Raw genomic sequence first — 72,089 nt, 5'->3', positions numbered from 1 at the left:
AAAAAATATCAGAGTCAGCAACTGCCCCAAGGACAAACTCATAAACAGGATAAACAATAAGAATATTATTTCTATTTCTAATAGGACTGAATACTGTAGACTAAGCCCTATTTATAGAGCTGTGTAAAAAATGGTGGTTTAATATACCGAAACTGCCATCTGAACCTTATCCCTGGAGCTGAGGCAGCCGAAACCAACGGTGAAATAATGAGATACTACCTGCAACTATAGAACTTAACTAGTGGTGCCACCCTTGGGTGTTCAGTTATGTCCTCAATAGACTCAGAGTTAAAGAAGAAAGCTGAGCCCTATGGTGTGCTGCAATCTAGAACATTTATTTAACCATTTTTTCTAGTGACAGTGGTAGAGCTGGCTGAAAATATATTTACTATGGTAGCACATGTGTGCTTGACTTCCAACTATGATGATATTTGTAAAGAGACATTCTGTATAACACAACTCAACTGTCAATGGTGCAAAAGAATGTGGACTCCGAGGCATGCTAGGTAAACTGCTAAACAGTGGGAAATCCTCTCTACTTTTTGCTTTTTTACTTTTTTTTCATTGAGCTATTTTAGTTCATATGACCCTGACATTGCAATAAAGCATACAAGTATGAACACTGATTTAACACACTACCAGATTCTCTGTTATGAAAGACTTTGCAATGTTGATGACTCATAGAGAAATTTTCCTCTATTCCAGCAAGCTACAGTTTACTAATGCCTGTGGAATATTAGACAAAAGACAAGTCAAAAAGACTAGCGTCATAAGTGGCCAGAATTGCTCCTCCAGATTTGTCAGATTTGTCAGTAAACAGATATTACCCCCAGGTGGCCATAGGCGCAAAGATTCGCTCGTTTGGCGCCAAACGAGCCGATCTTTCCCCTATATGCCACTAAAGGACATGGCTATATCGGGGGTAATCTGAACGCTTGGCCCTATGGCCGAACGATCGGATTAAGGTGAGAGCGCAATGGGCTCAATCCTGTCCGAACGACCGATCTCCGCCGGACGAAAAATGTCTGGACTCGATTCATATGATAGGATCTTTGCGTCTATGGCCACCTTTTTTTCAGCCCAACATTATTAGTACTGTTATTGCAAAAGGATAGTAGGATTCAGTTATTACAGCCAGAGACAGGTGCTGGATCATTTTCACTCCTCTAAGTGCTCTATTACTTGTGTCTGGAGCATTAATAAGGGCTCTTACAGACAAGCGTTTTTATCTGCGCTCCACTGCGTTCCGGTTTCATTCATTCAGCCGCAGGGAAGAGCAGGAGTAGACACACTGAATTCTTTTCAATGGGGCTGTACTCACACAGACGCATGTAAGTGCTGAACGCAGGAAAAATGCAACATGCTGCGTCCCAACCTGGGTTCGGCACTTACATGAATCTGTGTGAGTACAGCCCCATTGAAAAGAATTCAGTGTGTCTACTCTTGCGCTCCCCTTGGCTGAGCACATGAAACCGAAACGCAGGGGAGCGCAGCTAAAAACGCTCATCTGTAAGAGCCCTAAAGAAGTCCTAATTATATTGCTCCAAGTTTTCTTGGAAAACAGTGTGCACATGTGGAAAAGTGCCTGCAACTGAAATGGTTAAATCTAAATACCATAAATATATGTATGCGACAAAGCTGAATAATATTGAGTTTAGATTTGCACTACATATCTGTATAATACTTCACAATGAGCCCTGGAGCATAAAGTTAGAGTTGTTCATTCACCTAAAATTCACATGAGTAAATGTTCAAATATTGACAGTCAGTGCTTAATGAGTTTACATTAGGGTTAAAAGACTGAATTATCTGACAGATGTAACCTCACGTGCAGGGCTGTTCAGCACACTGAGAAGGATGGCCAAAGGCATCTAGGTTATCTTTAAATTAATATATTGAGTATCTGTAAAAAATAAAGGATTTATTTACATTTCAGATATTGCATATTTGGACTGGAAAAATAATATCCTACCTGAATTCTAAAAATTCCACATAAAATACAAGAGATTCCTCGGGATGAGTGTCACAGTTCTGCATCATTAGGAGAGTACTTCTAAGAATATATCTCTAGTGCAATTACATATGGGGTGCCATTTGTCCCAAATACATTCTGTATACAAAACTATCCCTAATACACAGAATGAATGTCTCTCATGGTATATAAGTATTTGTGACCATACACAGAGAAAAAAAATATATAAAAGACTTATTTCTATTAAAGAATGAAAACAGAATCTGGTTAGTGCACAAAAGGAGTTATTTTATCTGTTTTGTGAAACAAAACTGTCATTTTGTGGAAAGAATGAATCCTGTGCTATAAAATCTTGCTTTCTGTCGCAGATATCTATTTAGTCATTCAAATCTAGCTTGACATGCTCTAGTTACTTACACTATTATATATAATGTCCAACTTTGTTTTTACATAATTCATTCTGTAAGTAACTTTGCACATAAGTGTGTCCGTTACATGGAGGTTATACATTTGTGAGACAGATTGCTTGTTAAACTGTACAGAATGGAGTTTGTGATATAATGACATCCTTTTGTGCACTAACCAGATTTTGTTTTCATTCTTTAATAGAAATAAGTCTTTTGTATATTTTTTTTCTCTGTGTATGGTCACAAATACTTATATACCATGAGAGAAATTCATTCTGTGTATTAGGGATAGTTTTGTATACAGAATGTATTTGGGACAAACGGCACCCCATAATTACATACTTCAGCTCTCTGCCAGAATTTAAAACTTCTTAAAATGTCTTAAATATCTTTCATGTACAAATAAAATTCTTACTATCTCTGAAAGCTTCTGTCACCAGTAAAAAATGCTATGCCTCAGAGAAAACTCTGTACAAATCTCAATGTCCATAATCGGCTGATCTCTGTTTTAGGCATTATCCTGCTATTATGAAATTAGCAAGCATATTGCATTTTTATCATTATTATTTTTGATTGAAGTACATATGACAAGTTCAAAGGTTTCTTTTCACAGATATAACATGGAACAAAAAGCAACATACAAGTACTCTGTATTTTAGAGTGGCGTGCTATAAAATCCTACAGGCTAGATGAATAATGCCAAACCTTTGCTATCATGTTGGAAAGGAAAAAAGTAAATCACGCTACATAAATATACAGCCTTGATGCTGTTCCATTTTTAGCACTTCCAGTTGCCACAAGAATATGCCTCTCAAAGTGGGTTGCTGGGCAGACTGATGCAAGGTCAAGACAGCTGTGTGTGTGATGCATCCTTTCCAAATGTTTAAATTAGAATTGTTAGAAGGTTCATTCATTTATATCCATTAAATGCAGTAGGCATGTATTACATGACCCATTTTCAACTGATTAACTAATTAACTCATGCTACGGATTGTTACCTTATAGGGGCAAATTCACTAAGATCCGAAGTTGCGCCAGCGACAGTTTCGCTGCACTTCGCCAGGCGTAGTTTCGCCAGCGCTACGCAAATTCACTAAAATGCGAAGTTGAGCTCAGGGAGGCGAACGGTAGCGAAGTTGCGCTACCGTTACTTCGTCAGGCAAAGCGAAGTTACGCTATTGATGCCTAATTTTGCGTGAAGTTAAAATATAATGGACGTATATGCTGCAGCAACTACATTACACAAGCCCAGGAAACCTTTAAAAAATAAAATAAAGGTGTTCTATTGCCCTACACATGTGCCCACTGTATCGTTGAGTTGCCATATGTTAGGAAATGTATGGGGGAAGGAGGGTACCCCCAAAAAAATTTACGTTATTTTTCAGCCTATCACCTGAAGATGCCAGCAGTTTTTGGGACTTTCTTTTTGACAAACTCCTATCTATTGTATTGAACTTCGCCTGGTCTGACCGGCCAAGTAAAGTCTGGCTCAAGAGGTAACGTTCAGTAAAATGTGCAAGTTAGTGAATTAGCGTAGTTACGTCCCTTCAACAGAGTGCAACTTCGCCTGGCGTATGGGTGCGAAGTAGCGCTACAGTCGGTCCACTTCGCTAGCGAATTTATGCCAGCACCCGTTAGTAAATCGGCAAAGTAACGAAATTATGTCACACTGGCGAATTTGCGCTTTAGTAAATTTGCCCCCCAGTCTCTAATGGGGTGCCCCCTTCTATAGCTCAATGTGTCTTTTTTACCATTAAAGGGATCCTGTCATCAGAAAACATGTTTTTTTCAAAACGCATCAGTTAATAGTGCTACTCCAGCAGAATTCTGCACTGAAATCCATTTCTCAAAAGAGCAAACAGATTTTTTTATATTCAATTTTGAAATCTGACATGGGGCTAGACATATTGTCAATTTCCCAGCTGCCCCTGGTCATGTGACTTGTGCCTGCACTTTAGGAGAGAAATGCTTTCTGGCAGGCTGCTGTTTTTCCTTCTCAATGTAACTGAATGTGTCTCAGTGGGACATGGGTTTTTACTATTGAGTGTTGTTCTTAGATCTACCAGGCAGCTGTTATCTTGTGTTAGGGAGCTGCTATCTGGTTACCTTCCCATTGTTCTTTTGTTTGGCTGCTGGGGGGAAAATGGAGGGGGGTGATATCACTCCAACTTGCAGTACAGCAGTAAAGAGTGATTGAAGTTTATCAGAGCACAAGTCACATGACTTGGGGTAGCTGGGAAACTGACAATATGTCTAGCCCCATGTCAGATTTCAAAATTAAATATATAAAAAAAATCTGTTTGCTCTTTTGAGAAATGTATTTCAGTGTAGAATTCTGCTGAAGCAGCACTATTAACTGATTCATTTTGAAAAATATTTTTTTCCCATGACTATCCCTTTAACCTTCTAACTGCCACAGATTCTAGGCTGTACATGGCTCCTTGTTAATCTATGTTCACAGAGGAGACACCACTGCTGGAGGCAAAAACAGTGAATTGACATAATGTTTAAAAGTAATACATATAAGCAGTACATTTTACTGAATTAACATGCTGGATTACATGGTAAGTATGTGTAAGAAAGGCCACTTTCCCTTTAAAATGCTGAAAAATATTTAACTTTATATACAAGTGATGCCTTCTTTGCAGTCCAACATGGATCCTTAAAGTGAAGCAATCAGAGGATAAACCAGATGTTGTAGGCAGACCTGTAGTGATGATATCATGTGAATGGTAGAATGCTAGTTGTTTAAATCAAAATGTTTAGGATGCTAATTCAGAAACATTTGAAATTTGATTATAATGCTTCTAAATAGATCTAAAAATGCTTCCACATTAAGATTTAAGACAGAAATATATTTTGTTTTCTTGCAAGATACGTTTCATCTAGCCAGCAGTTAAAAAAGGAGGCTAAATTCTCAATAGAATCCTAACAAGCTGAAGTATAAAACTTCATAGGTGTCAGGCAAAGCAGTAAATATTTCATTCACTGGCTATTATTGTTCTGAGAGTCATTTTCCGCTCTGTGCATCTAAATTGTAGCTAGTGAAATCTGTCTTCTCTGGCAGATAATAATCTATATCGTCCTCTGCCCACATCTCTCACACGTTTGTGATGAAACAGTACAGAAGTATGGGAACAAAATTAGTAAAATGTAGCATTTCATGTTGCAGTGAGGTCCCCTTAATAAATGACCAGACCAGCATAATATATTAACTTGTATTGATCAGTGTTATAGTGATAGAGGTGTTGGTATAACTTAGGGCAGGAGTACCCAGACTTTACTGACATGGAGTCCATATTGAACAATGTTGTGCCATCAAGATCTTTCACTGTAAGAGCATTGCCTTGATTCCGCTTGCCGTGCCCTCTCCTCTCTGATATGTCTTGCCTTGTGCTTTCTTGCTTTCACACGCCAGTAGCCTTGGTATCACCTTCCTCGATACACATGCAAGTTATTTCTTTCTCACGCTGTTTTGTGCATGCATTTAGGTTATGTTTGACAAACCAGTAACTTCCATTTTGCTTAGCTATAATCATAGAGACTTGGGGGTATATTTACCAAAGAGTAAAGTTAGACATCGATACAGTCCACCGAGTGAAATTCCGCCACTCTCCATTAATTTCTATGGGATTTTGAAAGGCGTATTTATCAAAGGGGGAACTTTCACTTCCACCCATTGATAAATACTCCTTGAAAAATCCCATAGAAATTAATGGAGAGTGGCGGAATTTCACTCTAGCGACCGTGGCGATCTCTAACTTCACTCTTTGTTAAATATTCCCCTTGGTGCTGTGGTTACTGCAATTCTGCTTCTATACTCCTATTTTTGAACTAGCCTGATCATAACTGCTGCCTGTCAATCAACTATCAATCTATACTCACAGATTTGACTCTTCACGGTTCCCCCTAACTTATGTGTCAGAACACAAACTTGGGACCCCCGGCTGTTTATGGTGGCTCTTCATGATCTCATTTTAATAGGCTTAAATTTCTTAATTAATTCTAAGGCAATTATTGGATCATGAAGCTGACTACAACACTTCATCTGGTTCCCCTGAGAAAGAAAAGATTAAGAAACCCTGCCATAGTTGTTATATTACATTACTTTCCTCTGTGCACTAATTTGCAGGGACACGGCAATATGCATGCTACTAATTTGGATTGACAACTATTTAATGGAAAATATTTGTCTGTGATGAGGCAGAAAAGTCAATCATCTTAAAAAATTGTGGCACTTCATATTCACAAATAGGCTTTAAATTAATATCAAACTACTGTTCACATCTTTGGGTTAAGGAGCAGCATCAAATACAGAACATTATTAAGTGTAAGATGAAGGTTGCTATGGGATTAGAATACTGCAAACATCTTGAGAGGTTTGATACCTAATTGTCGAGCTCTATGAATTCTGTTCCTATAAAAGAAGCATTGACATACTTTTTTTTTTGTTATTACCTTGCCAATTGTATTTTCTTAGATAAAGAAGTTATCAAGTAACTTGAACTCTGTTGCCAGGGAGTTGGTTGTAGTCAATTCTTTTAAACGTGTGTCTAGAATTATAATAGCAAAACAGTACTTGTGCCCTAAGATGTGGTAGAAAATCCACAACAAGAAAATGTGCATTTAGCTTGCATTTATTATGTTTGAAAACAAAGTCAAGTGAAATACATTCCTACAGAAAACTTGGAGTTGCAGCAGCACAAAGTCAGACATCAGTGAATAAAAAATTTGCTGCAAAACCAACAGACTTTCCAACCAGAGCAAAACAGTAAAATATACACAGCAAGTTTGAGTGTTTTGGCAGCAAAAGTGCATGTGCTTGATCGGTGTAAGAAACAAATTTAGTGCCATTAATATATTTAACACAATCTGTTCCACTCATTGATTGTAGTCATGTTGTTGCCGATCTTTAGGCCCATCCAAGAAGGAGCTATAAAGGTATACCCAACACAGAACATATACTTTAATATCATATAGGAATACCAGATTCATTTGTAAATAATGGGAATGTCCACCTAATATTAAATATTGCAAAATGAAATGTCGTTTTTAGCAACTTTCCAATATAGATGAATTAAAAATATTCTATGATAGTAAAGTTATTTGTAAATTGAATTGCAGTTAATACTCTACACTACAGGTCTAGTAGCTCATCAAGATGCCTTTTCTGGTCAATTGTATACAGGTATGGAAACTATTATCCAGAATTCTTAGGACCTCTGGGTTATATGGGTTTTCCGGATAACAGATCTTTCCATAATTTAGTCTACTAAAAAATAAACATTAAATAATACGAACAGGCTTGTCTTACTCCCAGTATGAATTCCAGAATGAATATCTTAAGTAGAATATCTTAAGTACAAGGAACTGCTATATTATTAGAGAGAAAATAGAAAAATTGTTTTAAGAAAATGAATTATTAGGCTAAAATGGAGTCTATGGAAGATGGCTTTCCTGTAATTCAGAACTTTCTGGATAACGGGTTTCCAGAGAACCATACCTGTAAAAATAAAGGCTGGTCGCTTACTATGAATTACTCCTGGGCAAACTCTGCACTTTTCATTACATTGTGTTTATTGTAATTTAATGCTTTAATGTATTTAAATGTCTTTCTACATAATTACAAAGGTTGCTAGGCATGAGGGCACTGTTAAATGCAGTTGTATACAATACAGTATTTAGAAGAAACTCAATAACACCAACAATTGCTTAGCATTTCTCAGTATATAAAGCACAATACTTTACATATTTCTATGACCCCCGTTGTATTTAATGAATATTATGGCTTTTGTGATATCATAAAACTTTGAATTACGGGGTCACTATGGTTTAAACAAAGCAATTACAAAATAATGATTTATATGGTATTTAATGAATTCTAATCCAGCTGATACTGTTAATCATTAGTAACTCACATGACTAGAGAAAAATGAAGGCCAGCCCAAACATAGTTTTGAAGTGGATAAGAAAATGCGTTTAAACACAGTTTTAAACTGTAAACATTAAATTTGCCGTTAGCATTTCTAAAGTTATGAAAATCAAACATACTGTACATTGCATATGACGATATAGTCAACTGACAAATTAAGGCTAGTTGTGATTCTGCACAAAAAGATTACTATTTGGACTTTGTACAGTGAACATCTGACTGCATGCATATCTATTAAGCTCATCCATTTTATCTGAAGCTATTTTACTCTAGTTTTTGTGCTTTAAAGGAGAAACAAACCCTTAATAAAAATAAAACCCTACCCCCCTACTCTACATAGACCCTCCTCCCTCCTCCCCCCCAGCATAGCTTCCCCCCTGGGCAAATGCCCCTAACTCTTTACTTACCCCTCCGTGCAGATTCTGTCCAGCGGAGTTCACAGGCGCCATTGCACTTTGGTCTCAATTATATATATATACAGTATATATATATATATATATATATATATATATATATATATATATATATATATATATATATATATATATATATATAAAAAAGTCCAGCTCCTATAATGCACACCCTTATTGAAACAATGTAATCCTGCATGGTGCGTCCTCAAAAATGGTGAGTGAATCCATATATAACATGTATGTATTCCAGCAGAGTCGCACTCGAAAAGTTTTAAAACATAACGTTTATTGTCCCATCATAAAAATGTGGTAAAGAAGTATACTCATCTACATAGAGACATCACGCGACGTTTCGGGGGTCCCCTGCCCCCTTTCTCAAGCGTGTCCCCAATGCGTAGCGTGTAGAATCAGTGAGAGACCCGGAAGTCCGTCTTTCCCATAGAAATAGCGGGGGCTGCGTGCCTGGTCATTCTGACGCAACCACGCAAAAGCGTGGGTGCGTCACAAGAGCGAGCACCCGCTCCACCGCCAATAGAATCAAGCCACGCCATATTTGTTATTGGCAGATAACCCTCTGCAGTGAAGGGGAACCTAAATACATGGTGAAAATCATCAGTAATATGACAGTCAATCAGTTGTAATCTTCCATACAGAATGCACACAAAAATCCCTCCAACCTATACAGGATCATAACATTTAGATGAACAGATGTAAATCGAAGTCCTTATTTAACCCATTAGGGCTCAGTGATTTTAACCGATGAATCCATTGGACTTCCGTCCTTTTTAACAGCATTAATCTATCGCCCCCTCTCCTGGGTTGTGGTATGTGTTGTATCACTCTAAATCTAAGGTCATCGGCACTATGTCCCTTCTCCAAACAATGTTTGGAGACCGGGAGAATGGAATTTTTTGTGTTAACAGTGGATCTATGTTGGGAAAATCTATCTCTAATTTTCTGGATAGTTTCCCCTATGTAGATTAAATTACAAGGACACACTAACATATAGATTACATAGCTGGTGTCACATGAAAAATGCCCCCTAATATTATAGCTCCTGTTTATAACCGGGCTGCAAAAAGACTGACTGCTGATCTCCATTCTGTAAATTTTCTGGATGTCCAAGTTATTTGCGCTCAAGAAGGCTTTCTTACTAAGATGTTCTCTAAGCCTACTGATAGGAACCAACTGTTGGCATTTGACAGTTTTCATCCCCCAGCTGTCAAAAAGTCGATTCCTATCAGTCAATTCACAAGAGTATGCAGAATTACTAATGATCCTACTTTGGTTGAACATGATCTTTCGGCAGTGAGGGACAAATTGATACACAGATGTTACCCACCAGATACGTTGGATAGTACAAGTGCTAAGGCTAAGTTGATTGCAAGAGGAGGTAGACAAAAGGTGGACAATAGAGAGAGACGACTCACCTTTGTGGGACAATATCATTCTCGGAGTGAAAAATTTAGACAGATTCTATACAGACACTGGCATCTGTTAAGGGATGCCTATCCTACTGTGACCGAATTTAAACAACCACCTATGATGTCCTTTAACAAAGGTTCGACTATAGGGAAGAGGCTGGTACGTGCTGACATACGACCCTCACCCAGACAATATACATTCTTGGGTCCCCCCAAAGAGGGTATGTTTCGATGTAAAGGCTGTGCACAGTGCCGGTTCGTGCTTACAGGAGATTCTTTTTGCAGCCCGGTTATAAACAGGAGCTATAATATTAGGGGGCATTTTTCATGTGACACCAGCTATGTAATCTATATGTTAGTGTGTCCTTGTAATTTAATCTACATAGGGGAAACTATCCAGAAAATTAGAGATAGATTTTCCCAACATAGATCCACTGTTAACACAAAAAATTCCATTCTCCCGGTCTCCAAACATTGTTTGGAGAAGGGACATAGTGCCGATGACCTTAGATTTAGAGTGATACAACACATACCACAACCCAGGAGAGGGGGCGATAGATTAATGCTGTTAAAAAGGACGGAAGTCCAATGGATTCATCGGTTAAAATCACTGAGCCCTAATGGGTTAAATAAGGACTTCGATTTACATCTGTTCATCTAAATGTTATGATCCTGTATAGGTTGGAGGGATTTTTGTGTGCATTCTGTATGGAAGATTACAACTGATTGACTGTCATATTACTGATGATTTTCACCATGTATTTAGGTTCCCCTTCACTGCAGAGGGTTATCTGCCAATAACAAATATGGCGTGGCTTGATTCTATTGGCGGTGGAGCGTGTGCTCGCTCTTGTGACGCACCCACGCTTTTGCGTGGTTGCGTCAGAATGACCAGGCACGCAGCCCCGCTATTTCTATGGGAAAGACGGACTTCCGGGTCTCTCACTGATTCTACACGCTACGCATTGGGGACACGCTTGAGAAAGGGGGCAGGGGACCCCCGAAACGTCGCGTGATGTCTCTATATATATATATATATATATATATATATATATATATATATATATATATATATATATATATATATATATATATAGACATACTAGGTGCTTAGCTATGCGAGTGTGCTTCAGTTCAGAATAGAAAAGTACACCAACATATAAAAGCGATTTTTTTTTTTACAGTGTTGTGATTGTCAGTGCGCCAGTCAAAGCTCTTTCGATGATCTCAGGATAAATATGCACTGTGTACACTGGGCTCTGCAAATGTAAATATGATACCTCAGTTGGCCTGTCATGGCATGTATTATCTATGCTGAAAATGCTGTGCCTGTTTAATATGTAAACATTATGTTGTCCTCCTTATTTACTTAGCATGTTAAATCATGACTGTGTCGTGATTAGCAATAAAATAAAGGCTAGTCTAGATCTACGTTAAACAAAATTGTATAAGATTTCCTCTACTGATGCATATTAAATCATCTTACTGAAATGATGACCTTAAGCTGTCATTAATCACCAACTCCCACTTGAGGAAGGGTTCAGTTTTACAAAGCATACATTCATAACTGTCATTATTGCTGTGCCGTCACAGTGGTATGTGGCATGTTCACTGTGTCATCGTTCTAACATTTTCTCTATGCTTCACATTCATTCTAGCTACAGGCTAGGTCATAGGGCCCGGCTATTGCTGTGCTGCAGCATTTCTCAACAACATAGTTAAAGCAGAAGCTTTTTTATAAGAACAAGCGCCAAACCCCACATCAAAACCCAGGGCCTCCAATATCCAATCATCTGCATTGTTTCTCTACATTATTGCCAGTGCTCTGTCTCATTTTCAGATTTTCTCCATTTTAACTATTCTTCAAAATAAGCAAAGAAGTGAAGCTAAATTCAGCAGCATGGGGATTCTATACCTTGGTAGTGGACAAATTGATACAAAGACTATAACAGACTAAAGTAGGGAGCAGGGAGTGAATACTCCCCTGCCACTCCATGGGGTTGGTACGAACCGACTAGGATGGGGGGACCAGGTCCGGGGCCCTATTGGCTTATCGCTGAGAGCGCTCATTGGTAGCTCAGTAGTGGTGCGGCAGCCAAGGGGTTTAAAAGCTGAGCGACATGGCCTTATCCTCTTTCACCTGCTTTACCAACAGACCCCCATTAATATCTGTTAAATTGAATTAAATATATATAAATAAAATATATATATATCATTTATCTCATTGGTTTTTTTGCAGCTTGCATGGAGGAAAATCTGGTAAAAAGGTAAATTGATTGATTCCTGCCGGTTCACGGCATTTTGAGACATTGGTAAGGCAACCTGCTGATGCTAACAGAGGCTTGTCTGGTTTATTATTGGTCGACGAACGCTGGCAAAGTTGCGTCAGTGAAAATTCCTCAACATGAGCATTTCAAATTGACTAGCGTTACTTTTTTCCTAGTGAAACTTTGTTAATACACTTTTGTCAATTTGAATAGGGGGGTACATACAGGTCATATATATGTCTTTATTAGTGATGTTAGGGAAATTGCTTGAAGTGGCCCCTTATTATTAAAAATGTCCAAGGAAGCAAAATAAAGACAAAAGAGATCCTCTATTGTCCTAGCCATGAGCCTACTCTAAAACAAATGTGGCATGACCTTCAATGGTTAAACAAAATAATATATATATATATATATATATATATATATATATATATATATATATATATCTAACAGTTACAACTTTTAAACATAATCCCACTTTAAAATAGGAAAAATACGCCAGCATTTTGCCTTTTTTTTTTTTTTTTACTTTTCAGCATACAGAATATGATGTCACTGACACAAGATTGTTGAGAATGTATCTCAGTTAGTCAAGTATAACTTGGCAAAGCAGACTCTGGCAACCGGGGAAACATAGTGGAAAATTAGCATTTTAGTGAATTTACGGAGTAACAATGGTTCGCCTAAGTGAAAATTTGCCTGGCAAAAGGGGCACGAAACTTGTAAAAAATTTACTCTTTTGCTAGCGAATTGTCCTCTACGCCTGTTAGTTAATTGGTGATATCCCTGCAGATTGTCTTTCTGGTGAATTTTCACTAGTGACAGCTACTTCGCCCTTTAGTAAATTTGCCCTTTAGTGTCTAGGGGCCCATTTACTAAGGGTCAAAGTGAATTTTCGAAATTCAAAAATTTCGAATTTCAAAGTAATTTTTGGGTACTTCGACCATCGAATCGGGCAAAATTCGATTCTAATTGAAAAAACTTCACAAATTCGACCATTCAAAAATCAAAGTACTGTCTCTTTAAAAAACTTTGAGTTCGACACTTCGCCACCTTAAACCTGCCGAATTGCTGTTTAGCCAATGGGGGACCTCTTAGAACCTCTCTGAGTCTTTGGCTAAGTTTTTAGAAGTTGAAGGGTTTTTTTGTACGATCCTTCGAATCGAACGATTCGAAGGATTAAATCGTTCGATCAAACTATTTTACTTCACTCGAAAACGGCTGTTTTAGATCGGAAAAATACTTTGACTATCAAAGTATCAAATTTCGAAGTTTTTTAACTTTGAAATTCGACACTTAGTAAATGTCCCCCCAAGTGATGTTTTATTCTTATCTTGGTATAACTGCTTCTGGCAAACTACCAACCCCATGAAGCAGCTTTTCGCCTGTATCTTTAGCTTGCTTTTGATTGGAAGGCATATTTTATTGATGCATGGTACTTTAGGTCAGATCTCAGCATAACAAACAAGCAACGAGCTAGACTATGCCAGCAGTGGCAGTTTACAGGGGCAGGGGCATTCATTCTAAAATAATGAATATTTAGAAATACTGGGGATTTATGTGTGATTCTGCTTCTTTAGCAAAAATGAAAGAGATTGTCTTGATGATCAAGAAGGAATCATCATAATTATTTCATGTATGTATGTACTGTATGTATGTTTAGACTGCATTCACTATAGAACTGGCAGGACCTTGTAAGTGGTTACACTACAAGCTCTAATGTGTCACACAGACTGGCACACAATAATTATTTCCCAAAATGTCACTGCAAATTAAATGCATCTCTTTAAGACTGGATTTAAGAAGATAAGAGTATCTAAAAAGGAAAAACAAAGCCTTCACAAACCCTCATCTTATAAAATTGGGTGTTCATAGTTATTCAGGTCATACCTGCAATCCTCTGACTGGAGCCTTCTTTTAATGGTTCAAAAATTACCATTTTGCTGCAAGGATGCCATCAGTGTCAGCTTCTACTTGCATCTTGTTACTGTTGTTATTAATCGGCACATACACACCACAGACAGGATTAAGTCTTGTGCATCTGAAACACAGCATTTGCCTCAAAATCTCAGCAAGTTAGAGGCTCAGTACATCTTAAACATAAGATGTCACCCTTACCTGAATATACAGTGATCAAAGACAATGGCCAGGGTGGTGATGGCGGCGCATGAAGACAAGCCTGGATTTTAAAGACAGCTATCTATAGAGAGATGCAAGCTTAGCTGTTGTGTGACCCTGACTTTTCTTCTGAGGGTAAGAACACACATCCATTTTATCAGTGGTGATTTGCCTTTAACTTATTTAACCGTGTAAGCACTGAAATTGCTTCCCAACTTTATTTTTAAAAAATCATGCCGTTCTTATGAATTATGTCCTTAGCAATTACATAACCTCTGAGATACAATTCAGCATCATGTATATGCAATCCCATATGTAAATAAGAGCTGCTAAGGAGCTGAGCATGAACGCATTCGCATCCATAACATTGCTTGTTCAGGCTTTGACTAATCACCAGCTGTACATCTCCTGCCTTTTAAACAGCTGCCACTGCTGCTGGGATTATACCTCCTACCAGCTCCAAAGGGACAGATGAAGCATTGGATAAAAGCAGCAAAGTCAACAGCTCTAATTGTTTTGCTCTCATACTATCAATTCCCCCATCCTCATTTCTATACCTGCTATGCTTTTTGAAAACTTTATCATGTGTCTCCTGATTTTGTAATATTGTATTATTATTGTAATATATATTTAATTCTGCCCTTATCCGTGTTTAACCTTCACCTCTCTTTTGCTTTGCCAGCTATCTTAGTCTACATTTCTCATCATCTGCCTTGTTCTTCCTTTCCACATCATTTCACTCACTAACCATCTCATCACATTTTATCATCATACCCACAGCTACCTCGATCAAATACCCATCACCTATTATATCCCACACCTATATTCCATGTTTTATTCAGTATATAATGTCCCTTTATCCACCTTGCACATGCTTTTGTTATACATTTGTCTGAAATCCCTTCTTTAAGCTGGACGCAAAGATCTGATCGTACGAATCAAGAATTCGTACGATTTTCGGACCGTGACGAGAGTCCCGACATTTTTCATCCGGCGGAGATCAGTCGTTTGGTCGATTGGACAGGTTAAAATATTTCTGTCGGCTGCGGGTAATATCTCTGCATGTATTGCCGATAGTACGATTTTCAGAGGTAGAATGTCACTAGCTTTTTTTCGGACATAACTTTCATACAATTGCTGTCAGGGGCAGAACATCGGCTGATCTGTTCTTTTGTACTTTATTTGATCGGAATGGTTAGTGGCAGGTCGGGGGATGGGGAAGTCCGATCGTACGATGATTCATACGATCGGATCTTTGCGTCTATTGCCAGCTTTATCTTCAGAGTTTTACTGTTACATATTCTACACCTTTTGCCAGTTTCTTTATCTACATTTTTTTCTATATTTTGCTTCCCTTACACCTGCCTGCAGTCATTTTATTAGCCAGTAGCTAGCAAATGCCCAAAATAACACCAACTAGACCTTTTCAGTACAACTGCATCCAATTTGTGTCAAAGTGCATTGTTATAACAATTGCCTGACAATCACTTGAATAAATTCTTTGAGGTGATTTCAGATATATTGCCAGTATATTCTGGAGCTTATACAAATTGCAGTGATTACAACGTATAAGATCTATCCATGTGACACTGCCCTTAACCCACTATAGAGATTTACAAAAAAAAAGTGACCTAGATTTAGATGCGATAAAAAATACATTGTTTGCACTATGCAAGGTATTGTGCATAAATTAAATGGGAAATGGAGATGAGTGGAGAAGAGTTTATACTGACATATATTTGAAAAACTAGACTAAAAGAAAAAAAGACTAAAAGCTCTTCAGCTTCTTCACATTCCAATAAACATGAATATTTTGTTTAGTGGAGCAAAGAGAAATGAGAAAAGGATAGGGGAACCTATTTATTGAAAAGTAATGGTATTTTTTGCTTCTTATAGTGAGTTGGGATTACTAGGAAATAAGTGGTTGTTTTGGCAGATTGGGGTATGATATAAAGTGACTGGGGCACAGCCTAAATTGTCCCGAGCTGTAAACTTACATAATGAAAAAGCCAATCAATTTCTAAATGTAATATAAATACTACCAACAAATAATTCATAAAGAAGGGAACCAACCAATAGACAGTGCATACTTGTGGCGTCAGTCTACCTACCTCAGGGATTCCCAACCCTTTGAACCTGTGAGCAACATTCAGATGTTAAATGAGTTGGGGAGCAACGCTAGCATGAAAAAAATTTTGGGATGCCAAATAAGGGCTGTGATTGGCCATCTGGTATCCCCTATGTGTACTGCAAACCTACTTGAGGCTCTGTTTGGCAGAATATGGGGTTTTTATGCAACAAAAACTTGCCTCTAAGTCAGTAATTCAAAAATAAGCTCTTGGTTTGAGGCCACTGGGAGCAACACCCAATGGGTTGGAGAGCAACATGTTAATCACGAGCAACTGGTTGGGGATCACTAAGCTACCTTGATATAACGACACATTGTGAGGCTTAAAGACAGGAGTGAGAAGCCACACAAGCATGTCCGAAGGCCATTGGAGCAAACCAAGTGTTAGGAGACATGGCTGATGAGAAAGGGGTTGATCAATGCACATTCGATTGTCCAGTTCAATAGTAAATTCTTTACAAGTGCATATATACTATCAAAAACAGGGGTTTTTAGTTACCAAGATGATCATGAAATTGGCAAGCCACCATAATGCGTCAAGGTAAACCCCATATGATGGAGCTAACTATTTACCTCTGGTCATATATTTCTCATAGGTTGGTACCTCCCTGCACAATTTCATTTCTTGGGCTAAGTGTCTCCTGACCAAGACATTGGTTTCAGTCAGAGGGTTTAATCGTCCTTCGCCATAACCTTTTATATCTCTCCTGTGCATAATCAGTTGCACTTCTATTGTACTAAAATATTTTTAGAGTGTTTCCCTTTATGTGAATTTATTTAGATGGGGAGGTACATTTATTAAAGGTTGAATTTCGAATTCATGAGTTTTTTAAGGGAGGAACTCCACGGACAATTTTGGAGTGATCCGACGTGCTGCGCAAAAAGTCGTCAAATCGGATGCAACGGAAATAAGGTAAGTGAATGTATTGTCGGATGGTGTTGCAGCATTGATCCAACGCGACACGACTGTCGGATGCAGACGCTGCACGCTGTGTCTGCATACGACAATCATGTCGGATCAACGCTGCTACTTCATCCAACATTTCCATTATTTACCTTATTTCTGTCGCATCCGATTTGACGCCTGCGTTTTTGTGCATCGCTTCGTATCGCTCCAAAATCGTCTGTGGAGTAACCTCCCTTAAACTAGAATATAATAAATTCGAATATACTCTAAATTCGATTGGGGGGGGGTTAATAAAAACGTCTAATATCTTAAACTCGGACTACTTTTACCGACTCGAATTCGAGAAAACTCTGTTCAAGTTTTTTCTCAGAAAAAAACGTGAATGTCAGGAAGGCTGCTAACATGTTCAAATTGGTCCCTGACCTCTCCGTTTGACTTATACATGAACTTGGCAGGTTTTAGGTGGGAAATAGTCAAGTTTGAGTTCATAAAGGGCCAGAGTGTAATAAATCTCAAAATTAGAATTAAAACTCGAATCAAGTTTGGATAATTCACAATTCGAATTTGAGAGTTTTGACCATTGAAAAAAAAACAAAAATTCAAATTTTCAATTCGACCCTTAATAAATCTGTCCCTAAATGTTAGGTGTTTTATGTATGGGTTTATGTTCAGAAGTATAACTACCCTTTAACAGACAGCTTGGTAGATATGGGTATGAATAATGCCATAATCCTGTATTCACTCTAGAAGCTGGCATAAACACCTGTTCTGTGCATTGTTTATCTGCATAAATTATAAACTGAACACTGCTGTTTTCAAATCTCTGTTTTCTCTCCCAAGGAAGATGGCTATTACTACTCCATGACTGATTCCCCTAAGGGGCAGAGATCACATAGACCAAAGATAAAGTGTAGTGCATGTGCAGAATAAATAAATCAGACCCTGTAAAAGCTGAGTCTGATTTATGAAGATGCATTCTTCCAGCCAGGATTGCATTGCAGGGAAGTCAGTGCAGGAAGTAATTCAGAGGAAAATCATGTACGTAATTAGGCACACTTTTTAACTGCATTTTAATAAGCAAGATGACATTTGTTCATCTTCATGGCTGTATACAGTATTAAACTTTAATCTCATTCAGTCCCTTGTGCAGAAATTAAATAAAGAAACCCTTAAAATTATAATAATGTAAACGTTACTAAAGTTTCCAGTACAACCCACATTACATAGTCTTGTATAAGTTTTTAAAGGGGACCTGTCACCTGAAAAAATTATTCCAAATCCTATTTTATCACGTTAGTCAGGCAAAAGAAACTTTAATTACACTGTATAAATTATTTGAATCTTCTTTCCTTCGGTCTGGGAAGTCCTATTTATAGCAAGCAGGCAGGAGCCATTTTGTGGACACTGTTATTAAGACAAGCCTTGCATCATCTCAGAATCTTGTTTGTGCACCAGAATGGGGGACCTGATGTCTATCCCCATGCCCTGGTTACACAATTAAATGGTAAAGAGAAGGGGGAATGTGCTGAATGGAAAGTGATTGCCTGCTATGAATGCTTTAATAAAAAAAATAATTTGTATTTCATGTTTAATTTGAAAAGGACTTTTATTATACAGCTTTTTATGTCTGGGTGACAGGTGCAGTTTAAAGGGATTGTTCACCTTCAAACAACTAGATGTTTTCAGATAGATCCCAGAAATAAACTTTTTCCAATTACTTTTTATTTTCTATGTGTCACAGTTTTTCTAATATTGAAGTGTAAAGTATCATTTTTCACCTTCTAAAACAGCTCTCTGAGGAGGGGGGGTCGCCGACCCTCTAAACTGTTCTAAATTGATACATTTCTTATCTTTGTCCCTGCTGAGCAGAATCCCGGAGTTTCATTAAAGGCAGCTGTTATAATTTAAACAATTAGTTGCTAATACTCCAGAGATGCTGCTGAGAAATGTATCAACTAAATGTTGCAAAACTGTAACAGTTTAGAGTCTGCGCCTGAATTACTGAACTGCCACAATAAAACACCAGAGACTTGAACATTCAACTTTACACTTAGATTTTGGAAAAAAACTGTAAAAAAAATAAATAATGGAAAGTAATTGAAAAACGTCTTTATTTCTGGGGAACAATCTGAAAACAACTGAACTGAAAAAAATGTTTGGAACCACCCCTTTAAGCAAAATGAAAGCCCAACAAAGAATAAGGTGAGAAATGTTGTGCCTTAGGTGCCATTGTACCAGACCAAGGGCACTACATCCCCACGACAATTTACTGTATATCCATTCTTCTGAAGATGGTCACAACAGTTCACCATTGTTCTTCTTGGAAGGCACTGTGTATGCTCAGCGTGCTTTTGGCCGATGTCCGTTACTACGTTTAAAGGAACAGTAACACCAAAAAAATGAAAGTGTTTAATTGAATGACAATATAATGTACTGTTGCCCTACCCTGGTAAAACAGGTGTATTTTTTTCAGATACTCTACAATAAGTTATATAAACAAGCTGCTGTGTACTCATGGGGGCAGCCATTCAAAGCTGAAAAGGTAGAAGGGGCACAGGATACAATGCAGACAACAGGTAAGCTCTGTAGTTTACAATGGGATTCTTTAGAATTTATCTGTTATCTACTGTGTATCCTGAGGTTTCAAGGTTATTTTTGAGTTACAAATTGATTAATCGGGTTAAAAAAATTGAATTTTTTGAGATCTATTATACCCCAACCCTGGAAATAGCTTGTATCCAAAAATCCACCATCTAAAACCTGTCAAGGTCATGTACAAGTCAATGTCAGGGGTCCCTTGAACCATTTGAAGATGTTACTAGCCTTCATGATGTTCAAGTTTTTTCAGAGGCTTTCACTCAAAAACCCAATCAATTCGATCGATTTAAGTTTTTTTCATGCAGAAAACTTGATTGATTCGAATTTTCGGGTTGTTAACCCTGAACTTCGACTTTTTTTTTTAAAATAGAAAACATTGTTGTGAGTTCATTCGGGGTCTAAATAAGTTCATATAACTCTAAAATTTGACCTTTGATAAATAACCCCCTTAATCTTAAGGGGTTTGTCTCTTTGTTAATATTTTTTCAGGAAATCTATGGCAGACATGCCTAACATTTTATCAGAGTTGTGCAGGACACTCTGTCCTATGCATGCTACAAAATTCCCAACTAAAGTACTTTCTAGGAGACAAGGGATGGGCACTCAATTCAGTTCCTGTCTGCTAATGTTGAGAGCTGTTGTATGTCTAGAGGTTGGTATTAAAAATATCAATTTAAAGTTACTATGGTGCCTCCCTTGTTTATATAGAATGATAATGGCCTGCCAGCCGCCCTTCCTTATGGCAGGTCGTTCCTCTTGGCTCCTCACAAACAGAAACTTGAGTACTAAACAATCCAACGATTTTTAGCACCCCCCCCCCCACATAGGCTGCCCCCCTTTACCAAAGGTGTGGTTGCAGCTTTTAAAATAACCCATTGGTCCACAGCACCTCTTCTCTACATTCACCCTTAAACGGGAAATTGATTCACTGATAAATGGGATTATTGATCCAGATATATATGAGTTATTAAAGAAAGATGATCCACAGGACCCCAAATTCTATCTATTACTAAATTAATTTATTACTATGAATGAGGGGTGGGTATGTCCTAACAGTTCCTGCCAGAAGCACAGTAGGAGGGGGACAGCCAATCACAGCCCTGCAATCACACAGGCAAAGACAGATGACAGTTCCCTATCAGGTCCTGGTAGCTGCTGATTGGTTCCTGTACTACAGCGCAATGAGCTGAGTGCCGCCGGCTCCCCTGTACAGCCTGGGAATTCAGTTAGCAGGAAGTGGAAGAGAAGGGAGATTTTTAGGGTTTTTGCAGAAATATTCAATAAATAAGCCCGAAACACTACTTTTTAAGCACAATTCTTCTATATCTAAATGAGTATAAGGTACTGGTACATTCTTATTTTTTACACTGAATGTCTCCATTAACAACCCTTAGCACCCCTATATAGCCCTCGGTAACCCCCTACAGCCCCTAGCACTCACATACAGCTCTTCACAACCCCCAAGCAGCCTTAACACCCCGATACAGCAGTCAGCAATCCTGGTACAACTCTCAGCAACCCCCATAGAGCTCTCTGCAGTCAATAGCAAACTGCTCGACACACTGAGAGGAACACACAACAGCTAGAGCCACACATATAAAGCAGCCTCGACGTAGAGCAGCGAGACAGACTGTAACACACTGATGGAGCTCCCGCTTTTAGGTTTAATATATGCCACGTGACAATGACGTCCTGTATCACATGCGAGTGACGTCACGAGAGGACGAATTGCCACTTGGAACTAGCAGAGACCGTGTAAGTAGCGATCTCGGGCTGTGTTGGGAAAAGCGAGAGCATTGGCCATTATGCATTTCCTTGGATAAGCGGGTGAAGTGTGAACTGGCCCCAAGCCTATCCAATCCCCATACGGCTCGACCAGCACGAAAACTGTAAGAAAACGAGCAGGACGGAAAGCTGTGTGTTAGGGAGAGAAGATGCACGCACCCTAGCAACCGCCCTCCCTTCCCAAGTGTGCAGCTCACTGACAGCAAAGGGCCCGGCTAATCCAAGTAAGTGCAGCACAGTCTCCCCCCTTTAAAATCCAAAACCCACGGGGCGCGGGACGTCTGTTTCCCCTCCTGATAGCGGCCCTGGGGTACGGCGTATCTATAGCCTCCAGCAGTGCTGCTTGTGTTTGTGCTCCCCTTTGTTACATGCCTCCCCTCTCAGCTCACTCCTGTAGCACATTCCTCTTCCTGTGCGGGTCCCCAAGGCAGCTGCTTCTCACACTGACCTGATGTGACATTATGTGAATGTATTGTGTGTGTGTATAAAGTCTATAGGAATACATGAGTGCATGGGGTGGGGGAGCTCTTTGTGCCAATACCTTTACTCTCTGCTGTGTAAGTTCTTACAATAATGACTTATTTCAATTCAGCTGTCACAGTCAGTTTAAATGAATCAGACCTGCACTCAGGTTCTGGCCGGAAATATTGGGTTCATGTGGGCACAACTACTGAGTTCCATGCGGAGGTGGGGACACACATTTATCACATATTGATATTAAATGGAGGTGATACAAAGCAGGGCCCTACAACCTGCAGCCCTTCAGTGGTTTCCTATGGACAGCCTCCAGCATGTTGCAGCTACCTGTGTTAAAGGAGAAGGAAAGCCACTGAGGCATTTTATTGCCAATAGATTAGCTGCAATAGTGCAAGCTAGAATGCTATATTTAGAATGCTTTACCATACCTGAGTAAAAAGCTGTAGAAGCTCTCTGTTTGTTTAAGATAGAAGCTGCCATATTAGCTTGGTGTGACATCACTTCATGCCTGAGTCTCTCCCTGCTCACTTATAGCTCTGGACTCATATTACAGCAGGGAGAGGAGCAAACTGAGCATGCTCAAGCCCTAGCTCTGAAGGTTTATGCTGAAAACAGGAAGTCTGATACAGAAGCCCATGTGTACACAATAGAAGGAAAGAAATGCTGTGTTTCTTTTGACAGAGGACTCAGAGCAGCGTTACTTTGAGGGTTTACTGGTATATTTAGGTGGACCTTTCTGATAAGGCTTACTTAGTTTTAACCTTTCCTTCTCCTTTAAGGCTGGCAAGGGATGCTGGGAATTAAAGTTTAAAGGCTATTGTAACACTCACTGCTGGGTTCCAAACTGTCCCAGTGTGCAGCATCAGCACAAGAATCTGTTTATTCGGCCGAGCAGCAGCACACAAGCTTAACATCAGCAAGTGTAATGCCGTATGTTGGCAGGAGTGGTGTGAAGATCTATGCCATCAGACTCTGTGGAGGTGGAAGTTGCCCCTCTGAAGTCATGAATTGTTCTTCACATTAGGCTGCCTGGCTCAGTGTAGTCTGGGCTTGATGGATACTAGGAGAACTACTACCTGCCTGAATGTGTAAAGCTGATTATAAAGTTTCATGGAGGATGAATAATGGTCTGGTGATGCATTTGATTTGGGTTAGGGTCCTTGGTTTAGTGTACAGTGACACAATTTCTTTACACTTAGTGGCAGCAGTTTGTAGAAAGCTCCTTTTAATGACCATGTATGTTGATATCCCTCCTGCACAAAGCAAGATTATTAATAATAATAATAATAATAATAATTGGTTTGCTCAGATACAAGTGGAAGGGATTGGAGAGAACACATAAGGTTACAGATATAAGTACACATCCACTTACTATAATTCAAGCATGCCCAATATAGTTGATACACATTTACTCCAAAGGGACAACTGAATCCTGATTTACTGGGTCTGTCAATGTTGTAGGCAACTCCTCTGGGAATGCATTTGCTACTTTTTTCTTTTTAGGGAAAATAAATACAACGGGGAAAAAACGAAAGCCACTCATACTTGCATGTGCAGTAGAGTGAAATTTTCAGTTAGTACTCACCTGAGGTAGGAATGCCTGGGAAAGGTATAAAGTAAAATGGCAGTGCAAGTATTTGGTTTTTTCTTCAGGTTTAGTACATATTCTTTTCTAAAAGTAGAATGATCTGGCAAATAAACTTAGGCTGCACTCAATATATCAAACTCCTAACATATTGGCACCATTCAGTGAATTGGGGTGTCCTTATCTAGAACTAACTTTTCAGGTTTGGCCTTCCCTTCTACTACATTGGGCTTCCCGAAGAGGCCATACCCACAGCTTGGCAACTACTGTTGTGTATGCACAGTGTCTGAAGTATTAATGTACATTGCATTAAATACATAAGGAGTACATTTGTTTTATGTTTCCCTTGAACTGTGTTGATACATGCACAATATCATGTCCCAAGCTTGCATGTATATACTGTATGTGTTACAGTAGTATGTTTAAGTGATCTCTTTATACAGCAGCATGCATGCATTGTAAAATGTAGCTACAGATGGAGAATAGGCATGTGCATCAGGAAGGAGGTAGCTCCCCCCTACTGGTTTTTGTCTCCTGATACAGATATTATTTTTTTAGTATGTTGTCCACAATCTTTCCCTTTTTCACTGACCATTTGCAGTGTGTGTAAATTCAGTGGGTGGCAGCAGATGTTGAAAATGCATGTTGACATATACACAGGCTATAAATGTGCTTTCACAGACTGCGTTATGCACAGTCTTGTGAGTATGACGCTGTAGTGTAGTCCAACATGTTTATTTTAAGATATGTTCATGTTCAGTCATTTTGCAGCTTTTGGACTCCATTTACTGTTATACCAATAACTGGTACATTATAATAATACAGATTTTACAGGCATGCATACCTCCCAACATTTGAAAAATGGAAAGAGGAATAAAATTATTTAGCCACACCTAATTACCATGCCCATTTACAAAATTTGGCAGGTTATGAAAATTTTAAAAGATTTCTGTGAGTTAAAGGCAATGTTTTATATGTTATAACAGTTTTGCTAATGAAAGTGAATTGTCCTTTAAGCTGCCAGTCTCAGTTCTCCTAAGAGACCTGCTTATCTAAAATAGTTAATTTGTTTCTTTGCTTATTTTAAATTGTTACAAATGTATCTAGTTGCAGCCCGTGGCTGTTCTGGGCTCTGACAAAAAATACTTATTTTAATTAAGTTTCAGAAACTTTGTATCTTTTTCTTTAGTCAGTGCAGGAGATCAAAGAGAAAGTCAGGATATTTCAGTAAGAAACCCAACTGTGGGCTGAGCTGTCAAAATCTGGGCTGTCCCTCAGAAAACAGGACAGTTGGGAGGCATGGGCATGGTATAGAAACCTGAAATACATTGCAATTAGAATCATTTTAGTAGAGCAAAATTAATTGTGCTCCTTATGGAACATATAGGTCATTACAGCACAGAGCTCGTATTGAAATATTTCAGGAACCTAAAGTAAACTTTTGGTACAGGCTCCGGACCAGCTTATTGTGTTTGTTTTATGTTTTAATGATTTTCTTGTAGACTTGAGGTATGAAGATTCAAATTATTGAAAGATCCATGATCCTGAAAACCCCATGTCCCAGTTATTTTGGAAACTGGTCCTATACCTGTACACTAAAGTGCTTTTAAGCCAGTTTCAGAACTTGTAGGGCATTGTTATGCCCCCTAGCTCTGCTAACACAGTGTTCTGACACATTCTGGTGCTGAACCTGTTGGCTCTCACAGAGCACTAGGATCATCTCCCACTTAGATTCTTTCTGACACATATTATGACGACAAATAGGTCTTAGTCAATCAGGAATAGAGTTAGAATAGTAGTGATGTGCCACAGCTTCTAATGTGCAGGTATTCCACTTACTTCTTCGCTGCTTTGCTAGTGCAGAGTAATTGTAGAATGATCTTTGTTTAGTTTCATCGTGGCTCACCTGTGCATAGTGGGTGGAGAAACAGGTACAATATAATTAGCCTGGCCAGGAAAGGCTACCTCTTGTCTCCACCTTGTGACAATAGCTTTCTCCTCTGGGGAAACTCCTTCCTCTGTAGTTTATTTTGGTCTGTAGGAATCCAGGTCATAGCTTCTATTTCAGCAAACATGCTCAATGGTTGGCATTTTGGCAATTTGTATGTTGTCTTCCAAGATGGCATTTGCCTTGCCTACACTGGAGTGCACCATGCATTCCAGAGCTTTGCCCACCAATATATATCCATACATCATACAAGGGCACTGTTTGCAGTTTTGACCTCTTTTAACTGGTGTAGCAGCTGATAACCCCTTTGTGGAATGAAATGATTGCCTTCCCAGTTAAAATGTAATTAGGGGTCATACAAATATTGATGAGACTTAATTCAGTTTGTTACGTCTTTGATCTTTTTGTGGGCTATATTTGGAACGTGCAACCTTATCAACATGAATTCTATATGCTCCTTAGCATAGTGGCAGAGTTGATTTTATGTCCTTTCCTAACTTCATCATAATTGCTGATTGCAGTCTTTTTTCAAACAGGTTGGAATTCATATCCTGCAAGCAGCAGTCTGCAACTTGTGATCTAAATAAAGCATAATGATAATAACTAGAGGGCAACTATTAGAGTGTTATGAGTACTTCCATATGTTGATGTTACTTCCTGTGAATGACCTTGCTTTCTTTGTTTTGGCTTTATGTCCATTGAGAGTCTTTCTAGTAAGTTTGATGGGGAGATTTCAGAGGCAGCTACAAGGAAAGCTGTCAACATGGCAAAAGAGGCTTTTGGTTTGCTCTTTGTAAATCTATTCTATACATACATATTCTGCTTCTTCTTAACACTATGTCAATTTCATATTCAGTATGTAGCTTTGCTGTTGTGCTCAAAAATAGTAAAATCCTCCTTTCTATTAAAAATAAAATAGCTGGGTTTTCATATAATTATCTGGTTTAGTACTTTCAGTTTAACTGCTTTTAAGGTATACAGTGTACAGATAAAACTGACTTTTATTATACTGTATAGAATCCTTTATTCGGAAACCCGTTTGTCAAAAAGCTCTGAATTACGGGAAGGCCCTCCCATAGAGTAAATTTTAAGCAAATAATTTTCACAAGCTTCAATTGTGTTTTGTTATTCTCTGTCACATGGGAAATTCAGATTTCATATGTTTTACAAGTTCATTGCTTCTGTTCACTCTGCTGCGTTGAGGCTTTCTTATCTCTTAAACTCTCATTGGAGGATTGCCACAACATTTTTTGTATCATGGCGATCGGGTATTTAGTCTATCAGACAGGTTAGAAGATTTATCTCTGCTAACAATATCGCTGCGAGTATTGATATCAATGGGTGATTGTCACTACTATTTGTCGGACATAACTTCTCTATTATTGCTGTGTGTCAATTCATGGCCAGAACATTGTCTGATTGTCTGTTTTTTTACTACTTTATTTAATTTGAATGGTTAGTGGTAGGTCTGGAGGTGGCAACGCACGATCGGACATAAGGATAAAATCTGCACGTCTATGGCCAGCTTTACCAAAGCTTGAGAGACGTGAATGAAATTTGCTCAAACAGCTATAAATATCTCAATGAGAGCAATTATATTTTGTTTTGAATGTACTGATACCCATTGCCCTGCATTAAAACATTTTTAATATCTAAACCGTGCAAATATTCCATGTTGGGGCCACATATCTGCTGTACTTTTAGGGTCTGGCCACACAGGCAGATTCGGGGATATTAGTCGCCAGGCGACAAATCTCTTCTTCGAGGCGACTAATCTCCCCGATCTGCCTTCCGCCAGCTAAAATGTAAATCGCCTGGGGGCAGGCACATGGAACGCTTGGTTTTCCGAAGTCGCCCATAATTGCCTCACGAGGAAACTTCGGGCGACTTAAGAAAACTAAGAGCTTTGTTAAAAATGTGTTGTGTCCTTTGGGGGGGGGGGGGGGTGGTAAAGGTTAATCTTGTATGACCTCTACTCTTGCCTTCTGACACAAATGAAGCCTTTCACTTTAAAGTTTTGGGAACACTTAAAGGAATAGTTCAGTGTGAAAATAAAAACTGGGTAAATAGATAGGCTGTGCAAAATAAAAAATGTTTCTAATATAGTTAGTTAGCCAAAAATGTAATATATAAAGGCTGGAGTGAACAGATGTCTTATAAAACAGCGAGAATCCAACTTCCTGCTTTTCAGCTCTATAACTCTGAGCTAGTCAGCGACTTGAAGGGGGGCCACATGGTACATTTCTGTTCAGTGAGTTTGTAATTGACCCTCAGCATTCAGCTCAGATTCAAAAGCAACAGATATCACCCATGTGGCCCCCTCTCAAGTCTCTGATTAGTTACTGCCTGGTAGCCAGGGTAACCAGTCAGTGTAAACCAAGAGAGCTGAAAAGCAGGAAGTAGTGTCCTGACTGACATATTATACATCAAATCACTCCAGCCTTTACACATTACATTTTTGGCTAACTAACTATATTAGAAACATGTTTTATTTTGCACAGTTCTTATTTTTACACTGAACAATTCCTTTAATAAGTGAAAAGCATGTCAATTAAAATATTACTGTGTAGGGAAGTTGGTGGGAGCCATCCCCTTACCAGTTTGGCACTTCCATGCCTCAGTCCATGTGAAGTTCAATCCTGGGTTGCTACCGATAAATGTGCTACTATAATTTAATGCCTGTGTTAGTAAATTGGCTGCAGTATCCTTAGCTTAGCGTTGAAGGGTAATAGCAATTTCACACAATTATGCCATTCAGCAGGTGATATCAAGGTTTTTCAGTAGATGTTTTGCCACCAGTGCTGCCCAACCTTTTTACTCCTGAACCATATTCAAATATAAAAAGTGTTGTTGAGCAACACAGACATGAAAAATGTTCCTGGGGTGCCAAATAAGGGTTGTGATTTGCTATTGGTAGCCCCTATGTGGATTGGGAGCCTACAGGAGGCTCTATTTGATCATAAACCTGTTTTTTATGCAACCAAAACTTGCCTCCAAGCCAGGAATTTAAAAATAATCACCTGCTTAGAGACCACTGAGAGCAACATCCAAGGAGCCAGTGGCTGGGGACGACTGCCCTAAAGATACATTATTTTGAAACTCATACTATGCAGCCAAGAAAACGGTTGTTCAAATTGTCCTTTGCTGGAATATCTTAAAGGGGAACTATCTCCGTATACTGAAATAAGAAGTTTTTGACAGTTAGATCTGATATATCTTATAGGGTTCTCCTTTTGCCTAGAAGATGTATTAGAGCTCACTCTATTAAAATCACCAAACATCATGTCTCTCTACATGCAGAATTTGTGCAAAAGGCAGTTATTTTGTTTGTACGGGAATCAGTTATTTGAGTGAGCTCTAATTCATCTGCTAGGAAAGGAAGCCCCCCTATAAGATATATTGGATTTTGGATTTAACTGTCAATGACTATCTGACACCCATCTGCTGCAAAAAGACAGAATGAAGAGAAACAGATTCTGAGAGAGGGAGAGTGAAGATAAACTGGATTTCAGAAATAATGCAGAATATTTAATTGATTGTATTTAGAAAGTATTTCAGTATGATGAAGCTTATGTTAATTTTTCAATTTTGCAATAGTTCCCCTTTAAACAATTTGAAATTGGTCAAAAGTGTTTCATGTACGTGTTAGGACTTACTGTTAGGATATTAAAGGGGATAGCCACACAAATAATTTTAGCAACTTTTACTGTACATTAAAACAGTTTAATGATTTGAAATGTCACCGGTGATGTCCTCCATAGCAACCAATCATCAATTAAATTTCAATAGTCGCCTACGAGTTAGAAAACAAAAGCAAAGATCTGATTGGTTGCTATGGGCAACATAACCGGTGATTTTTTTCTCCAAATTTTAAACAGCATGATAAATAGGCCCCTAGGTGTCTTACCAGGCGGTTTTTGTGCACATCGTTATATAGTGTGATATAGTTTCATTTTAAACACATGCACTCCAGTCTAATATGATATGTAGCAGAAGAGACAAGGAAATGAAGCAGTGAATATTTAAACAAGCTGAGCAATGCACCTGAGCGCTCTAACTTATCTTTATAATTTCCCACAAACATTTATACAGCTGCTGCTTTGTTAACTGCCAAAATATGACAGTTGAAACTCAAAGTAGCAGTGTGGAAAGAAAAACCACAACTTCATTTTCTTTCTAAAATAGTAGGCAATCCCTGCCAGAGAAATTGAAATCTTCAGTGCTGAAAATAAGAGTGTTGGAAGAGCAGCAGGCATTTTACAGCTCAGCCTGGTTTAACACAAACTTTGTGAAGAGAAACTAAAGCAGGCTGCATAAATTGTCTATGTGTAGTTTCATATACAGTCACAATGCATGTCACAATGCAGTTTCCTGAAATAAAAATAAAACTGTTTCAGTAATGTATTGGTTTTCTCCGTAAAGTCTGGCAATTGGTCAAAGTTCTATCCATTTTCACAGGAATGGGACAGCTTAAGATGGCCATAGACGAGCAGATCATTGGGCTATATCAGATGCACGAACGTCCATTCCAATCCTCAAACCTGCAACTAACTACTCAGATTAATATAAAGCATCACACCATGCTCAGGCCATTAATTGACAGGCAGCAATCGATCAAAAGTTATGTCCGACAAATAGTAGTGACCATTTCCCATTGATATTGTCAGATAGGCAATACATGCAGAGATAACGTATTATCGTTAGCCATTGTAAATCTGTTAACCTGTCCGATCGACTGAACCATTAATCGCCGTGGCACATAAATGCTGGGACAATCCACGCACACCAAAAATAGTATGAATCTTTGTTTCATATGATCACAAGTTTGCATCTATTGCCAGCTTTAATGGTTAGCAAAACTGCCTTGCACCCCTGGGCTTTGAGGTTTGTTTCTACTGGGGTTATATGTTCTGCCCTTTCTTTCCTGCTTTGGTTTTCCCAGTACTCTGCTTTACTCCTACACTGCAAAAACATACAGGTTACTCCGTTGGCTCCAGATGAACTTGATACTACTGTGGAATTGGCTTGTGAGTGCCACTGGAGCAGGCACCAAAATGAATAATGGTGTCTAATGTTTTGCATAACATGCTAGTGCAGTGTAAATAAAAGTTAAAGCAGTAAAATATTTCATAGCATTAAAACATGTTTGTCATTTTGTGTGTACAGAGCTATGCCAGTGCTGGTTTTTACACATCTTTTTAACAACAATTTCTTTGCCATGTAAATTTGACCGATTAACTTTAATGGGATATGCCAGGTATAAGGTGGTATAAATGAAATCCTTACTCCTTTATGAATACTACATATATGTAATGGATGAATACGCAATTTATGTCCATCCGCAATTTTGCACCTTTTTTGGGGTGGGGCAGTCACTATGCTCACCTTTATAAATATGCCCCCTTTAATGAATATTCAAATACATTTTTGGCAGTTACATTTTTTGATGTTTCTAAAGCTAAGACTCTTACAACAAATTTACCAAAAGGCACACATGTTAAAATCCTTATTTTTTTTTTTAAACCAAAAGTCAAAGCTGTATATATTTTGCTGATATTTTATTTAGCAAAGTCTAATTGACAGTAGATTTATCATGACTTAACTAACACATCATTATCGGCAGTCCAGACAGACACGGTCTGAAACTGCCTTAATTCTAACTTTGTATGTGAAAAAAACCTTCAGATCTGAAGCTTAAGCAATGTCTAGGGTACTTTGGCACTGCTTTATTGCTGTTCAGCACATCTCAGCAAGGTGAGGTTTGGAGGCATCATAAATACTGTACATACTTTCTAAAAAGAATAATTATGATTACGAGGGCAGTTAACAATTAGCCTAACTGTTATTAGAGTCAGGTTTTCTTTTACACACTAAAAGAGACATTATATGTTTCTCTAAATATTTACAGTTTCAGCCCAATTTAATCATTGACTCTCATTGTGGTTCAGTTCTTGTCAGTTGTGCCTTGCAGCCCTGAGGTCCAGATTTGGATTTCCAGTTGGATTTCCACCTGGGAACTATCTACAAGTAGTTTGCATGCTTTCCCTTTGTCTATGTGGTTTCCTCCCACCCTCCGGTAATGTACAGGCAGGGTAACTGTCTCCTAATAAAACTTATCCAAGTGTGTGAACATCAGGGGCTGATGTGTATGATGAATAGTCTCTGTAAAGTACTTTGTAAATATGCAGAGGCTGTATATAAATAAAGGATAATAGCATGCTGGTGCACGCTTACCCTTTACAGTAATCCGTATAGGATATTTACATTTAAATGGTCCATGTAGAACAATCAATAAACTGTTTAATTCCCCTTTAACAATATTTTTAATAGCAAATAAACAGGCTTTACAAACAAATTACCTTTCATTAAAAAATGTTAATACTTGTTTAATATCCTATTTCAAAGTCTTATTAAGTATTAGTTGTAGTTATGTAGCAACTTTAATACTGTAATAAAATGCTTATTGTCTATATTGGCAGATTGACTCCATGAAAGATGACAGAGGAAGTCATTGTTATTGCCAAGTGGGATTATACGGCACAACAGGACCAAGAACTTGATCTTAGAAAAAATGAACGCCTGTGGCTACTGGATGACTCCAAAACCTGGTGGAGGGTAAGAAACACTGCCAACAAAACTGGATACGTGCCATCAAACTACGTGGAGAGGAAGAACAGCTTAAAAAAGGGATCACTTGTTAAAAATTTAAAGGACACTCTGGGTATGTTTCTACATTCTAATTTAAATTAAAACACAGAGGTATTTATGAGGAGATGTCTATCCAAAACATTTTGCATAATGAAATATAATTCTATGTAATTTTCACATTATTTTCAATGGTAAGTAAAATTGCACTTGAAAGCATTATGTTTCTGATTGTTGAGGCATTGTAGCAGAAGCCAACTGATGTAACAGATTTGCAGGAGTGGTGACTGAAAGGGATAAGCAAATACAGCTTTCAATAGCAATTACATTTGCAAATAAGACCAGTTTGTCGTTAATGAATGTTGGATAGCTGCTTCCAATTAAAAAACATTTTTCTTTATGAAGAAAACTGCTTTTAAGTGGGAGTCCACTTTTAATTGAGAAGGAATTGTTTATTTATTTATTTTTTTTTAAAACACTTTATTTTCAATGTTTAGAACAGCTGATAACATCAAGTATCTGTGAAAATCGGCTTCAGTAATTAAGTAACAGGTAATATCACATGTATCACATGGTACAATCAGAAGGATATTGCGCACAGTACAACTATAGCATTGTCAAGTGCTGTATGCAACCTTATACAACATAAAGAAAAATAGAAGAAAAAAAAAAGGCAAATAAAATTATTTATGCAGGCTTAGGGCGATATTCAAGTAGCATAACTAGGAAGGGGGTTAGGTGTTAACTGTTGCGTCAAATATAGTGTGAGTCAACTGTCAGGGAAGCAGAAGACCCAGGAGCTCCATGTCTCAATATATTTGGGCATTGAGGTATTACTAAGTGCCGAGAGGAATTGTTTATTTTAATAGTTTCCTTGCAACAAATATTGATTGGAAAACAATTGATTATATTTCTGGTACTATGTAACCCTTTTAGTGGCATAAGGGTTACTTTGTACTAGATTTGCAGGTCTTAAGTTGGCCATAGAATTTCTTAGATTTCATAGATTTTTTTCGTCATCGTTAGACCAAGCTTATCTTGAAACGATAGTTTAAATGTACGATTTGTCCATCAATTAAAAAGACCATTTCAAGCGATGTTGTCTAGTTGAAGCCAGGAAAACTGAGGGTAGTTGCCTGCTTGGTGCTGCAAACAATTGGACAAAAGATAGATTTCTCTGTGACCGATGAAAATTTTCTAACCTGGCCGATCAATTTTCTGACCGATGTCGGACGATAATCGAAGCACGATCGTTTGATTCCCACTAACCTCACGATAATTTGAAGGATTGGTTGGATTGCACTAAAATCAGTCGTTCATCAAAGAATCTTTGCGTCTATGGGGACCTTTAGGGGCAACCAGATGGTATCATTTTCAGTTTCTTAGATTTTCTTTTGCTTCGAGAAAAGCCAATTTGAGGATTCTAAGATCCAGGTACAAAATGCAGACAGTGTGTCCTATGTGCAGTCTGTGTATAGCAAATAGCCATAAATGAGCATGTAAGAATACTCATACTTAAAGGAGAAGTAAAGTCAAAAATCAAATAAAGCTCTAACTGCTGACCATGAAATAAAAGTATCCTTACCAGTAAGCATTCCCTCATTCGTTTTTCTATTAAGGTTTGTACTGTCATCATTTTTTAAAAAAGCTCAAAGCTGTATATGGAAGCATTCCCTGGCTGCAGTCCAAAAACGAGTCCTATTAGGGCACACGCATGCGCAATCATTTACAGCAGTGCCCTGCACATGCGCATGAGTATATTGTGGCTTTCCTTTGAAGAGCTGACGTTGCAGGCACGTGATTTAGCCTTTCCTCATTCCTGACCTCTGCCCCCGCCTGCTTTCACTCAACCGCCAATCGCGATGCTTCTTCCCTGTTGAAGCTTACATGCTCCTGCGCTCACTCCGGTTTTAATTTACAGCTTGGCAGTGAGCGCAGGAGCTGAGCAACGGAGGTCAGCTAAATATTCCCAGCGTTTTGGTCTGTCTGACAGAGGTCTGTCTAAATACATGTTTAATAAAAGGAAAACAGCGCAAATTAAAAAGAAGCCTTTATTTTAACTTTGTTTTAATGCCTCCTTGTTTAGAGGCTGTCGGTCTGAAATGAGGCGCATGCGCAGTACAGTAGAGGCAGAATGGAAAATGGCGGCGCCAAAGTTTGAACGGTGGAGAAACTAACAAGCAAGGGTACACAAAGCCACTACTAAATAGACACTTTTTAATATGGCGTTTCAGGAGGGGGGCTGCTGGTAAACAGAAAGAAATAGGTATCGTTTTTTAACTTTACTTCTCCTTTAAATAAAGCCTGTGCAACAACATGTTGTTTTTTTTCGAGTTCATTCTTCAGAATGTAGAGTTAAATAAACTTTCTCTCTTCTAAATGATCAGTTTGCCATACTCTTTATCAGTCATAGGCTCCTGTAGCTGTAAGCAGCTGTCTGAAGACCCCATTATGTCAGTTACTTACTCTTCAAATCTGTAAAAGAAACCTCCCTAAATGCTTCCTTCCAATATTTCAAAGTTGGAAACATTTTTTTCTTAGTAAAGGAAATTTCATAATGGCTATTGAAGTCCGTGCTTGATCTGAAAGACCAATATACGTCCTCTATACAGAACTCACAGGTCATTGCAAACAAGCTGTAGAGTAGCTGTCCACAGAACCCGTGTTCCAGAATATGCTTCTGGGGAAGTGCATCATGCAATATTTTAGCTATTTAAATAAAGATTGGCATTTGAATTGTACCTTTCCTCGGTGGTCTAGTGAAGGGCATTGCTTCTCTTGTTTGAGTGAACAATATCCCACAAGTTGAAGGGCTGCTATATTATTATATTATTATGTTCACTTTGTATTTGTGTAATCAGAATATTGAGAAGCACATATATAAAATTATTAACCGTCTACTTTTTTTTTTTTAGTTGTTTTTATGTAGGTTTAACTGACATTATCTGTAGTTGTATCTAATACTCCATTGTTCTGTAGCATGACAGATGCATTCCTAATATTCCTTCATACAATAAAAACACATGAAAGCTAAACTGAGAATTTTTTTCAGGTTTTTTCATCAATATGCTTGAAATGTTTCCATTTTTATATACATGCATAGAACCCTACATAGGGTTGCAGAGTTGTTATATATAACATGATGTTAAACAATAAAATGCTTGATTAACTGCCTGTTTTCATATACCATTTATGTTAATCCGGTGCACAGTGTTCAATGGCAGGTCTCTTATTTGTCATGAAATATGTAAACTGAAATTTCACTGAATTTATTAAGTTTATAAACTGATATTTCACTGAATGTATTAAGTTAAGTTTATGAAATTATAAAATCTGGGAAAATAAAGACAAGGTTTAGAGATTAGTAATGTGACATTGACCGTGAAGATGGAGAAGTTTATTTATGTAAATTCCATGAATGATGGGGTCAGATCTTATTAGGGCAGCCAATGGTTCTATTGCTTAATTAAACAGAATGCGTGATAATGAGGGTCTTTGTTCAATGATTATAGTTAAAATGAAATTAAATGACTTACACTGCATTAAATAAACATAAGTGTTTGGGGTTTAGTATAATGGCCTGAACTAGGACAGATATCCTGGGCCAAAGGCCTATGTATAAGGGTTGTTCTGCAAATAGGACCATGAAACCATATCTAAAGCTTTGCCTTACTAGGGGTAATTTGGGTTATATGAATTAATAAAAGAATTTGCTTAATCCCATCTCCCACTATAAATCCAACTTGGTCTCTGTTGATCCACTGGGGTAAATAAACACTTATTCTAGTAGCTAAAATTGTAGAGAGCATTTTGTAATTGTCCAGTAGAGATGTCGCGAACTGTTCGCCGGCGAACTTGTTCGCGCGAACATCGGGTGTTCGCGCTCGCCGGAAGTTCGCGAACGTCGCGCGACGTTCGCCATTTTGGGTTCGCCATTGTTGGCGCTTTTTTTTGCCCTCTCACCCCAGACCAGCAGGTACATGGCAGCCAATCAGGAAGCTCTCCCCTGGACCACTCCCCTTCCCTATAAAAACCGAAGCCCTGCAGCGTTTTTTCACTCTGCCTGTGTGTGCTGAAGAGATAGTGTAGGGAGAGAGCTGCTGCCTGTTAGTGATTTCAGGGACAGTTGAAAGTTTGCTGGCTAGTAATCGTTTTGATACTGCTCTGTTATTGGAGGGACAGAAGTCTGCAGGGGTTTGAGGGACATTTTAGCTTAGGTAGCTTTGCTGGCTAGTAATCTACCTTCTACTGCAGTGCTCTGTATGTAGCTGCAGTGGGCAGCTGTCCTGCTTCTGATCTCATCTGCTGACTGCTGCAATAACAGTAGTCCTTGTAAGGACTGCTTTTATTTATTTTTTTGTTGTTTTACTACTACTACTACTACTACTACTATAAGAGCCCAGTGCTATTAGTCTAGCAGTGTTGGGGAGTGGGACTGGTGTGCTAATCTGCTGCTCCTAGTAGTTCAGCAGCACCAACTTTAATTTTTTTTTTTTAATATTCATTTTTTTTTATTTTACTTTTTTTTATTTTACTACCGCTGTAGTAGTGTATAAGTTGACCTTTTAGGCATTATTTGCCCTGTAGGCATTATTTGCACACTGTTTTCTTCAACCCGCCATCGAGCTGTGTGACCTTGTTCCCATTCTGTCTAAATATCCATAATATTACCGTCTCCAGAAAAAACACCGGAGTCACTTTTTTCAAGCAGCATTCATATATTTTACGTAATCCGTATCCACCGCTGTAGTAGTGTATACGTTGGCCTTGTAGGCATTATTTGCACAGTGTTTTCTTCAACCCGCCATCGAGCTGTGTGACCTTGTTCCCATTCTGTCTAAATATCCATAATATTACCGTCTCCAGAAAAAACACCGGAGTCACTTTTTTCAAGCAGCATTCATATATTTTACGTAATCCGTATCCACCGCTGTAGTAGTGTATACGTTGGCCTTGTAGGCATTATTTGCACACTGTTTTCTTCAACCCGCCATCGAGCTGTGTGACCTTGTTCCCATTCTGTCTAAATATCCATAATATTACCGTCTCCAGAAAAAACACCGGAGTCACTTTTTTCAAGCAGCATTCATATATTTTACGTAATCCGTATCCACCGCTGTAGTAGTGTATACGTTGGCCTTGTAGGCATTATTTGCACACTGTTTTCTTCAACCCGCCATCGAGCTGTGTGACCTTGTTCCCATTCTGTCTAAATATCCATAATATTACCGTCTCCAGAAAAAACACCGGAGTCACTTTTTTCAAGCAGCCATAATATATTTTACGTAATCCGTATCCACCGCTGTAGTAGTGTATACGTTGGCCTTGTAGGCATTATTTGCACACTGTTTTCTTCAACCCGCCATCGAGCTGTGTGACCTTGTTCCCATTCTGTCTAAATATCCATAATATTACCGTCTCCAGAAAAAACACCGGAGTCACTTTTTTCAAGCAGCCATAATATATTTTACGTAATCCGTATCCACCGCTGTAGTAGTGTATACGTTGGCCTTGTAGGCATTATTTGCACACTGTTTTCTTCAACCCGCCATCGAGCTGTGTGACCTTGTTCCCATTCTGTCTAAATATCCATAATATTACCGTCTCCAGAAAAAACACCGGAGTCACTTTTTTCAAGCAGCCATAATATATTTTACGTAATCCGTATCCACCGCTGTAGTAGTGTATACGTTGGCCTTGTAGGCATTATTTGCACACTGTTTTCTTCAACCCGCCATCGAGCTGTGTGACCTTGTTCCCATTCTGTCTAAATATCCATAATATTACCGTCTCCAGAAAAAACACCGGAGTCACTTTTTTCAAGCAGCCATAATATATTTTACGTAATCCGTATCCACCGCTGTAGTAGTGTATACGTTGGCCTTGTAGGCATTATTTGCACACTGTTTTCTTCAACCCGCCATCGAGCTGTGTGACCTTGTTCCCATTCTGTCTAAATATCCATAATATTACCGTCTCCAGAAAAAACACCGGAGTCACTTTTTTCAAGCAGCCATAATATATTTTACGTAATCCGTATCCACCGCTGTAGTAGTGTATACGTTGGCCTTGTAGGCATTATTTGCACACTGTTTTCTTCAACCCGCCATCGAGCTGTGTGACCTTGTTCACATTTTGTCTAAATATTGATAATATTATCGTCTCTAGAAAAACCACTTGAGTTACTTTTTTTCAAGCAGCATTCATATATTTTACGTAATCCGTATCCACCGCTGTAGTAGTGTATACGTTGACCTTGTAGGCATTATTTGCACACTGTTTTCTTCAACCCGCCATCGAGCTGTGTGAGCTTGTTCACATTTTGTCTAAATATTGATAATATTATCGTCTCTAGAAAAACCACTTGAGTTACTTTTTTTCAAGCAGCATTCATATATTTTACGTAATCCGTATCCACCGCTGTAGTAGTGTATACGTTGACCTTGTAGGCATTATTTGCACACTGTTTTCTTCAACCCGCCATCGAGCTGTGTGACCTTGTTCACATTTTGTCTAAATATTGATAATATTATCGTCTCTAGAAAAACCACTTGAGTTACTTTTTTTCAAGCAGCATTCATATATTTTACGTAATCCGTAGTAGTAGTGTATACGTTGACTTTGTAGGCATTATTTGCACAGTGTTTTCTTCAACCCGCCATCTAGCTGTGTGTATTATCGTTTCCAGAAAAACCAACTGAGTTTTTGTTGTTGTTGTTGTTGTTGTTTTTTTAAAAATAATGCCAGGCAAAGGCAGGCCGCCACGCAGAGGCCGTGCTAGGGGCCGTGCTGCTATGCAATCCTGTGGCCCTAGCAAATTGCCCAGTTTTAAAAAGCCAATGACCCTGAACTCCCAAAATGCTGAAGAGGTAGTTGACTGGCTTACACAGCACACCCCATCCTCTACCGTTTCTAACTTTACCACAACATCCTCCTCATCCTCCACTGCTATGGCCACCCCACGTAACACTTCCTCCACCACCGGTGCCCCTTCTTCACTGGGGTCAGAGGAGTTATTTTCCAATGAGTTTCTTGAACTGAGTAATGCGCAACCATTATTGCCAGAAGAAGATGAAGGAGATGAGGACCTTACACCAGATTTAATTCTGGCAGAGAACACGATAGAGATGGACATAATGAGTGATGAGGAGGAGGTCCCCGCTGCTGCTTCCTTCTGTGATGTGTCAGAAGAAATTGATGCATCTGAGGAGAATGATGATGAGGAGATTGATGTTTTGTGGGTGCCTAGTAGAAGAGAGCAAGAGGAGGGTAGTTCAGATGGAGAGACGGAGAGTCAGAGAGGCAGTAGGAGAATAAGACTTAGAAGAAGCAGGGAGGACAGCCCGCAGGGATCAGTAGGGCAACAACATGTATCGGCACCTGTGTTCAGCCGGCCAACGCACCCGCCATTGCCGCCAATACCGCAAACTCCGCCAACTTCTACTGTTACCGCCAGATCGCACACTTCCAAAAAGTCAGCAGTGTGGGATTTTTTTAATGTGTGTGCCTCTGACAAAAGCATTGTAATTTGCAATGAGTGCAGTCAGAAACTGAGCCTTGGTAAGCCCAACAGCCACATAGGTACAACTTCTATGCGAAGGCACATGAGCGGCAAGCACAAAGCACTTTGGGAGCAACACCTCAAAGGCAACAGGCAAACTAAAAGCCACACTCCTTCTGGTCCAGCATCTTACTGCTCTACCTCTGCTCTCCTTGACCCGTCTGAACCACCCTCCACTCCGCCTTCCACCTTGACCACCTGTTCCCATTCCCAGTCATCTGCCACCAGCCAAGTTTCTGTGAAGGCCATGTTTGAGCGTAAGAAGCCAATGTCTGACTGTCACCCCCTTGCCCGGCGTCTGACAGCTGGCTTGTCTGCACTCTTAGCCCGCCAGCTTTTACCATACCAGCTGGTGGACTCTGAGGCCTTCCGCAAATTTGTAGCAATTGGGACACCGCAGTGGAAGGTACCCAGCCGCAATTTTTTTTCTAAAAAGGGAATACCACACCTGTACCAACATGTGCAGAGCCAAGTTACCGCATCTCTGTCACTTAGTGTTGGGCCAAAGGTCCATATGACTACTGACGCATGGTCCTCCAAGCATGGTCAGGGCAGGTATGTCACCTACACTGCCCACTGGGTGAACTTGGTAATGGCTGGGAAGCAGGGAATGGGTAGCTCAACAACAACAGTGGAGTTGGTGTCACCGCCACGGATTGCACGCGGTTCTGCCACCACCTCTACTCCTCCATCGCTCTCTACCTCGTCTTCTTCTTCTTCTTACTCTGCTGCTGGGTCCTCCTTCTCCTCCTCCACACCTGTGCACCCCCAGCTCCCCCTAGGCTATTCGACGTGCCAGGTACGCCGTTGTCACGCTGTCTTGGGGATGACGTGCCTGGAAAGCAAAAACCATACCGGATCTGTACTCCTGTCATCTCTGCAGTCACAGGCCGATCGGTGGCTGACCCCACACCAACTGCAGATCGGAAAAGTGGTGTGTGACAATGGAAGCAATCTGTTGGCAGCGTTGAGACTAGGCAATTTAACACATGTGCCCTGCATGGCACATGTGTTAAATTTAATAGTCCAACGTTTTGTCTCCAAGTACCCAGGATTCCAGGACGTTCTCACCCAGTCCAGAAAGGTGTCGGCCCATTTCAGACGTTCCTACACAGCCATGGCACGCCTTGCTGACATTCAGCAGCGCTACAACATGCCAGTCAGGCGTTTGATTTCTGACAGCCAGACTCGCTGGAATTCAACGCTCCTTATGTTGGAACGTCTGCTGCAACAACAAAGGGCCGTCAACGAGTACCTTTTTGAACTGGGTGGTAGGACTGGATCTGCACAGCTGGGGATTTTTTTCCCCCGTTACTGGGTGCTTATGCGCGATGCCTGCAGGCTCATGCGACCTTTTGAAGAGGTGACAAATATGGTCAGTCGCACCGAAGGCACCATCAGCGACCTAATACCCTTCGCTTTCTTCCTGGAGCGTGCCGTGCGACGAGTGACAGATGAGGCTGTAGACCAGCGTGACGAGGAGCTGGAAGCGCGCGATTTCTGGTCGGAATCACCAGAACGAACCCAGGCACCTGCTGCAACGCAGGGAGAGGTGCCAGAAGTGGAGTCAGAGGAGGAAGGTGGCTTTGTGGAGGAGGAGGAGGAGGACCAACAGGAGCAGGCTTCCCAGGGGGCTAGTGGTGACCTTTTGGGGACCCCTGGTCTTGTACGTGGCTGGGGGGAGGAGACCGTGGATGATGCAGTCCTTGATAATGAGGAAGCGGAGATGGATAGCTCTGCATCCAACCTTGTGAGAATGGGGTCTTTCATGCTGTCATGCCTGTTGAAGGACCCCCGTATCAAGAGGCTTAAGGAGAAGGACCTGTACTGGGTCGCAACGCTACTAAGACCCTCGGTACAAGCATAAAGTGTCAGAAATGTTACCAACATACCACAAGTCCGAAAAGATGCGGCATTTACAAACCAGCCTGCAAAACATGTTGTACAATGCTTTTAAGGGTGATGTCACTTCAGGAACTCATCAACATTCCAGGGGCAGAGGTGCCAGTAATCCTGCCACGAGCACACCTGCAAGGACAAAGCCCTTTGGCCAGTCTGTAACGTCAGACATGCAAATGTTTTTCTGTCCAAGGCAGCGCCACAACCCTTCTGGATCCACCCTCAAAGAACGCCTCGACCGGCAGGTAGCGGACTACCTGGCATTAACTGCAGATATCGACACTCTGAGGAGCGATGAACCCCTGGACTACTGGGTGCGCAGGCTTGATCTGTGGCCAGAGCTGTCACAATTTGCCATGAACCTCTTGTCTTGCCCAGCCTCAAGTGTGCTCTCAGAAAGGACCTTCAGTGCAGCAGGAGGGATTGTAACTGAGAAGAGAACTCGCCTAGGTCACAAAAGTGTCGATTACCTGACCTTTATTAAAATGAATGAGGGGTGGATCTCGGAGGGTTACTGCACGCCGGAAGACTTGTTCTGACTTCTATGCAGCTGTCCTTCTCTTCAAGCCTCATGACTCCACACACAGCTGTCCTTTAGCGTCCTCCTCCTCCCTCCGCCACCGTTACAAACTAGGGTGCAAACCCTACTGGTTTAATTTTTTCTGGCCTCTGTGCTTCAGTGGCTGCGACCAAAAAAATGCCTATTTTCTGCATTTATATGACATAATTTTTCTGGCCTCTGTGCTTCAGTGGCTGCAACCAAAAAAATTTATATTTTCAGCATTTATATGGCATAATTTTTCTGTCAACTGTGCTTCAGTGGCTGCGACCAAACAAATGCATATTTTCTGCATTTATATGGCATAATTTTTCTGGCCTCTGTGCTTCAGTGGCTGCAACCAAAAAAATTACTATTTTCAGCATTTATATGGCATATTTTTTCTGGCAACTGTGCTTCAGTGGCTGCGACCAAAAAAATGCATATTTTCTGCATTTATATGGCATAATTTTTCTGGCCTCTGTGCTTCAGTGGCTGCAACCAAAAAAATTTATATTTTCAGCATTTATATGGCATAATTTTTCTGTCAACTGTGCTTCAGTGGCTGCGACCAAAAAAATGCATATTTTCTGCATTTATATGGCATAATTTTTCTGGCCTCTGTGCTTCAGTGGCTGCAACCAAAAAAATTTATATTTTCAGCATTTATATGGCATAATTTTTCTGGCAACTGTGCTTCAGTGGCTGCGACCAAAAAAATGACTATTTTCAGCATTTATATGGCACATTTTTTCTGGCCTCTGTGCTTCAGTGGCTGTGGCCAAAAAAACTGGGCAAACAATGCCTACAAGGTCAACGACGTTGACCTTGTAGGCATTGTTTGCCCAGTTTTTTTGGCCACAGCCACTGAAGCACAGAGGCCAGAAAAAATATGCCATATAAATGCTGAAAATAGTCATTTTTTGCCATACGTTGACTCAACGTATATGGCAAAAAATGACTATTTTCAGCATTTATGTGGCATATTTTTTCTGGCAACTGTGCTTCAGTGGCTGCAACCAAAAAAACTGGGCAAACAATGTCTACAAGGTCAACGTATGGCGAAAAATTACTATTTTCAGCATTTATATGGCATATTTTTTCTGGCAACTGTGCTTCAGTGGCTGCGTCCAAAAAAACTGGGCAAACAATGTCTACAAGGTCAACGTATGGCGAAAAATGACTATTTTCAGCATTTATATGGCATATTTTTTCTGGCAACTGTGCTTCAGTGGCTGCGTCCAAAAAAACTGGGCAAACAATGCCTACAAGGTCAACGTATGGCAGTTGTTTAAAGAGAACAGTAGATTACTAGCCAGCAAAGCTACCTAAGCTAAAATGTCCCTCAAATCCCTGCAGACTTCTGTCCCTCCAATACAGAGCAGTATCAAGCAGATTACTAGCCAGCAAACTTACTATCATCTGTCCCTGAAATCACTAACAGCTCTCCCCCTACACTATCTCTTCCAAGCACACACAGGCAGATTTTTCAGATACATTTTTGCCCTTGATCCCCCTCTGGCATGCCACTGTCCAGGTCGTTGCACCCTTTAAACAACTTTAAAATCATTTTTCTGGCCAGAAATGTCTTTTCTAGATGTTAAAGTTCGCCTTCCCATTGAAGTCTATGGGGTTCGCGAACCGTTCGCGAACCGCTCGCATTTTTGCGCAAGTTCGCGAATATGTTCGCGAACTTTTTTTCCGACGTTCGCTACATCCCTATTGTCCAGTAGTGTTGGATGCAGATTTGGGGATGGTTAAAATATTTTACAGTTGTAGGTGATAACCAAAATATTTTTATTAGGTATAAACTGATAAAGAGGGTCTAGGAGTATCCAAAGGAACAGATACGTATTATCCTCCAATCTTACACAACTTTTCCTTTAGCCTCAGCCCCATTCTCCCTGCTCTAGGGTATCAAGCAAGCTGTGCCCTCTCACTGAACCCCAATAAGTTTGAAATCATTTGAATTATGTTTAAACTTTACCACATTAAATGGATTGTTGTTCAGATGCAAAACCAGATCTGTAAAATTAAAATGTGTTTTTTTTTTTTTTGCAGGTCTTGGCAAAACAAAAAGCAAAAAAACTAGCACTCGAGATGCCTCGCCCACACCAAGCACTGATGCAGAATATTCATCTAATGGCAGCAACACAGATCGAATCTATGATTTAAACATTCCTGCAGTAGTCAAATTTGCCTATGTAGCAGAGAGAGATGATGAGCTGACACTCGTGAAAGGTACACGAGTGGTTGTTATGGAGAAGTGCAGTGATGGATGGTGGCGCGGTGCATACAATGGACAGGTTGGCTGGTTTCCATCGAACTATGTAGTAGAAGAAGTTGACGACGAAACTGCAGATTCCCCAAGTTTTCTAAACTCAAGGAAAGGAGCTTCTATGACCAATGGCCAAAGTACAAAAGTGCTTCATATTGTTAAGACACTCTACCCGTTCAGCTCAGTAACTGAAGAGGAACTGAATTTTGAGAAAGGGGAAACTATGGAAGTAATTGAAAAACCAGATAATGACCCTGAGTGGTGGAAATGTAAAAACTCTAGTGGGCAAATTGGACTTGTTCCTAAAAACTATGTTGTTATTTTAAGTGATAGCCCTTCCATGAACAATTCCCATATTACTCAGATAAGCTACACAGGTCCTGCTTGCACTGGCCGGTTTGCTGGTAAAGCATGGTATTATGGTGGTATAACCCGACATCAAGCAGAATGTGCCCTGAATGAAAGAGGAATGGAGGGAGACTTTGTTATTAGAGACAGTGAGTCTTCGGTGAGTAATTGAATCTTTTTCTGTGTTTTTTTTTTTTTATATTTTGTTGGTTTGCTTTTTGCGTAAGTGTTTAAGGTTTGAACTGAAAATCTTCAGCTTGCTGGTTGGTCTGTTTTTACCACTGGGCCATCAGTCCTACATCATTCCTGCAATTTAATTGGCCATTTAAGGCTGAAAATTAGAGCCAGCTGTGTCCTATTTACGAATTTCCTAAACCTCATTTCCTGGCCTGAGCATTAGCATAGTTTTGGCTTGAGTACTGCGGCTTGTCCTCTTACTTACTCTTGCCCTTCCTTGTCCTGTTCCTGCTCCAGTCCTTCTTTGGTGCTGTTTTGTCTTGCTCCTGTCTTTCCAGTTTGACTCCAAACAGTTCCTTGCTAGAAAGACTCGCCACATTATCCTATGTGCATATTGGGGATTTCCACTTAAAACCCTGACAGTATGGTAATGCAAACGTGTGACTGCATTTAATATATGGGTTGCTGCGAGCTTTCACATTAATGGAACTGCAATCGTTTTATGTTTGCTTCATATATGAAATCTGTGTCTTTTTTTATGTTCTTTAAATAGAAACTATTTATTTAGAAAGCTCTGAGCTGTATAGAAGAATCGCCAATGAAACATATTAGCTTTCCTTAGAGATAGATATATATATAGATAGATATATATATATAATCCAAAAAAATATAAAACCGCACTCCAAGGTCTTGAAGACCAGCACCCAGGCAGTTGCTTGTATTGCGAGTGCACCACTATAGTCTCTCTCTCTCTCATTTCCCTGTTTGCTCATTCACAGAATACATTATGTGACCCATCAGACCTCACAGGCATGCCTCTACGTGCCTGCAAGGTATTCAGATCTCTGCATACTTACACCTAGTACTCGCACACATCACTTGCAACTGTGGAGAATGACTGCTTGGGACATCAGTTGGGCAAACACGAAGGAAAGAAATATGGCTGACTGAATAGTGCAGGGCCCTGTATGAACAAGGCAAAGGTGGGGGTTGCAGGATACCTGACATTGCACATGTTGCATGCATTTGGACACAGGTAGCATAGCAGTGGAGAGATTTATTGTGGAGCGGGAGGCCTGGCACTGGCAGTTCCTAGTCTCTATAAAAGTATGGGACCTGTTATCCAGAATGCTAGGGACCTGGGGTTTTCCGGATAATGGATCTTTCTGTAATTTGGGTCTTCATGCCTTAAGTCTACTAGAAATTCATTTAAACATTAAATAAACCCAATAGGCTGGTTTTGCTTATTATATCTTAGTTGGGATCAAGTACAAGCTACTGTTTTATTACTACAGAGAAAAAGGAAATCATTTTTAAAAGTTTAGATTATTTCGATAAAATGGAGTCTATGGGAGACAGCCATTCCGTAATTCGGAGCTTTCTGGATATCGGGTTTCCGGATAAGTGATCCTATACCAGTACTATAATATAAAGTAACTGCAAAACTCTAGAAATATTTGCTACATGAATGAATAAACCAGCTTTCTTTCAAATACCTTTTAATTGCCAAAATTCATCCTGTCAAGAGATTTTCCAGCATATAAAAAGTGTCCTATTTTATGATGTTAAAGGGGACCCGCCACCTGAAAAAATGATTCCAAATCCTATTTTATCATGTTAGTCAAGCAAAATGTCTGGGTACTCATAATTATAGCAAGGAGACATGAGCCATTCTATGGACACTGTTATTAATACAAGCCTTAGATCATCTCAGAATATTGTTTGTACACCAGAATGTCCACCCCTATGCACTGGTTACACAGTTAATTGGTGAATAGAGAGGAGGAATGTGGGAAAACCAGTGACATCTAGTAAGTACTGAATGGAAAGTGAAAGAAATTGCCTGCCCCGCCTCTATACATAAGGAAGAATGCATATTAGGGATGCACCGAATCCAGGATTCGGTTCGGGATTCAGCCTTTTTCAGCAGGATTCGGATTCGGCCGAAATCTTCTTTCCGGCCGAACCGAATCCTAATTTGCATATGCAAATTAGAGGCGGAGAGGGAAATCAAGTGACTTTTTGTCACAAAACAAGGAAATAAAAAATGTTTTTCCCTTCCCACCCCTAATTTGCATATGCAAATTAGGATTCGATTCTGTATTCAACTGAATCCTTTGTGAAGGATTCGGGGGTTCGGCTGAATCCAAAATAGTGTATTCGGTGCATCCCTAATGCTTATAAATCAAAAACTATAAAAATGATGAATTGCTGTCTCAGAATATCACTGTCTAAAAAGTTACTAAGAGTTAAGTTGAAGGTGAACTACCCCTTTTAGGGCAATGGCACATTTTTTTCATTTTGTGGCTGAACTCTGCTCTGCTACCTGCGCCGGCACACAAGCGGAAGCTGTGCAGATCGGCTGAGCTGGGGCAGGCAGCAGATCCACTTCTCTCAGCCGTCAAAAAAAAAAACACCGTCTGAGAGCAGCGTAGTCAATGCTCCATGTACTATGAGCTTTAAAGGCTTAGTTAATATCGGTGAGCCGGCCTACTGGGACTTTGCCCTGCTCACAAGCCTGACATAAGTTGGGGCCAACACAGATATGCAACAGGGGCACCAGAGAGCTTGAAGGAAGGGATGCAAGTGGTGGTTAATGGTTGTATTAGTGTAATGAAATATTTCTCAAAATCTGGCTGTATCCTTTTATGAACAATGACCCACAACATAATTTTGGGCGCTTTGCATGAAAGAAGCTTTGGTTACAGTTATAAAAAGCCTCAGTTGGTGTTTCCAGGCAGCAGTAATTTGGCAGCTGTTTAAAGGCCTAAGATAAGGAATGCTGGGAAGTGTAAAGTAGGTGTGCTCTGTATGAAAACAAAGCTCCCAGGCAGGGCAAAGTACTGTGAACGCTGGGTGTGGCCTCCTGAGCAGTACATCAAGATAAGAAATTGCAGGTAGGCATAATGTTTGGTTACGCAATACAGAATGTTCTCAAGCCACTTGGTTGCTCTGTATTCTGATTCAAAGTGTAAAAGATGAGGATTTGTTCCATTTTATTTCATTGTGGCAATTACTCGGAACTCATTGTCCAGGCAAAATGCCTCACCTCAGAGGTCATTGTGTTTTCTGTCAGGATTTTTTTCTTTTCTACTAGCCACAAAGTAAATAATACAGAGACTTATTTAGATATTTATTAAAGATACTATATGGTACATTAACGTTTTTTCTATTAAAGGTGACACTGATGCCTAATAGATGTATGCAACATTAAACGCCATTTAAAAGTGTTCATTCACAAACTTGGCTATATGTTGGGCTGTTCATGCAGTCTGTGTTTTTATAAATAGTTTCTTTAGCTATCAGGAGATTGTATTTACACGTAAATAAACTGTAGGTCAGTGCTGGCCAACTTCTGTACTACTCAGGGCTGGAATTTTTCTGGCCTACATGGTGTTTTTCAGTATTTATATTTTAATAATACAGTTTATGATGGGAGGAGGCTTGGCAGGTGTACCCGCCTATCTTTGTTAGATGGTGGATTATTTAAACATGAGTTATGGTGTCATCAATGATGCCCCAATGGGTCACTGGTGGGACATTGTCTGACATAGGTTGCTGCTTGCAGCCCCTTATTTCAGTATTGTCACTCTAAAAACTTCTCAATAAGGGGCAAATGCACAGCAGGGTAGTTGAATGGTTTCAGCATTTTAATGTGTATTTCCAGAAAAACTGTACATGTGGCATATCTGTAGAAATAAGCCAAGTCAACTGGACTTGCTGTGTTTTTTTTTCCTTGAAGACTTTTCACCAGTCATCCAACTAGCTTTCGCAAGTGAGAATAATTTGAAAATAGGATCTTTCTTCGGCAATATATCCTCATAATCTGTTTATCATAATCCACAATGATGTCATGAAGTTAGGTGCTGATTGTATTAGCAAGATTGGAGCTTTGATGTGTTATTAAACCTTCCAGGGAGAGGTGCCAAAACAGCATTGTATGTGGCATTGTAAGACCTCAAAGATCCAATCTTGCTAATACAATCAACACCTAATTTAATGACATCCTTGCGGAATATGATAAACAGATTATGCTGATTGGAGCAACATTCCAGAGGATATATTGCCGAAGAAAGATCCTATTTTCAAATTATTCTCAATTGAGAAAGCCAATTGGATGGTTGGTGAAACGTCTTCAAGGAAAAAACACAGCAAGTTCAGTTGATTTGACTTATTTCTACAGATGTACCATGACCTGGATTAATGAGAATCTTCACAAACATACTGTACATATGGCAGTATGGTCAGAGAAAGGATCAATGAGATATGAGCTCTCCCTGGACCAGCCAGTGGGTCTTACCAGTGAATGCCATGAAGCTCGATGAGCACTCTGCACCCCCTTCAGCATAGGGTAGGGTTACCAGCAGCCGGCTGTGGATGATTTTAAGATGAATGGTGATGCCGCTGACAATTTTAACATTGTGGGACAGGACTTCCTGACATGGATGGCTGCCTGTAAGCAGAAGCTGCCCACAGCTTCTGCATTTGGGAGTCCTTTGTTAATAGGGTCCACACCAGGTATACATATCTATCTGTAATAAGGGGTAGATCTTTTTTTTTTTAAAAGTTTTGTTGTCATCTATGATATCACAATGCTTTGGGGGAGGAACATAGGTGCCTGCGAGGCTTTATTTCAGCCGTCAAGGAAAATCAAGTGCAATGTGCTGCAATGCAAGAATTTCAGTATTTTAATTGAAAGATACAGTTGATGATGTCATTGATGTCACAGTGGGTGGTGGGCAGGACTTCCTGTCTAACATGGATAGCTGAATGCGGGTGTAAATCGTTCATCAATTCTTGCAGCATAATTTGTGGCAGCTGTTAAGAGGGCATTTACCAGGTGTCCCCATCTATTTTTCATAGGTGGTGGATTGTTTCATATCTGGACCCATGGATGGCTGGAAAGGACTTTTGTCTAATTTGGATGAGCTTTAACCCCATTAAACTTTTCCCTTCAGCCTGCAGTGTATCATGGGCACATTTTCCAAGTCATTAGTTAACTTTCTTTTTGCTTCTTGAGACCATTTATGCCTTTATTGCCCCATAGGAATCAACCAAAGCTTTATTCTAATGTTCTTCTCTCCTTTTCACAGCCCAGTGACTTTTCCATATCTCTGAAGTCATCAAGAAAAAACAAACACTTTAAAGTACAGCTGGTAGACAGTGTATTCTGTATTGGGCAGCGGCGATTTAAGAACATGGATGAATTGGTGGAACATTATAAAAAAGCCCCCATCTTCACTAGTGAACACGGAGAAAAGCTGTACCTTGTGAAACCACTACAGTGACCCACCTGGAGACAAAGCAGCCCCTACAGGGTTTTTTTCCCCCCAACTTCAAGCCTTAGTTCTAAAAAATAACTTCCATGGAGCAGAGCCATCATTACGATAGAAACAAATGAGCAATCTTAATATAATGGCTCAGCTTGTACCACAAACACTTGGATTGTACTTTTATTTTTCTGTTCAGTGTTTGTCCTTTCTGTTTGTGTGTCACATTGCCCTCAGGTTTAAAACCTCACTTAAGTGACCATTGTAAGCACTCACTGTCATGCCTTGGTTTAGAGTCTCCTATTCTGCATATGTTTACAGTCTAATGCTGGTTATGGCTAGCAATGAGTAGGAATCAACTTGAACAGTGTTAAAGTATTCAAATCCTTTTTATAATATAAGAAGTCTTTATTGGAAATAGACGCAGATGAAAAGCACTGAAGCTGCAGTAAAAAATTATTGTAGACATGCTGTATCAATTGTGGCTGTGAATTCTGTAGCCTCTGCTTTACCAAGTCGTATATTCAAAAATGTCATAGATCCTAGACACTCTTTACACTGTATAGTACTCTGTGTCTGCATTACCTCTTGACCACTTTGCAGAGTACACTATGTAAAGGTATTGTAGCAGTAATTCTTAAACTTCTTTGGTACAATTGATTGTAGTATATAGTGTATTTTGATATGTTATTACTGCAGAATAATAGAAAGTTCATGAATGATTTTGATTCCAAGTTTTGCATAAAAGTTAACCAAATGTGCCATCCACGTGGTTTTTTTTCCTCTTGCCCTTCTGCTTGTTAAAATTGAATAATTATGTATTTAATTATGAAAGTAATATGTATGTATGTGTAGCTGATTGTCTATGATAATACAAAATAAAAAAAAATGTTCTTTTTTGAGTCTAAGGCAATTATATTGTAGGTATACAGTATATGTATTACAATTATTGAGTCACTTCAGACCATAATTTGAAGCAGCACACAGGGCTGCTTTGACTACCACTGTTTCCCACTAGATGGCAGCAGCATTCATAGCACCCTTGTGCCTTAATGGAGAAGGCTTGCAGCACTTGGGGTGCCAAATGTTAAGCACCCCCAAGCGATTTTATTCACTTACCTGAAACCCTGGGCCGGTGCTCCTATCAGCAGAAAACTACACCGGCCCGGGGTTATACCAGTGAGCACCACGGAGAGATCTTCTTCCATGTTCCTCCTTCTTTGCGTGGTTCTCACTGGTATAAGCAGTTTTCTGCTGATAGGAGCACTGGCCCGGGGGTTTCAGGTAAGTCAATATAATCACTTGGGGTGTCTAACATTTGGCATACCCAAGTGCTGTAAGCCTTTCCTTCTCCTTTAAAGGTACTGTAACAGAAAATGATTAAAAAATCAATTCTACTCTGCTCTGCATAAAGTTTATGATCATCAATGCTTTATTAAAAATACTGTGAGAAAACACTTCTTACATTCTGATTAAATATGGCAATAGGGTGACTCACTCAGCCGGATCCAACATGCGGCGCTCAACATCTCCTCCTAACCCGACTTCTTCCAAAAATGCAAGTTAGGAGATATAACTATAGAAAGGATTTTTCATTGTGCGCCAGACTGATATAATGTGCTGTGAACAGTAAGGGTACCCCGCTGATAAGCTATAAATCTTAGGACCACAGAACTCCCCATAAAGTCAGCGGCTCTCTTCACTTTTGGCAGAAGTCGTGTTCTTTTATGGTCGCCATACGCTCTCAGATATTATCCTACAATATTCGGTGCATGTATGCCGAGATCGGGATATCGGTCAGCTTGTTGATCGGCCACATCGTAACATCAGCCACTGTTTATTGTTTTTGTAATGTGTATGGCCAGCTTTAGGCCAGTGTATAAAGGCCCTACACTGCCATTAGCCTCCTGTCCTAATTGCACCTGGAACAACTTTGTTGGTCAGGAGCAAGCAACAGATTTTGGCTCAAGAATGCAACCTTGCATGTTTCTTCATCGGACACGCAGCATGTTCCAACACCCGGCCGACGCAATTGTTCCAGGTGCTAGCTTATGTCAGTGTGGGGCCTCATTCTTGGCCTGTGTATTTCAGCAGGCTGATTTTCAGCCCCATTTGGCATGGTAGTTTCAGATCACAGGTTGTCTGGATAGAAAATGTCTGCTGATGCCCCTTCTCAGCAGGTTGGAAAAGGGTTCAAAAATATAGAGGGGGCTGCAACTCATTTATGAGGATGGCCACAATGGCCTGGGGAACATTTGGCCTTGATAGTCTGTGAAGCTGGTATCTAAATCTAGAGGATCGGACACACCATGTGAAGGAACTTCCTAAAATGAGCAATATCATATACTTTCAAGAGTTTTCCCAGTGCAAAGTGACTGATTTTGCTGACTGAACACATCCAGACTTGATAGAAGCCTGCACTGTTATACCCCACTCTCTTAAGTTAATCAAACTGTTGCCTACTAGCCCTGACCCTTGGTTAAATGTATTTTATGTACTATTGGGGTTTTTTTGTAAAACAATGTTTCATCTGTAAGTTGTTTGTGTAATATTCACGGGCGCTACAAAGTTCTCTGCTGAACTCACCCCAGACTGGTAGGTCTTTGGAAAAGAAGAACTTTACCCCCCTTATAATTGTGTTTTTTGTTGTTGTTCTTTTTAAAGATATTAAACACAATTTGGGTTCAGCTCAAATGCTGAGATTAACAACAGGAAATGAGTCTCAGCCAGTCCAGAGCAGTCACGACCAGGCTGCCATTCCTCTGCAAATGAATCTGGTTGGTGACAATGATAAATGAAGAGACTGAGTATGCACAGAAGCACTTCCTTCTGCAGGAGGAGACCCTCTCTTCCAGAGTGATAACCCATCCTTGAGCATCTGGCAAGCACATATTTTAACCTTTAATGTAATTTAAGCAAACCTTTTTTTAAGCTCTTACAATAGGTAAAGTTCCTTTTGATTTTGCAAAATATAAACATGCCCTTTAACACACAATGACATCGATGGGAACGCCATATACTTTCACAAACGCAGACCTCTGCATACAGGTCTGTACATCAGTATGGGAGAGTTACTCCCATACTGACTCTTGCCATTTACCAGTGGAGCGATGGGTCCCATCATCCACAACAGTTTCCCTAGTGCTACAGAATATATTTATAAATAAACTTTAGAACTTTCACTTTGCTTTTATGTTCCTAGGTCATTGATTTTGGCTGATTCTGTTGGCCACTGAAATCTCTCTGGCCTCCCCACAGCCTCATTAATACCCTGTTTATAATCCGGCAGTGCTGACAGCATTATGCATAACAGCCTATGGTAAAAATGATGAAATACAGAATTATTTGTAGAAGTGTATCATGTTGCTTCTCAAAGCCACAGCAAAATTTTTACAGCAGGATCAAAACCCTGTGGCAGACAGCAATGACACTGGCTTGGGGCAATTTGTGTGTGGCCTGGACTATCTTCTGTGGGTCGGAGAGAACTCACCAGCCTGTTGCCTCTCAGTCAGAGAATGATGGAGAACGACTACCTGCAATCCAGAAGTTTTTGGCACATTGTCAAAAGCCCTTCACTTGGTACTGGGTACTTTCAAAGATCCAACAGGCAAAATACCCCTTTCCCCATCAATATTCTGAAGGGTGACTGAGGAGGGGGGGTACTTGTGCCTACTGTATCGGCAGGACCTTGCTCATTGCTTAGAAAAGATTTTCACTGGCACACAGGATTTTTAGCTGTAGGGCAAGCCCTTGCAATTTTTTAATGCAGTGCAGGTGCAAAAATTGCAAGGGCTTGCCCTGCAGCTAAAAATCCTGTGTGCCAGTGAAAATCTTTTCTATGGAATTTTGAGGTGGCCGAAGCCTCTATCGTTGTGCACCAGGTGATTAATACATGAAGGGTGGTGTTGGTGTGCGGTTAACCGAAATTCCTTGACTACAGCACTTGCTCATTGCTCATATTCTCTGCGGAACATTAACACTTCTGTCCCTATAAACACTGGCATGTGAAAAGGTGCCCATCTTTGCTCTTACTTCACTAGTACTACATCACTGTGTGTTAATTCCTGAATTTTTGGATATTTCTGCTTATACATTTGGAGTAGATGACCTATTTATCATGCTGTGTAAAATACTGGAGAAAAACATCACGGTGATGCTGCCCATATCAACCAACTTTGCTTTTATTTTCTAACTTCGAAGTGACTGTTGAAATCGAATTACTGATTTGTTGCTATGGGAAACATTACCGGAGATGTTTTTCTCCAATGTTTTACACAGCATGGCAAATAGGCCCCCATAAAGTAATCTGTATATATATCTGTATATATTTCAGAACACAAATGATCTGCTCTACAGTTAAAGTAGGCAAGAATGTACAGTGGAGTTGAGCACCACACTTGCCTGTATGTAAGTGAAACAGTGCTTTATAGCATGCAATAAAATACAAGGTTATCTAAACACTCCAATGCCACAGGAATCTAGCAAACTTGTGAAAGTGGCGTCAACCTCAATATAACCCTTTCTAGTAAATATAGTAGCTTTATAGTTTTCCTCACAGGAAGAAAAATACAGTAAAAGAACATTATTCATCTTTATAGGGCTTCAAAATGTTGCCACTTGTGACATTACTTCTTATGAATAGTAGGTATGATGGGGTGCATACTCACTCATACTTTGCTAAGCTTTCCTATAAGAGATTGCCATATGTTGCCCCCATTCTGATAAAAACTAGGGCTTTTTGGATTAGAATTTGAATTGGGTGAATGAGGGACCTTAAAAAATATTCTGTTATCCTAGTTGTGTTCTGGGTTTTGAATGCACTTTGTGGCTAATGAATCTATGTGTCTGTGCTTCAATAGATGTCCTCATAGTCAGACATTTATATCATCCCAATCTGAATCACATTTTTAGGGTAGAGGCCCAAGATGGTATTTGGGGGAGATTAGTCACCTGAAGAATAGGCTATTTGTCGCCGGGCGACTAAATCTCCCCGTATCTCCCACATGTGTCTCTGCTCTCAGTGGACAAAGGGAGATTTGGCAGGAGATTCATTAATCCCCAAATGGGCAAACCAAAGTAAATGGCTTATTTGATGAATAGCTCTTGAAAAGAATATCCAATAATTATGGCATTTGCTTGCGTATGTGCATTTATTTGTCTATCCTGTAAAATAATTATCAGCACTAGGAAAGGTGATTGAATCTTTCCATAACTGGAAAAAATAATTATGTTATTTTCCATTTGTTTAAGCACCCAAACCATATAGCAGGGGTGGTTGGAGGTGAATTCTTGACACTGAATTCTGTCTGTCAGAGAAGACTAACTCAGAGGTTCCTAAATGGCAGAACTTAATCTCTGCGGGGCTCAAAGCATGTAATGCGGAAGGGGGGGTTAAAGCTTTTCTGATATTTTTTTTTATATTTTGTTGTTCTCTGGGCTAAAGTGTTGACCATTTGCATGCTGGCATTTCCTATTATAAGAATTAGCCATTATATTTAGATTTTATCTTGAAGGGTATCAGTGGCCACTTTTGTGGCCAGCTGGGACCTGTTGTGTAAAAAACAGATATATAGGGGCAGATTTATTATGGTTCGAATGGTAAATTATAATTTTCACATTTTTTTTTTTGTGTCAAAACTCACAAATTCAAATTTAAAAGCATCAACTGCTTGTGACATTACTTCTTATGAATAGTAGGTATTGAAGATGTTAATAGCCTTCCTGACATTCGCGGTTTTTTCGGGAGAAAGACTTGAATCGGGTTTCCTACTAATCTGATATGATTCGAGTTTTCGGGTCAGTAACATTTGTTCTAATTTAAGATGTTCGAGTTTTTTCTTACATAAGATAACATTCACGTTTTGAGTACATTCGAATTTATCAGAGTAAAAAAATTAAATTTGCATAAATTCGACCTTTGATAAATCTGCCCCTAAGTGCAGTGGGTATCTTTATAATAATAAAAAGTAAGGTGATGCCAAGCACAGGATGATTATCGTACCTGTGCCAGACAAATGCTGTCAGTAGTATTATTTTACTTGCAGTTGGCACTGGTACAATGAATATTCTGCTCATAATCAGATATTTTTGTGCTGGTTTCTATTATAAGCAAACTAAAGACAGCTGAGGTCAAATGAACACAGGCACACAATATATCATGGATACACGTGAACACATAAAACAAACCTTCAGTCCAAAACATTGTGATTGTAAGCTCTAATGAGCAGGGACCTCTCTCCCTTCTGTATTGGTGAGTAGTGTATGTTGTCTGTATGCTTTATGTATATATCCATTTGTTTTACAGTTCTGTGGAAAATATTGGTGCTTTGTAAATATGTCTTAAAACTATATTTTGCTAATGCATTGCTGTATTTTCAGAACAAAACAGCTGTAAACACAGTAATTGTCTTTTTCAGTGGTTCCTGCTTAAGAAAAATAAAGCAAGCAGTGGCAGTTAACCTTGAGGTCGTATTCAGTCCAATTGCAGGTTTAGAAAAGGGTTTACCACCTAGTGGGAACGTTACAACTTACAGTAGAGAACATACACAAATAGGGGGAAGAATAATAGTTTGGACAGTATTCTTATTTGCATACAATGAGTTTATGAAATAAAATTTGCTAAGTTTGCTACCGGCCAAGTCATCTATAGCAACCAATCATTAGATAGCATTTGCTGGCCTCCTATTTAAAATAAAAACACCTTATTGGCTGCTATGGGTTACTACACCGGGTTAAACTTTGTGCATTTTTATTACATATGGGGACTTAGGAAAGGTTAAAATCGTTTATTTCTCACATAGGGATGCACCGAATCCACTATTTTGGATTCAGCCGAAATTTTTTTGCGAAAGATTTGGCCCGAATACTGAACCGAATCCTAATTTGCAAATGCAAATTAAGGGTGAGAAGGGGAAAACATTTTCTATTTCCTTGTTTTGTGACAAAAAGTCACACAATTCCCTCCCCTAATTTGCATATGCAAATTCGGATTTGGTTCGCCCGGGCAGAAGGATTCGGCTAAATTCGAATCCTGCTGAAAAAGGCCAAAACCTGGCTGAATCCTGAACCGAATCCTGGATTTGGTGCATCCCTAGTCTCACAACAAAGGCCACAATTAGATAATTACAGAATTATGTATTCTGAATTCTTGTTTTGCTTTCTTTTTATTGGATTTTTTTTAAAAACCTCTTTATAACCTCTTCTAGGGCTGCCATTGCTTCAGGTCCTAGTTGCTTTGCCTTTAACGTGGAGCATGTGCAGTGTTCCACAATGAAGACTAAATCATGGGCAGTGAATCATGTGGGAGGCAGGGTCATCATCTCTGACCAGGGAAATGGTGGCCAATCCATCACTGGAAAAGAGCTGCTTGCTCCTCTCTCCCTACAATAGTGAATCCCCTGTGGTTTTAAGCTTCAAACAATCTCTGTCTCTCTGCTACCTCACGCCAGTTATTGTGTGTTTTCTGACAGCCACTGCTCCTGAAATGTAACGCTGGTCACCAGAGGTAATTGGCTGTAATAATGTGACACATCCTGCTCACTGGACCTTCCTTATCCCATTATTGCCTAATGGGTTTCACCAGTTTATAACCCTGGATCAAGCAAAGAGTAGGCAGACTGCGTGTGTGGAACCTGTCTCATATACTGTAGGTATCACACAGACAATTTGGCATTTGCACCTGGTGCCCCTAAGCCATAGTGGTACCTATGCTGCACCCACCCAGGATTCATGCATTGATATCTATGCACTAATATATGGCTTTGCATTTGAGATATTTTCAATTGTTTTTGTCTGCATGTAGAATAAGGCCATTCATGCACTTTGCATGTGGTTTATAGTGGAAGAAAGTCCAATGTTAATGCATAGCATATTACTTATATTCCTCACCCTTATTAGGCCTAATGTAATGATAGACAAAATGTCTTCTTTTAGGGGGTTATTAAAGGTCGAATGTTAGAGTTTTTTATACCTCGAATGAACTCAAATGGTTTCTTATTTAAGAAAACACTTGAATGTAAAATGATGTGAGTTCAAGTGGCAAAACTCAAATTAAATGCGTTTTCGGCGGGGAAAAAAACCTCCAAACGCTCTAATTGATCTAATTTTGAGGCAAAACCCTCCAAAGAAAAACTTGAACATCATGCAGGCTAGTAACATCTTCTAATGGTTCAAGGGACCTCTGCCATTGACGCCTACATGACTTTGACAGGGTTTTAGATGGTGTATTTTCAGATTAAAGCTATTTCCAGGGTTGGAGAATAATTCATCTCGAAAAATGTGTTTGTTTTTTTTTGAAAAAGCTTGAAAAATGCAAGTTTTTTAAGCCGAAAATCTGAGTTTTGACAAAAAAATTAACCTCAAAAACTCAGATTGTTGTGGAAAAGACATCTCGAACCTTAATTAATAACCCACTTAACGTTAAAGCTTTTTTTTTTTAACACAAATGCTTTATTGTCACATCCACAAAAGCATCACATACAGCATATTCAAAATAACTGTGGAATGGCACATACACGTTAAAGCTTTTTGTTTGTGTCTTCTCACTCCGACCATCTTATTCATTAGAGGCATCTACAAAAACTTTCATAATTACTTGTTGGAACAAGAACGACCTGAGTATTTGGTAAGCTATGGTAGGGTACTTTGAAAATTCAGGGACCTAATTCAGGGATCTAATAAACGCATGTTTCAACTGGATTTTTCCAGAGGTGCCTGTGATCTGGTAACCATATGCTATGGACTCTCCACTCCCAGCTGAGCTCACTGCTCCATTTTTTTTACTGGTCCTCTTCTGTCCAACCAAAGTCTGTAGGACTGCTTATCAGCTTGGCTGCTTGTCCAGAAAAAAAGTCCATGTTTAATAAAACATGTAACATGTTATGAAAATAGGGGTTGGGGCATAATAAATAAATCATGCTATAAAACGAATGCTTGATTTCCAATAAATATAAGACAATATGGCTTCCTTAATTACCTTAAATACCATTAAATATAATGTCTTAAAGGGAGTGTATATATGCAGTGAGAATAAAAAACAGTGCAAAAGGGCTTCTTCTACTTTTCACTTCACATTCTAAAAGTTACTTACCTCCGAAGTTGCGCCAGCGTTGACTTTGCCGCACTTCGCCAGGAGAAGTTTCACCAAGGCGCCGCTAATTCACTAAAATCCGAAGTTGCGATCAGGGAGTCGAAAGGTAGCGAAGTTGCACTACCGTTAATTTGTCAAGCAAATCGAAGTTACGCTAGCGATGCCTAATTTGCATTATGTTAGGAAATATAGGGGGGAAGGAGGGCACCCCCAAAAAAATTTACGATCTTTTTCAGTCTATCACCCGTAAAAAAGTAAAAGACGCCAGCCCTATCTACTCTATTGCACTTCGCCTGGTCTGAAGTGGCGAAGGCAAGTCTGGCGCAAGAGGTAACGTTCAGTAAAATGTGCAAGTTAGTGAATTAGCTTAGTTACGTCCCTTCGCCATAGCGCAACTTTGCCAGGCGTTAGGGTGCGAAGTAGTGCTAGAGTAGGTCCACTTCACTAGCAAATTTACGCCAGCAGCCGTTAGTAAGTCGGCAAAGTAATGAAATGACGTCACACTGGAGAATTTGCGCTAGCGTTAGCCGCTTCGCGCTTTAGTGAATTTGCGCCTAAATGTCTCTTTTGCCAGAATCACAGCTAAACTCTTATTCACTATAGTTCAAATTAAACTTGAATAAGTGAAATAATGTGAAGGTTTTTAAGATTCTGCATGAACTATTTCTACTGCCTTAGGTTGTAGGAAGTTACTGTAAATATTATGTTGCTGTATTTCAAGGAGCCATTTGATACAGACATACTACTTGTTTCTAGAGAGGCAGTTTTCTATATGGTTGTTGGGTAGCATGTATATTATTATTTTCACAAGTCTCTGCTAAATGCCTCCCACTAGGCAGACATTTCACAACACTTTGATATCTGTCAAGGTTTAAAGTCTTGTCCATTTCAATTTTACAGTGACCTGAAATAAAGCAGGACTGACACTATAAAGCTCTGTGCTAGTGACGAGTCTCTCATAGTTAAAGCTGGAGTGGAATCATGGTTCTGCAAGGCAAGAAGCTGCTGGTTCTTTGGCTCTTTATAGTGTCCTTCATTTCTTTCAGTAAGTACATGAATAGCTTCAATACTAAAGTAATACCACTTATTTTCATGCTGTGACCCATCTCATGATATTATTTGGAAAAAAGATGATTCCAGGTGTGGGTAAAAATGGGAAATGGTTTCTGATTTTGATTAGTGATCTTCTAAGTGATCTTTCTCTGGCTCAGATGCAAGCAGCGATGCTTGAAAAGATCTGTATATAATAATTGTTATTCTATAGGGGGATAAATTACCCTCTACTGTATGTTATAAACATTATCACTAATTGTTCCTGACATAGTATAAAACAGTATTCTAAGTAATATGGTGTATTACTTCAACTGCATGCAGTAGAATTATACTGTATGGAATTTTATCCTAGGGTCTACCAGAGAACCTGTATATACATAAAAGAAGAACAGGGTTATCCAGCACTCAAGGAATCCACTGGGTCAAAAAAAGTAAAAAACTGTATTTATCTCCATTGGCCCTGCGCGTTTTGTACCCTAGGGGCACTTAATCATGGGTTCTCTACCAGAGAACCTGACATCCAGGGCTCGCTCTCCCAACAATTAGATACAGACAGTATAGTGGTATGTAGGTTATACAGGAAGCCCATTTGGCGAAATGCACATTGGGGTTGATTGGTGGTAGGCGAGAACTCTTGCTACACATTGTGTGCCTCCCGGTGCCCCTGGTATTCTGACCCTTGATGTATTTGAACCTTGTGTGGTATGTGTATGTTCAATTACTGTTAGTGGGTCTACAAAATGGGGAGCCCCTTAATAATGAAAGTTTATTAACTGTTAGGCAGGGGTTACACTTTATTATCAGTGTGTGTTGGGGAATCTTTGATTCCCTAAGTACCCAGGTTCTACTTGAACTCATCTGCCACTAATCTTTTTGTAATAATGTTTTAACTGTACAGTATGTATGTTTTTAATATTGTAACAATAAAGTGAGCTTTTTTTTATATTAGCTTACCTGTGTGAACCCTCAATACGGAGATTCCTCCATTCTAATTCTGTCTTTAGTTTGTAATTATTGTTTTAATACCCGGAGGAGCTCCAACTATATTTATAGTGTTATCAGGTTCCTGAAATATATAATAAGTGCACTCTTTGGTGATAATTGGTATACATATTTTTTTTAATGGGAATTCTTATCAGACTGGGGCCCACTGACAGATTCACTGATATTCTGATAGCCTAGTCCAACTATATCCATGCTTAAACACTGCAGGGGCACATGGAACTTGAAAACTAAAATAATCTATTATCCTTATCCATGCTTTTACGGGCCCATTCTTCGTCAACAATGCAAGCAAATATTCAGAATGGGTTAAGAAGAAGGTCACCTTTGAATCAACTATTTGTATGTTATAGACCTATACTATACAAGTTTTCAGTTGGTCACCATTATTTATTTGTATGTTGTTGTTGTTGTTGTTTTTTTTTTACTTGTATTACTTGTATTCCTGATTCCTTATTTACAATCTGCAGTTAAATGTATTATGTGGTTGTTGGGGGCCAATGCCAAGTTTAATGGTTATCTAAATTAGACTGAGGCTGAGGGTTTTATCTCAGAAAGGGACCTAGACCTTGTTGTGGATGTGTATTCAGGTAATTGTAGAATGTGCCAATTTAATGTTGGTTTAATTGTATATTACCTATGGGATATATCACTGATTCCTGATATTGCAGGGTCCACTAAGAAAAGACAAAGCCACATTAAAAGCTATTCGGACAGGGAGTTCTATTGCCAGGGCAAATAGAAAGGATTATAAAAAACACTACTTGTGAGTGCCTCTCTGCATGGGCAGCTCAGTTTCCTTCCACATTCAAAAAACAAACAGGAAGGTTAAAGAGGTGGTTCAACTTCACATTGACTTTTAGTATGTTATAATATGGCCAATTTTAAGCCAGTTTTTCAATTATTTGCCTTCTTCATCTGGCAGCTTTTAAATGTGGGTCACTGACACCATCTAAAAACAAATGCTCCATTAGACTACAAATTTATTGTTATTGTTACTTTTTTATTACTGATCTTTCTGTTCAGGCCTCGCCTATCCATATTTCAGTCTCTTATTCAAATCAATGCATGGTTGCTATGGCAATTTGGACACTAGCAACAAGATTGCTGAAATTAGAAACTGGAGAGCTGCTGAATAAAAAGCTAAAATAACTCAATAGCCACAAATAAAAAAGTGAAAAACAATTTCAAATTATCTCAGAATATCACTCTCTACATCATACTAAATGTTTATTCAAAGGTGAACAACCACTAATTGACACATGATAAAATTGACCATATTGCGTGTGTGAATGTGTCAGGGACCTTAGTCTGAAGCGTCACTGTGGCAGAGCCTGCTGCAGAATATATTGGTGCCTCTATATAAATGAAGAAGGATATTAGAAAAGACATCTGACTAAGTGGCGTTATTAGTTTGATTCAGAATTTAGAATGTATGACACAAAAGCAAGGATTTTAAGGAACTCCTAGATATATGCCCACTCAATAACAACAACGTTGGCATCCAGCAAGTTGGGCTATCAATAACCCTTTAAGCTTTAATAAAGGAGCATTGCCTACATAGAGTTGTGTATACTGTATATACATGTATATGCAATAAGGTGGCCATACACAGAGATCCGCTCGTTTGGCGATGTCGCCAAATGAGCGGATCTCTCCCCGATATGCCCACCTTGAGGATCATAACAAATGGTAACGGGTGGTCGAATCGCGGGACCGCATCAACGAACAGATGCGCCCGCGATCTGACGGGATTTTTAGTCCCATCCAATCGAGATCTGGCCAGATCTCGATCAGGGAAGCCCGTCGGGGGGCCCCATACATGGGCCAATAAGCTGCCGACTCGCTCTGTCGGCAGCTGTTATCGGCCCGTGTATGGCCACCTTTAGACCAGTGGTCCCCACCTTTAGACCAGTGGTCCCCAACCAGTGGTCCCCAACCTATAAGCCACATTCAAATATAAAAAGAGTAGGGGAGCAACACAAGCACGAAAAAGTCCTTGGGGTGTCAAATAAGGGTTCTGATTGGCTATTTGGTAGTCCCTATGTGGACTGGCAGCCTACAGGAGGGTTCTGATTGGCAGTACGTCTGGTTTTTATACAACCAAAACTTGCCTCCAAAGCAGGAATTTAAAAATAAGCCCTGCTTTGAGGCCACTGGGAGCAACATCCAAGGGATTGGTGAGTAACATGTTGCTCGCGAGCTACTGGTTGGGGATCTCTGCTTTAGACTATATCTGATTTTATTCAAGTTGTTGCCTTTGCATCAAGGTTAATTGCATTAACATCAGAAAGTACTACAGTTGGAAGAACATGGCCCCAAGAGGAAAAACTTTCTTGTCTGCAAACGTTCCATGTTGACAGACTGTTTGTTGATAGTCTGTCTTTCCAGCTTGATCATTAGGGAAGGCATGTCTTCATTAGAACTAAGCTAATGATGTGGAATAAATGAAAACCTGACCATAGTACCATCTCTTCAGACAGACATATTTCAAGTCTCTTGTCAAGCAATGTGCAAGGCAAAGCATGATATAAAATTGATTTCTCTTGCTGCGAAGGTGAAGCTTTTCTACTGCAATCCAAATGCTGATTTAAGGTTGAATTAGATATATTTCTAATGTCATTAGCAACCATGTAATGATGAAATAAATTCCATAACATATGGAAATGAGTCTTTTAATTACACTCTTCTCAGTTACATCTGATATATTTTTAGAGAATGTAGCCATGAATTTTAATGACTTGAAATTTTATGGATTAATTAGGCCAGTATTCATGCCATTATTTTACTCTGCATAACTTTAGTTGCAAATGCAGCCTTTTTACCTTATTAAAGAACTACGATTGGACTATAAATAAATAAAAACATTATTGCATCAAGCCAGTGCTGTATGGAGTAGATAATTTGTGGTTTATCTAGGGGGCAGATTTACAAAACATTTGTTGCTAAACACTTTCTTGACTATCAATTAAATTGTCCTGACAGTTAGGAAAGTGTTTTCCTGTTCTCCATTGCTACTGTGCATTTTAAGAAGTTTTCCATTATGCTCCAGCCAAGGTGTACAACCTTGGACCGAATTCAAATACATTTTTTTTAATAGTAAAGCCTTTTATTCCGCTCAATAGGCAAGTGATGGCAGCAGCATGGGCAAATGCTGCCTGAGCGGTCCATAAGTGCATGATTGCACATATGCTGAACTGTGCATACATGGCATAATAAATGCATGTCAGAAGGAAGGTCCACATGATTTACTGCAAGTAAGAAACAGAGCAAGTTAAATGGGAAGCAGTCCAGGGCAGTAGGCACTTAGAGCAGAGAACAGAACGTGATTACAGGCTTGTAGCTAGATGTTTGCAAAATCAGTTGCTCACATTTTATAGCTACTGAACAAATAGAAAAGCATTAGCTGGGCAAACATAGAATGGGCACTGTGTTCCACCACATTAGCTACTGAAGTATAATTTATTCCTGGGCACTTGTTAAGGAGTTTCAGTGAAGATGTTGTTCCATCAGGTTCAAAAGTTTATTTTTGCACTGTCCTTAAAATATCTACATTGGATGACTGCCATATGAACTAATGAATGCGATGAACTGTAGATATTCATCTATACCATTCTTCTGGCAACTAATCTCCTCCAAATGCTTTCCCAGTGGCTAACATTCGAATAGTGCCGCATATGTTTCCCAAGTTTAAATCCTTTATCCCTTTTGCCAGTTTAGTTGCACTTAGTCTCTGCACTCTCTCCAGCGCATTAATATCCTTCTGAAGGACTGGAGTCCAAAACTGCACTGCATACTCAAAGTAAGGCCTTACCAGGGACCTATAAAGAGGCAAAATTATGTTTTTATCCCTTAAGTTAATACCATTTTTTATGCAAGACTGTACTTTATTTGCTTTAGCAGTCACAGAATGGTAAGTTGGAATTCTGGAATTAGACAAGTTGTTATCCACAAAAATGTCCAGTTCATTCTCAATTAAGAAAACTACAGACACTCTGCCATTTAGTACCTAATTTGCATTCATGTAATTTCTGCCACAGAATTACCTTGCATTTATCAATACTGAACCTTAATTGCCAGTTTGCTGTCCAGTACCAAGGACAGAGCCCTGCAGTACTCCACTTACAACACTGGTTCAATTAGAACATGTTCCATTTAACACCACTCTGTGTACTCTATCCTTCAGCCAGTTCTCCAAATACAAATATGTTACGGGCCAATATTCCCAAATGTAATAATTAACCATCTGTGTGGCACTGTATCAAATGCTTTAGCAAAGTTGAAGTAGATCACATCCACTGCCACTCCAGAGTCTAGGTTCCTGCTCACCTCCTCAGATGAGTTAAGACAGATTTGAGAGATATAGATAGATAAATAAATGCATGGAGAGATAGATGATAGATAGACATATAATAGAGAGATAGATAATAGATAGAATGATAGATCAATATATAATAGATAGACTTATGATAGATAGATAGATAGATAGATAGATAGATAGATAGATAGATAGATAGATAGATAGATAGATAGATGATAGGTAGATAGATAGATAGATAGATAAATAGATAGATAGATAGATAGATAGATAGATAGATAGATAGATAGATAGATAGATATAGTTATATAATATTATATTGTTGTACAAAAACTCTATTCTCTATGTCAAATCTTGATGTTGTGTCTCCTTATAGGTTCACCTGCTGCAATAAGAGATAAAGGTATGTTGGCTACAATAATGTAATGCAGGAACATCAGTGTTAATCTGTGTTATACAGGGTATTTTGGCATTTACTGCTAGTTAAGTGGTTAATCTAGCATAAAGGTTTATAAGGTAATTATGATACTTCACCTAATGGAAAAGAACTCTAAATGTTCCATTTACAAGGAAAAAGGATATAAAGGATATAAGGAAATTTCCATTTGGATCATAGAAAATAAAACAGTTGCAGGATTTACTTGGAGAGCCTCAGGCCTATGGCACACTGGGCATATTGAACACCATCCAGTGGAAGACGGCCTCATGCAGTTAAAACACCTTGTCTCCCTTGTCATTCAATAAAAAGTACCATGTCTGAAGCACATGACAACATGTGGAGTGTCTCTTAAAAAAATACTATTCGAGTGGTCATTTGTCTGTTACCAATCCATGAGCTTCTAACACGTGGGCTTATTTATCAAAAATTAAATTTTGGAGTTTTTTTCTACTTCGAATAAACTCGAATGTTTGTTTATTTATCTGAATAGAAAAAACTCATTTGAATACAATCACAGAAACAACTCAAATACCTCGAATTTGTGAGTTTACAAGCTCTAAAAAAACTTGATAATCTCGAATTTAAAAAATGTCTTGAATGTTGCTTAGGACAACTCCTATTGACGTCTACATAAACGCCCAAACTTTTAGATGCCAAAGTTTTTTGTGCTTAAAGGAACAGTAACACAAAAAAATTAAAGTGTTTTAAAGTAATGAAAATATCATGTAATGTTTCCCTCCACTGGTAAAACTTGTCTGTTTGCTTCAGAAACACTATTATAGTTCATATAAACAAGCTGCTGTGTAGCAATGGTAGAAATTGAAAAAAGGCTATATGGCACAGGATAAATAGTGGATAACAGATAACACCATTATGTTGTACAGAGCTTATCTGTTATCTGCTGTGTAACCTGAGCCTTTCCTCCTTTGAATGGCTGCCCCCATTGCTACACAGCATCTTATTTATATAAACAATAGTAGTGTTTCTGAAGCAAACACAGCAGTTTTACCAGTGCAAAGCAACACTGAATTATATTTTTATTACTTTAAAACACATCCAAAAAAAATTCACCTGTGCAGCAGCTTTGCGCCTGTTGATATTCTTTCCCCAAACTTGTCTGCATTACTGGATGTCGCTTTGGAAAGAAGCAGGGGTTCAAGATACCTTTAAGAATACAGCTAAAGGGTTATTATACCAGTGCTCTATATTCAGCCCTCAGACACTCGCGCTGGGATGGAGCTCCTGGTGCAAGCGTTCATGTCGTACAGAGTGCATTCGCATGAGCTTCTGACGTCACACGCATGCGCATAATAAGCAAGTTACGGAGAGCTCCCTCCTGGTGCGAGTACCCTAGCACTGGAGGGGGGCAATTACAAAAACCCCAAAAAACTACTGTTACCCCCATAACAGAGTGCGGCTGTATTAGCCTGAACCTTTGGTTGGGTAAAATATTTTTTGCCAACAAGTGCCCTTTAACGCAATAATAAACAATAATTTACAAGTTAATGCCCAATAACCTTTGCAAGCAATCTCCTTGGCCCAGTGTTCTTACATACAGATTTTGGTAAAAGGTGTCCACAGATAATACTTTCCACAATTATTTAAATTATTTAAGTGCAGTTCACAATTTGTCCACATGATGGAACCCTTAACTTGAATAAATGCAGCACTGGCAATCGGCTTATTACAATGCCAGTATGTTATGGCAGTTTATTTCGGCATTATGTTTATCCCATTTTAAAGCAATAAGATAACACAAATGCAGTCATTATTTAGAATGGCAGCAATATTTATAGCTACAGTAAGTCACGCTACGCAAACAGAAAAAAGAAGGGCAGGGTGTATTCTAGCCATAAGATATTTCCCTTTTGTACATACAAATCTCAAACAAAAACACTTTCTGCGTGTACACAGCACAACTCTCATGCACTTTGACTTGGGGTTCCATTATTTGCAGCAATACTGCATGGAGCTAGAGAACTGAAGGTGCTAAACACTGGCAGAGAAACAAGACATCAGTCATTATTTTTGAAACTCATACTTGAAATATAATAGAAAATATTTTTTGCAATTTAGGCCGGTTTAGAAAATGAACTGTTGAGATTATAAGAAGAATTGTGTCATAATTGTGATTGTTGTCGAAGAATACCAGGGATACTTTTAAGTCTTACATATTAATTCTTCCACGTGCTTAACTTTTTTAGTGGGAGTGAGAGAAAAGCGTGCAATTCCTAACTGGAGCATGTCTGCATCAGATTTCTATGGCTGGGTGGAAGAGCTACGCCAACTGGCTGCCTATGATAAGTCTGAGGAGTTGGCCAGAATCTATTGGGCCCATTTTCCAATTGCGTCCCAGCTGGGCTATGATGTGCCTGAGGAAGAAGAATAAACTTGACAACTCTAAACTGAAACATGAATTGCTGAAATCCTGCATTTTTACAGTGGTAGTTTCTTCTGATGAATCTTTTATAGTTAGAGAATATTAGGGTCTGAAGTATCTTGTCTTTGATAAATAAATTCTCTTTTGCGCAATCACATGGCAAGTACTTTTGTGGAACAATTTCTCAAGTTCTTTTGAATATTATCCAGCATTTCCATTTCTGTAAAAGATTGCTTCAGACAAAAAGGTACAATTCAGTTTCTGAATCTCAGATGTGATACCTCTATTTAAAGCTTTTATTCCCTCATTAGAGGAGGGTTCTCTGCCGGCTACTAGAGCGCCTAAACGCAAAACAGCATGTGCATATTCACTTTCCAGGTACAGAAGTAAAATACATTATGTTATTCTTGGAATATAGTGCTGGAAAATCACTTTGCAGATCGTTAAATTGCCAGGAATTTAAGTATAAGAAACAGATTTTTTTAAAACAGATTTCATCGTTTCACATGGGAACACAGGCGTTCAATGATACAATTGGATAAGTTCATAGATTTCATGAAACACCATGGAGAAGTTGATTTTCCTGAAGAGCTTCTGATCAATGGATGTGCAGCAGGCCTATGGTACTGAAGATCCATTCTTTTGAATATGCCTCATGTCTATTCATCTTTCTGATCATTATGAGACAGAGAGAAAAAGTGTACTGCCTCTGTACACACAATATTGTGGCACAAGCTTTTACTTACTTACACTGTCTCACATCTCCTTGATTGGGCTATAACAGCAGCTACCTGTTACTGTTTTATTTACAGGTTTTCTTATCCCTGACTTCACTAAGTTTTCAGTTACCTTAGGGTTCAGACTTTTCAGGAGGCAGACAGATCCACATGGATAAAGCAGAGAAGAAATAAGACTTTTTCAGGAGATCTTTAAAAGGGGTGGTTCATATTTCAGTTACCTTTTAGTATGTTATAGAATGGCTAAGTAGAAGCAACTTTTAAATTGGCCTTTAAATTCCGCATTTCACCAACTGTGAACCTTTATTTTTTTAAATATTTTTTTAAGAAAAAAAGCCCATTGACTTTAATGCATTTGGAGCGTGAAACATTTGACATGTGTAAAAAAAATTTTGAATTATTTGCCTATTTATTTTGACTCTTTCAAACCTGTGCCCGACCCCATCTAAAAAAACAAATTCTCCGTAAGGGCTTATTTACTAAACTCTGAATGCAAAAATCTTGAAAATTTGTGATTTTTTTAAGAAAATTGGACTTTTAAAATTTTTTCAGAATTTATTAAACCCCGATGATGAAAAAGTCTGAATCAGAAAATCCGGCATCTTAGACCTGTCGAGGTTGCATATAAGTTAATGGGAGAAGTCCGAATTATTTTTTGATGTGCGCTGGGTTTTCGTGCAATCCCCGGAGTTTTTTTGGGCATAAAAGCATAAGAAATCTGAGTTGTCGTGTGAAAAAATTGTGGAAATCTGATTTTTTTTTCCCGCAAAACAAATTTCCGGGAAAATGTAATAATAAATAAGTGAAAAAAAACCCAGAGTGAATTTGAATAGTTTGTAGCAGAAAATGCTGAGATAAAATCAGAATTTGCTAAATATTTTATTTGCTAAATAATCCCCTTATTGTTATTGCTTCTTTTTCATTACTCTATTTAGTACCACTCCTGTTAATATTACAGACTCTTACTCAAATCAATGTATGATTGCTAGGATAATGTGGACCCTAGTAACCAGACTGTTGAAAATGCTGGAGAGCTGATGAATAAAAAGCTAAACAACTCAAACCACAAATAATAAAACATTAAAACCCAATTGCTAATTGTCTCACAATATCTCTCTCTACATCATTCTATAAAAGTTTATTTAAAGGTGAACAACCTCGTTAAGGGATAGAGCCTATAATCAGTAAAGCAACATGTTCCCAGTGTTTTGGGGCTTCCTTAGGTGTAAAACACACTCATTTGGCCATTTTCAATCAAATTCACCCCTAGTATTACACTAAGCACTTGTTTTTGTAGCCTTTGAACAAACCGCGCGGTGGTTATTTTGTTTGGCCACAAGGAAATTAATACATTTCCATTTTCATATATTGTTTTTCCTGTGCAGTGTTTTTAGTTATTGCCTTACTTCTTTTATATAGTGCCAACAAAACAAAGAGTCAATATGGAATCCCTGTAACTGAAATGAAAATCCAATACAGTTATGCAAAGCATACGGATCAGATGTAATTGCATTGCATGTGAACTGTATGGTGGATCTAGTATTTCTAGTCATTTTGCAAAAATACTTTCTTTCCCCTGCAAAGTTGTGGCTATGGTATTCATTTGTTCCTTAAAATTCACCTTCCAGTATCCTCTATATTTTACTCCATTGTCTGAAAAAAATTAAAAAAAAAATTCTACTACTATTTTAGTTCACTGTATCATTGTAAATCCTTATCGAAACAATCAGTCTATTTCAGAGTGGACATGACATGGGGAGATAAGGCCTTTTCAAGGTTATATTGTAATTATTGTAAAGACAATTGTGTACCTTATCTATTACTGGCCTGTGCAATTATTAGATAAGGAAACCTGACTGCCATACATAAGCATATGGTACTGACATACTCTAGCTAAGCTCAGAATATTTTATGATTATATTTAATTTACTTACCCATACATATTTGAAAATTATTAAAGAGAAATTATTATTACAGATAGATTTGAGAATTGCATGAAAATTACGGGGGTGGCAATGCCTATGTAATTAATCACTCCTGCCCCTTTGCTCCCACAAATACAGTGATGCCAACCACAGGTACCTTTGTATTTGTAGGTAAATGCAGAGACCTGCGGCAGTTATGCAACAGGGCAATGCCATGTGCAAAGTACAAAACAAGAGCAAAGTTTTTCCATGTTGTACACTGCCTTGGAAGTCGTAAATTACCTCTAATAACTTTAAATGGCTGGAATGTAATTTGAAATAATCTTATTGCTTACTTATATCACTAGTAAATATATGGTGTTCCTAAATTTCATATGAGAGTAGAAATATCAACAATTGACATTTAACACCCCACTAGTTTTTATTATGCCCTTTCCAGCATGGAGGCTACGTCCCGAGAATCAAAGAGG

General features: G+C 39.1%; 2 protein-coding genes across 2 annotated transcripts; both read left to right on the top strand.

Annotated features, from left to right (window-relative positions):
- The first annotated feature begins 22,159 nt into the window (after window positions 1-22,159).
- On the top strand, window positions 22,160-51,161 carry nck2.L (NCK adaptor protein 2 L homeolog). The gene is given in 4 exon segments (NM_001089844.2): window positions 22,160-22,175; window positions 32,441-32,682; window positions 44,666-45,390; window positions 50,501-51,161. Coding segments are annotated over 3 exon segments (1,146 nt in total). The 5' UTR covers window positions 22,160-22,175; window positions 32,441-32,456; the 3' UTR covers window positions 50,696-51,161.
- Window positions 51,162-60,675: 9,514 nt separating this feature from the next.
- On the top strand, window positions 60,676-69,109 carry LOC108708396 (otospiralin). Its single transcript, XM_018247058.2, has 3 exons — window positions 60,676-60,810; window positions 66,515-66,541; window positions 68,782-69,109. The coding sequence occupies exons 1-3, from the start codon at window positions 60,747-60,749 to the stop codon at window positions 68,964-68,966; spliced, it is 276 nt and encodes a 91-aa protein (XP_018102547.1). The 5' UTR covers window positions 60,676-60,746; the 3' UTR covers window positions 68,967-69,109.
- Window positions 69,110-72,089: the final 2,980 nt, after the last annotated feature.

Source organism: Xenopus laevis, chromosome 2L (genome assembly GCF_017654675.1).
Source record: "Xenopus laevis strain J_2021 chromosome 2L, Xenopus_laevis_v10.1, whole genome shotgun sequence".
NCBI lineage: Eukaryota > Metazoa > Chordata > Amphibia > Anura > Pipidae > Xenopus > Xenopus laevis.
Note: the sequence above shows the minus strand (reverse complement) of the source record. Positions and strands in the feature narration are given on the sequence as shown.

What these genes read in the sequence shown, in the direction of transcription:
- LOC108708396 (XM_018247058.2), top strand. Translation starts at nt 60,747, where the DNA reads ATGGTTCTGCAAGGCAAGAAGCTGCTGGTTCTTTGGCTCTTTATAGTG. An exon ending in AGTGTCCTTCATTTCTTTCA is followed by an intron (nt 60,811 to 66,514) that starts GTAAGTACATGA and finishes GTCTCCTTATAG; the next exon opens with GTTCACCTGCTGCAATAAGA. An exon ending in TGCTGCAATAAGAGATAAAG is followed by an intron (nt 66,542 to 68,781) that starts GTATGTTGGCTA and finishes TAACTTTTTTAG; the next exon opens with TGGGAGTGAGAGAAAAGCGT.